General features: G+C 41.8%; 3 protein-coding genes across 3 annotated transcripts in view; all 3 read right to left on the bottom strand.

Annotated features, from left to right (window-relative positions):
• Window positions 1-7,624, bottom strand: part of LOC133652198 (phosphatidylethanolamine-binding protein 4) — a 424,418-nt gene extending 416,794 nt beyond the window's left edge. Inside the window, 1 exon segment of the mRNA XM_062050682.1 lies at window positions 7,577-7,624. Coding sequence (XP_061906666.1) covers window positions 7,577-7,612 — 36 coding nt within the window. The 5' untranslated portion in view covers window positions 7,613-7,624.
• An 11,845-nt stretch (window positions 7,625-19,469) lies between these two features.
• LOC133651536 (rho-related BTB domain-containing protein 2-like) lies at window positions 19,470-48,010 on the bottom strand. The gene is made up of 11 exons (XM_062049499.1): window positions 47,819-48,010; window positions 47,613-47,706; window positions 42,155-42,356; window positions 33,734-33,837; window positions 33,485-33,670; window positions 26,472-27,412; window positions 26,166-26,284; window positions 22,893-23,043; window positions 22,738-22,826; window positions 22,569-22,674; window positions 19,470-19,789 (listed from the first exon to the last, which is right to left on the bottom strand). Exons 3-11 carry the CDS (start codon window positions 42,332-42,334, stop codon window positions 19,584-19,586), a joined length of 2,082 nt encoding a protein of 693 aa, XP_061905483.1. The 5' UTR covers window positions 42,335-42,356; window positions 47,613-47,706; window positions 47,819-48,010; the 3' UTR covers window positions 19,470-19,583.
• On the bottom strand, window positions 35,445-39,446 carry LOC133651535 (uncharacterized protein K02A2.6-like). Its single transcript, XM_062049498.1, has one exon. The coding sequence runs from the start codon at window positions 39,443-39,445 to the stop codon at window positions 35,459-35,461; it is 3,987 nt and encodes a 1,328-aa protein (XP_061905482.1). The 5' UTR covers window position 39,446; the 3' UTR covers window positions 35,445-35,458.
• Window positions 48,011-72,089: the final 24,079 nt, after the last annotated feature.

Here is a 72,089-nt window from a genome sequence, read left to right as displayed (position 1 = left end):
GGATACAGTCCATAAGCACACATGATTGTGCGTGCTGCTGGTCCACTAATAGTACTAACCTTTAACAGTTAATTTTACTCATTTTCATTAATTACTAGTTTCTATATAACTGTTTTTATATTGTTTTACTTTCTTTTTTATTCAAGAAAATGTTTTTAATTTATTTATCTTATTTTATTTATTTTTTTAAAAAGGACCTTATCTTCACCATACCTGGTTGTCCAAATTAGGCATAATAATGTGTTAATTCCACGAATGTGTATATCGGTATCGGTTGATATCGGTATCGGTAATTAAGAGTAGGACAATATCGGAATATCGGATATCAGCAAAAAAGCCATTATCGGACATCCCTATTTTTGACTCAATAAATAAAGTGTTTGTATGTTCTCTATATCCAACATTATGTATCAGTCTAATTGATCTTTTTTGTAACACGGTTAACGAATGTAGCGCACATTTGTAGTTATTTCCCCCTATTTCTGCACAATAATTCAGATATGTAACACTAGCGAGCAGTAGAGAATATAAAGTGATTTTTGGCCTAGGATGTATTTTGCTTTATTCATTATTGAAATGTTTTTTGCCATATATGAGATTTCCAGTTCATTTTATCATCTATTAATACTCCCAAAAATCTGGTTTCTTTTACCCTTTCAATGTCTACAATTGCTCAATTATTCTACCTTATTTCAATTAGAGTGCAGAAATATGGGGAAATACATATCACAGCAACATAATGCCTTTATTTATTTTACAGAAAATATCAATTGGTATTATTTTTAAAGTAGGATACAGAGAGCACACAAATCCACTCTTCATTAGGTCAGGATTATTCAAACTGAAAGACATTGTAGACTTGCATACTCTATTAGTGATGTTCAAAGATAGATATAAAGTTCTTCTTACAAAAGTTATTGGTGTTGACATCTGAAGATGAGAACCACACGTATGATTTTAAACATCCAAGAGAAAGAAATGTGCTTGTCTGTTACTGCTGTGAAAGCATGGAATTCTCTAAAGACTTCAAAAGTTGCAAGAATATTTTCGAATTTAAAAAGACTTAGAAAAAGAGACAACTGGAATTATATCAAACTGATTTTTGATTTTGATTGGAATCGTGAAAATGCTTCAAAGAAAATTAAAAGTATGTTGGAGTTGGTGGAGGGAACAGTGATGAAGTCATCTCAAATAAGTTGTGTTAAAAAAGGGGGCAGATAAATATAAGAATATTATTCTTCCCTCTGCTACTTTCTGATCATGGAAATGTATAAAAAACAAAAAAGAATGAATGTGTCAACTGTACGTGGCTTGTATGTATGCATTTTATATACTTGTATATATGTCAGGGTTGTCCCTGACAGTTTGGTCAAGTTTTAGTTTTTTCTCTGTGTTTGTTTTATTTCCTGTCAGCACTCTTATTTTGGTTCAGTTTCCTGTTTGTCTCTCTGAGTGCTGTCCCCTCAGCTGTGGCTGATTGGCATCGGGCCACACCTGGTGCCAATCAGCCAGCTGCTATTTATACCTGCTCTGCCCTCCAGTCACTGCTGGATTATTGTCATTTATACTTGTCGTTGTAGCTCTGTCTACTTCTGTCCACTCTGTTCCTGTCATAGTTCATCCTGCTCGTTTCTTGCCACGTGAGTTTTGTTTATTCGTGTCACAGTAAGTGTTTTTATTCGTGTCACAGTAAGTGTTTTGTGCTAGTTTCTGTTCATAGCCAAGTTTGTTCTCCGCCTCGTGCGCGCCTTTTGTTTGTACCCTTTTGTTTGTTTTTGGTTATAGAGTTTCATTAAATCATGTTTCCTCGCACATTGTCTGCCGCCTTCTCTGCATCTTGGGGTTCGTCACCAACATACTCTGACAGAATAATCCAGCCTAATACGAACCTCGCAGAGCTGTCCATGGCGGAAAGGCTTAACAAAGCGTTGGAAATGATGGCTAAAGGGAACTCTCCTGAAGGAATCAATAAAGTACTATCTATCTATCTAAATTAAAGAAAAGTTTGGCCGCTTTTCAAGCCCTCTCCCACCCACCCCTGTCGTCTGTGGGCCTATCTGGGGACGTCTGGGATCCGTCCCTTGGGGGGGGGGGACGGGGGGGGGGGGACGGATCCCAGACGTCCCCAGATAGGCCCACAGACGACAGGGGTGGGTGGGAGAGGCACAGCTACTCCTCACCCCAGTGGGTCTGCAAGAGATGACGCCATCATCTCCGAGGGGTCTGCAACAGACGGCGCCATCCTCTCCGGTGGACCAGCAGACGCCACCATGCTCTCCGGTGGGCCAGCAGACGCCACCATGCTCTCCGGTGGGCCAGCAGGGGTCTCCGCCACCCTCTCTGGTGGGCCAGCAGGGGGCGCCGCCACCCTCTCCGGTGGGCCAGCAGGGGGCGCCGCCACCCTCTCCGGTGGGCCAGCAGAGGGTGCCGCCACATCCTTCTCGGTGGGCCAGCAGAGGGCGCCGCCACCATCCTTCCCGGTGGGCCAGCAGAGGGCGCCGCCACCATCCTTCCCGGTGGGCCAGCAGAGGGCGCCGCCACCATCCTTCCCGATGGGCCAGCAGAGGGCGCCGCCACCATCCTTCCCGATGGGCCAGCAGAGGGCGCCGCCACCATCCTTCCCGGTGGGCCAGCAGAGGGCGCCGCCACCATCCTTCCCGGTGGGCCAGCAGAGGGCGCCGCCACCATCCTCTCCGGTGGGTCCTCCCACGCCGGCGGTCGAGCCGCCTCACCAATTGCGGCGGCGTTCAACTCGCCGTCGCCACCTAACTCTTCCCCGCTGGTTACGGGGACACTTGGCCTGGTGGCCCACCTCCTTGTCCTCCCTCCACCCTCCTGTGACTTTGGACTGTTTTTTTTTTTTTGGGGTGGGGGTTGCTAGAACGGCTGGTATCCGTTATGGGAAGGGGGGCTACTGTCAGGGTTGTCCCTGACAGTTTGGTCAAGTTTGAGTTTTTTCTCTGTTTGTTTTATTTCCTGTCAGCACTCTTATTTTGGTTCAGTTTCCTGTTTGTCTCTCTGAGTGCTGTCCCCTCAGCTGTGGCTGATTGGCACTGGGCCACACCTGGTGCCAATCAGCCAGCTGCTATTTATACCTACCCTGCCCTCCAGTCACTGCTGGATTATTGTCATTTATACTTGTCGTTGTAGCTCTGTCTACTTCTGTCCACTCTGTTCCTGTTATAGTTCATCCTGCTCGTTTCTTGCCACGTGAGTTTTGTTTATTCGTGTCACAGTAAGTGTTTTTGTTTGTTGTCCATAGTGTAGCTTTTGTGCTAGTTTCTGTTCATAGCCAAGTTTGTTCTCCGCCTTGTGCGCGCCTTTTGTTTGTACCCTTTTGTTTGTTTTTGGTTATAGAGTTTAATTAAATCATGTTTCCTCGCACAATGCCTGCCGCCTTCTCTGCATCTTGGGGTTCGTCACTAACAAACTCTGACAATATATGCATTTTATATACTTGTATATATGCATTTTACATACTTGTATATATGCATTTTATATACTTGTATATATGCATTTTATATACTTGTATGTATGCATTTTATATACTTGTATATATGCATTTTATATACTTCTATATAGAGTTGTCCGATATTATCGGCCGATATATTTTAAAATGTAATATCGGAAAATTATCGGTATCGGTTTCAAACTCCCGATTTTCCCGGGAGACTCCCGAATTTCAGTGCCCCTCCCGAAAATCTCCCGGGGCAACATTCTCACGATTTCCACCCGGACAACTTTATTGGGGGCGTGCCTTAAAGGCACTGCCTTTAGCGTCCTCTACAATCTGTCGTCACGTCCGCTTTTCCGCCATACAAACAGTGTGCCGGCCCAGTCACATAATATATGCGGCTTTTACACACACATTAGTGAATGCAAGGCATACTTGATCAACAGCCATACCGGTCACACTGAGGGTAGCCGTATAAACAACTTTAACACTGTTGCAAATATGCGCCACACTGTGAACCACCAAACAAGAATGATAAACACATTTCGGGAGAACATCCGCACCGTAACACAACATAAACACAACAGAACAAATACCCAGAACCCCTTGCAGCACTAACTCTTCCGGGACGCTACAATATACACCCCCGCTACCACCAACCCCCCCTCATCTTCCGAATTCGGAGGTCTCAAGTTTGGCAAGTATGCTCTAGTATACTCTGGACTGAAGCTGTGTGCCTTCATTGTTTTTGTAGCTGTTGTTTTGAGGCAGGGACGTCACTAGCTTTTAAGGACAGGGGGGGCTTAGCCCCCAGAAGATGCACAGGATGCGAGCGAAAGTAGCGCACGAGCACAAAACTTCACAAACGGCTAACAAAGACTTACAAATTAGTATTATATATATATATATATATATATATATATATATATATATATATATATATATATATATTATTATTATTATTATTATTATATATATATTATAGAAATAATTATTATTTCAGTGGGTTTATTTTCAATCTGTGTTGAGTACAACAAACATGGGTTTGCACAGTGACATTTTGTTTATAGCATCAACAAGAAACAATTACTTGCATGATCCTTCAAGATACACTGAAACACAATGAAAGTCATGGCATTAGCCTCAATGTTATTCATTCACAACATAGAGGCTAATGCAGTGGTTCTTAACCTTGTTGGAGGTACAGAACCCCACCAGTTTCATATGCGCATTCACCGAACCCTTCTTTAGTGAAAAATTAAATTTCAAATTCACGACAAAGTTATATGTTTTCGGTAACACTTTAGTATGGGGAACATATTTTAAGTAATAAAGACTTAATTTAGAGTTATTTGGTTAGGGTCAGGGTTAGAGGGTTAGGGTTATAATAAAGCCATGCCGAATAAGGCATTAATAAGTACTTAATAATGACTAGTTAAGAGCCAATGTTACTAATTTGCATGTTAATAAGCAACTAATTAATGGTGAATATGTTCCCCATACTAAAGTGTTACCATGTTTTTTTACTGGTGCACAAAATGAACCGTGCATGAACATCACCGTGTTCAAACAACAAAACCAACACAGTGCATAAACTCACAACAAATTACACACCTGCAAATCAGTCAGCTGTTGCCGTATCCGTAATACGCCAATAGGGAGAAGTTTGTATTTACACGATGAGTCTGGTGTGTCTTGACCTCCGCCGAACGCCTGAGGCCGACTCACCAAACCCCTAAGGGTTCAATCGAACCCAGGTTTAGAACCACTGGGCTAATGCCACGCCTTTAGCTCACAATACAATAATTGTTTGTTCCCAAATATTTTGAAGTTGCAGATTACATTTTGGGCACATATGTGACTAAAATGGTTGTAAATTCAAGCCCTGGAAATATTACTTAATTACTTGAATTAAAGTAATATCTGGATCGGGATAATTTGGCTTACATATAATATATATATATATATATATATATATATATATATATATATATATATATATATATATATATATATATATATATATATATATATATATATATATATATATATATATATATATATATATATATATATATATATATATATTATGGCAAGCCAAAATTAAATATATATGGAAGTCTGAATAGAAATGAGAAACGTTTATATATACTGTAAATAAGAAAGACTTAGAGTCCGTCTGCTGATCTGAAAAAGAGCCAAAGTTGTCAAAGAGCTGAAGGACCATCTTCAAAGTGCAATGCTGAAACAAATAATGCAAACAATAAAATGTAACTTCCAGGATTTGAGATTAACGTAGTCCCGTCGTCCCGAAGACGGTAAAAAAAATGCACGGGACGAAATGAAATACTCCGGGATGATGGCTTTTAACCATTTTTTTTCTTTTTCTTTTTATGTATTTTTTCATTTTACATTTTATATTAAATGTCTTGGTTTTTCATCCCTCTGAAAATCCTATGAATTGTTTAACAAGCCATCCTATAATAATATAACAGCTATTAATGTAAAAATACAATAAAACAAATCTATTTAATGTTTTTTTCATTATTTTAACAATAGGCTGTGTATTGTATTGTATGTAATGTATATTACTTTATATAGATTCTACAAGAAACACAAAACTTAAAAACTAAAACTAAACTAAAACTAAAACTAAGCCCCTTCTTTGGCTATTTTTAAGACCCTTCTTAAAAACCCATTTTTATTCACTGGCTTTTAACCCAGCATGAGACTTTAAACTGTTTTTAACTTTTAACTTTTTTAACTGCTTTTTATCTAACAAAATTGTTCTTAGGGTAATTTTGTATTTGCTTTTTAATGTGTATTTTACTTCTGTTTTAAATTGTATTTTTTAGTCTGTCCTTTGCCTTTATTTCTTTGTGGTGTACAGCCCTTTGTCTTTCAACTGTGGTTGTTTTTAAAGGGCTTTATAAATAAAGTTGGTATGGTATGGTATGGTATTTACAATTGCAGACACAAGGTTTCGTGAAGCTTCACTCATTGTAAAGGAAGACGGAAGTCCACACAGGAGAAAAATGACTACAAAGATGGTGTCTGGATTTTTCTTATATATATATATAACTACATTTTAAGTCTTTCATATATATATATATATATATATATATATATATATATATATATAGCAGCACGGTGGAAGAGGGGTTAGTGCGTCTGCCTCACAATACGAAGGTCCTGAGTAGTTGTTGTGAGTTCAATCCCGGCCTCGGGATCTTTATGTGTGGAGTTTGCATGTTCTCCCCCGTGACTGCGTGGACTCCCTCCGGGTACTCCGGCTTCCTCCCAAGACATGCACCTGGGGATAGGTTGATTGGCAACACTAAACTGGCCCTAGTGTGTGAATGTGAGTGTGAATGTTGTCTGTCTATCTGTGTTGGCCCTGCGATGAGGTGGCGACTTGTCCAGGGTGTACCCCGCCTTCCGCCCGATTGTAGCTGAGATAGACTCCAGCACCCCCCGCGACCCCGAAGGGAATAAGCGGTAGAAAATGGATGGATGGATGGATATATATATATATATGAAAGACTTAAAGGTATATTAGAGGATTTTGTGGATCATGTTGACTATTGGTCCTCCTAATTGTCAATCATTCTGGTGATGTTACGTAAGGACATATATATATATATATATATATATATATATATATATATATATATATATATATATATATATATATATATATATTCATATATATATCAAATAAAACAAATGTCTTATCGATAAGCCATTTTTTTTTTTTTTATTACAACGCCAAAATAGGCCTAACAACGCCAATGGTTGTAATTCTGTAGCACTTTGAGATTTGGAATCAAATGTAAAGTAGATTACAAATACAATCTATTATATAAATAAATAATATATATATATATATATATATATATATATATATATATATATATATATATATATATATATATATATATATATATACAGTATATATATGTATGTCCTTACGTAACATCACCAGAATGATTGACAATTAGGAGGACCAATAGTCAACATGATCCACCCAGAAATAAATAAAACAAATGGCTTATCGATAAGAAAGTTAAAAAAAATATTGTTTTAATATTTATTTATATGTATCATTATTCTCCTACTCACCTTTCCAGTAGAGGCCTCTCTCCTCTCACTTTCCATGCTCCTCTGCCCTGACTCCTACAGGTCAATAGGGGTTGTGGAGTGATTATTATTATTATCTACTGATAATAGTCATACGTGAATGAGCTCAGCTCCTGTTCTCCTCCATGTGTAAAGTGAGGAACACAGCTGATGCTCCAGAAGGAAGTAACCCCAAAGATAGCAAATGGTAAAAAAGAGTGCACATTTAACTTTATAAATAACCAGGACCTTCATGATGCATTTCAGGCTAACTAGCTAACTAAGTAGCAGCATTGTTTTAGAGCGGGAATTTAACTTTTTGTCAAACACAGACCCGGTGTAAAGTGATGAATACTTACTTTCTTGAAAAAGTTTCTTATGTCCATTTTGCATGCGTTCAGGTTCTTGTTCTGCAATCTGCAGTGCTGTGTGCTAATGTGCTTCGTACACCTGCAGGACCGCAACTCTGCAAGCAAGGTCGCAGAGAAAATGCGGACTGGAGTTTGAGTGATGTGGGCATTTTCTATATGAACAGGTGGAATGGATTGGATACCGACGCATTAAAGGGGCTCTCTACCTTATGAAGTGAGGGGAAACTGAGTGAATAATGACAGTTTATATGATTATTTATTTAAACTCATATTCGGGCCACTTTATAATGAATATGTCGGCATGTATTTGTAAAAAAAAAAAAAAAAAAAGTTTTTTTTTTTTTTAACACCAAATTATTTAAGGGGGGCTTAAGAATATTTTAGGGGGGCTTGAGCCCCCCTAAAATAGGCCTAACAACGCCAATGTTTTGAGGTATGTTTAAAAAAAAAAAATGTATGCACTTTGTGAAAGTCAAAGTATAGTATTTCCCATAGTTGTAGTGGGTATCAGGATTATCTCAGGGAGACCATGTCCCAAATTCTAAGCTGCTGTTTTGAGGCATGTTAAAAAAAATAATGCACTTTGTGACTTCAATAATAAATATGGCAGTGCCATGTTGGCACTTTTTTTCCATAACTTGAGTTGAAGTTGTTCTCTTGTTTTGGAAAACCTTGTTTTTGATTAATTGATTGAAACTTGTATTAGTAGATTGCACACTACAGTACATATTCCGTACAATTGACCACTAAATGGTAACACCCGAATAAGTTTTTCAACTTGTGTAAGTCGGGGTCCACGTTTATCAATTCATGGTAAAGTTACATTGTTTAATGCATCCAGTGGGGCATCACAACTAAATTAGGCATAATAATGTGTTAATTCCACGACTGTATATATTAGTATCGGTTGATATCGGAATCTGTAATTAAGAGTTGGACAATATCGGAATATCGGATATCGGCAAAAAAGCCATTATCGGACATCTCTACTTGTATATATGTATTTTATATACTTGTGTATATATGCATTTTATATACTTGTATATATGCATTTTATATAATTTTATATATGCATTTTATATACTTGTGTATATATACATTTTATATACTTGTATATATGCATTTTACATACTTGTATATATGCATGTTCATGCAAGGAATAAAAATAAATGATGAATGCTAAGCAAACTTGTTTACATTCCAATGTTATTATTATTTGTTTGGCGGCCATTGCTAGCTTGACGTCGGTTTTAAACTAAATGGTCACACATTCCACAACTATGTTTGGGCTTATTCCAGTCATACTCACGTTCTAACAGTAAAAAGACGACATTGTATGAGCTAAAAAGACGACACTGTATGAGCTAAAAAGACGACACTGTATGAGCTAAAAAAGACGACATTGTATGAGCTTTTGACACTTTTGACGGAATAGACACCGGAAGTCCTTAACTTTCCAGCTTTACTCGAGTACACTTTACTGTGCGTATATTTCAGTTTACTAACGAAAATAAAGTTTAAATTACTTATTAAAAAATGATATTATTCTTTATACCATCGCGTGGAAGTTGTTGTCGAAGCTGTTCCTTCTCCTGCCTGTGTGACGTCAGAGCCGCACTGCCTGTCGGTGACTTCAAAGGGGGGGGGGGGGGGCAACACGTGACCAAGATGCTTCATATTTCTTTTATTTAGTAAATGATGCACATATTTTCAAGAAGACATGCTACAGAAGTCCAGATCATGAAAGAATACAAACAAACACAAACCACGTCTTTGAACACTGAGAAAAGTCATATTCAAGTTATTTTGATCCATTGATGTTTTTGTCATTTTTCAACAAGGCCTCTTAAATCTAAGCAGTAGTGATTGTGCAGCATTTTCATCCTTTTTATTCCTGCTGCTGTTCAAGCTCCCTTTGGTTTGTGCTTCTCTGCAGCGTGAACATCAATAGCACCCAAATACATGGAACTAGTTACAGCTTTTCTTCAATGTATTTGCTTATCTTTTTATTATCATGATTTTTGTTTGTTTTTACCTGATATGATGTACACATCTTGAGAAGTTTTAGGGTCACACTGAAAACAAAAAATTGCATATTTTCAGAGGGGAAAGTCAGAATCCTAAATCCTGTAAGAAGATAAACAAAACAGTTTTTTTTTAATTGTATTTTAAGGGGGGGGGGGGGATTATTCACATAATTTTAAGATAAATAAATATTTTACAAGACAATATTTGATTTTACAAAGACAAATAATCAAGTTATATTTTTGAATAAAAATGTTTGTTTTTTTTATTACATTTTTTTTATTTTTTTTGGACATAAATATATCTTACAACAATAAAATTCAGAATATTTAAAAAAAAAAAATATTTGGCTGTGATACATCCATCCATCCATTTTCTACCGCTTATTCCCTTCGGGGTCGCGGGGGGAGCTGGAGCCTATCTCAGCTACAATCGGGCGGAAGGCGGGGTACACTCTGGACAAGTCGCCACCTCATCGCAGGGCCAACACAGATAGACAGACAACATTCACACTCACATTCACACACCAGGGCCAATTTAGTGTTGCCAATCAGCCTATCCCCAGGTGCATGTTTTTTGGAGGTGGGAGGAAGCCGGAGTACCCGGAGGGAACCCACGCAGTCACGGGGAGAACATGCAAACTCCACACAGAAAGATCCCGAGGCCGGGATTGAACTCACGACTACTTAGGACCTTCGTATTGTGAGGCAGACGCACTAACCCCTCTGCCACCGTGCTGCCCTATTTGGCTGTGATGATAATGTAAATAAGGGATTGCTTTTTTTTTTTTTTTTTTTTGTTCTGTCCAGCTTCTCAGACAAATCATATAGTTCAGTGGTCCCCAACCACGGACCGCGGCCCGGTACCGGTCCGTGGACTGATTGGTACCGGGCCGCACAAGAAAAAAATATATATATTTTTTATTTTTATTTTTTATTAAATCAACATAAAACACAATATATACGTTATATATCAATATAGATCAATACAGTCTGCAGCACACATGATTGTATTTCTTTATGACAAAAAACAAAATTTAAAAAAAAAAAAAAAAATACCATACATGAATGTTGCTGGGCCGGGTTTGGTTTTGGAATTAGAATTGTATTATTATTGCATTATTGTGTATTATTTTGTTGGACTGATTAATTAAAAATACATTTTAAAAGTTGTAATTTCAGAATAAAATCGTATTTTTGGAAGGAAAAAATTGACAAATGGTTCTAATCTTAGAACAATAAAAGTAAAGGGAAGCTGAAATATCATCCCCCCAAAAATAGACAATACAACTAACAACTGCAATGCTGATACAATCCTGACTGTAAAAACTCCTAATGAATTTTCTTTTTTCAGTGTAACCCCAACACACCTTTGTAATATACGATGACGTTTATATACCGTTTCATGTAATTTGACTAGAACCTGGTGCTATAAAGCAGTGCAAATTTGTCCTGTCAAAATGGGACATTTCACAATGCAGAGTAGAAAAACACTGAACAAAAAAAACAAACTCATTTTGCTCGCTGTTATTTACAATTTCGTCTTCCAGTCCAATTCCCCTCGGCCGCACAATTGTGAGTCGTTGCAAATAAATGATCCCTGCGTTCATGAGATGGAGACTCACCACATGTCGCTTTGTGTTTTGGGCTTGAAAAGGAGATGCAGAGTTGGAACTAAAGCGTGCCAATTGCTTTCCACGCTTGATGAAAATACGAACATTGACGCTACGTTACATTCAGGACCAGACACTGTACATTAAGGCGCCAGGTGAGATTCTGTCCAAGCAATGCACTGAGGCATGAAATGTTTGTCAATCACAACACAACTATGTCGAGTCTCAACCACACCACGTCAACACAACACAACTATGTCGAGTCACAACTCTACTTTACACGCAGCGCCACATTTTGTCAATTGGCTCCTCAAAACGACCTCAAAACGAAAGCATGTTTTGTTATTTTTTTAGAGCAGCAATGTGTTAGCAGGGGTGAGCTTTTGGAATGTGACATTTTTTTGAGCAGGGGTCACAAACTCAATGTACCTGGGGGCCCCTGACTACATCTGTCAACTACTTCTACCAACAGCTACAGTGGCCAGGAGCTATAGTAGGCCTTAAGTCAGAACTGGGCAAACTGAGGCCCGGGGGCCACATGCGGCCCATTGAGCTTTTCAATCTGGCCCGCCGGACATTCCCAAATATGTTTTTTAGATCTTTAAGATGGAAAGTGTAGCTGCCATTATGATGTGCAGTGATGTTTTCTAACGACCGTAAGTCTTCAATTATACTAACTATTTCAATGGTTGGAATCTGTGCTTTTGCATGATATACTAGTTACTATGGTCATCTAATTAGTTACTATGGTAATCTAACTAGTTACTATGGTCATCTAATTAGATACAATGGTCATCTAATTAGTTACTATGGTCATCTAATTGGTTACTATGGTAATCTAGTTAGATACAATGGTCATCTAATTACTTACTATGGTCATGTAATTAGTTACTATGGTCATCTATTTACTTACTATGGTCATGTAATTGGTTACTATGGTAATCTAATTAGATACAATGGTCATCTAATTACTTACTATGGTCATGTAATTAGTTACTATGGTCATCTAATTGGTTACTATGGTAATCTAATTAGATACAATGGTCATCTAACTACTTACTATGGTCATGTAATTAGTTACTATGGTCATCTAATTGGTTACTATGGTAATCTAATTAGATACAATGGTCATCTAATTAGTTACTATGATCATCTAATTAGTTACTATGGTAATGTAAGTCACAGCAGCTCAGACGAGGTACCAAGCAGTGTGGGTGGGGAGCGTTTCCACGGAGTGTTTCCAGAGCCTGAAATGCGGGTGTCAGGGACCGACGTGGAAGGAAATTTTTTCAACAAAGTTCTGCAATAAAAGTGATATTATATCAGATTGTAGGTGGGGTTTGTTTTTACTCTTCGTGTTTATATTTCGCCGTGTTTGTTGCATTTTTGTTGTGTTTCGCTTGATTGTAAATAATGTAGATCGAGAAGGGGTGTGAGGAGTAAAAGAGGATTGACGTTCATATGTTGTCAATATTCAGTGTTTTATCGTTCATAGTTAATATTGTATATCCCACATTATCGTCATGTACTTTCTGGGTGTCTCATTCAGTAGAAAATGTAAAATTCCATCCTGTTTTTTAAGGCGGTCTGTCATAATGTTTTTATCTTTCAATCAGACATTATTGTGAGGTTTTGTATTAATGTTAGGACCCAAACACACATACTGTACAGCACATGTTCACAGCTGATATGTGTGTGTGTGTGTGTGTTTGTGTGTGTGTGTGTGCGTGCGCATATTTATATATATATATATACATCGATAGATAGATATACCGGCCCCCAGACAGGTTTTTTTTCTCTAAATGTGGCCCCAGAGTCAAAATAAATGCCCAGGCCTGCCTTAAGTCAATATAAATGTAAAATTGGATGCAAAAATGTGATAATTTGTCACATTTTCTATGGAGGGTCAAATGGGACAAAACAATTAACATCTTGAAATAATTAGTTAAATGTCTCATTGATTAATTAGAATTGGAACATATATATACATTTGTTATTAAATTTGTCAATAAATTATTTGATGTAAAAGTATATTAAATTGTTTAATCATTTAATTATTTCAATATTTATTTCTTTTTTACTCATTTATTTAGTATTGCTTTCATTTCATATTTAATGAAATATTAATATTATTGAATGGTTTCATGAATTTATTTTATCTGTCAATAAATACTTTCATAAAGCACTGACACACAGGTTCATGAAATAATTAAATAAGTCGTTAATTAATGAATTAAATCGTAAAATAAAACAAATATTTAAAAAAACAAACAAATGATTAAATACTTAATTAAATATAGAATGATTAAATGTACTTTTATGTTAAAAAAAATAATGACACATTTACGTATTTAATTCTAATTCAAATAACCTAATAATACACTTAGGTAAATATTTAAATATGTATCTATTTATTTAATTTTGTCCCATTTCACTCATTTCAATCATATCACCAATTTAGGCTCTTTATGACTCAAAATATGAATAACATTCGACTGTGATAGTAAATATCAGACTCATACATTAATTTTGAAAACAACACGTGTTTTAAAGATGTGTTCTGGTTGTGTAACTGTACTTCGATGTTAGCATGTAATGTACTAGCCAGCCATTGGGTTATTTTTCACACGTTAGCTGCACATAAGTCCGTGTTCATAGTGTGCTGTTCTGCTGGCACATGTCATCCAACTTCACATAATAATAATAATGCAGTTCATCTGACATTCTGTACAATTTACAATACTTCATTCCAACATCATGTTAGCTGTCCACCCTACCACCCAACAACATCTTAAAAATAAAGTGCAACATGTGAAAAAGTACTTCTTAATTATTTTTTTGTTTTTTCTTACAAGCACTCCTGAATTCTGTTAATATTTGCAGCATCTCTCAATGACACCACACTGCATGTCGTGTTCTCCTGTCAAGAGTAAAGACAGAATATGAAGACGAGGGTCATCCTCAGCATGCTGAAAAAGTTGACTGTAATTAATCCCTACTGACAACAGGGATGGGCATTTAGAATGTGCATGAATCACTTGTTGTTGTTGTTCTCCTACTTACAAAGCCAAAAGCAGTGAAGTTGTCACGTTGTGTAAATGGTAAATAAAAAGAGAATACAATGATTTGCAAATCCTTTTCAACTTATATTCAGTTGAATAGACTGCAAAGACAAGATATTTCATGTTCACACTAAGAAACGTGTTGTTTTTTTTGCAAATAATCATGAACTTAGAATTTAATGACAGCAACACGTTGCAAAAAAGTAGTCAGAGGGGCATTTTTACCACTGTGTTACATGGCCTTTCCTTTTAACAACACTCAGTAAAGGTTTGGCAACTGAGGAGACACATTTTTGAAGTGGAATTATTTCCCATTCTTGCTTGATGTACAGCTTAAGTTGTTCAACAGTCTCCCTTCTGCTATTTTAGCCTTCATATTGCACCACACATTTTCAATGGGAGACAGGTCTGGACTACAGGCAGGCCAGTCTAGTACCCACACTCTTTTACTATGAAGCCACGCTGTTGTAACACGTGGCTTGGCATTGTCTTGCTGAAATAAGCAGGGGCGTCCATGATAACGTTGCTTGGATGGCAACATATGTTGCTCCAAAACCTGTATGTACCTTTCAGCATTAATGGTGCCTTCGCAGATGTGTAAGTTACCCATGTCTTGGGCACTAATACACCCCCATACCATCACAGATGCTGGCTTTTCAAATTTGCACCTAGAACAGTCCAGAAGGTTATTTTCCTCTTTGGTCAGGAGGACACGACATCCACAGTTTCCAAAAACAATTTGAAATGTGGTCTTGTCAGACCACAGAACACTTTTCCACTTTGCATCAGTCCATCTTGGATGAGCTCGGGACCAGCGAAGCGTTTCTGGGTGTTGTTGATAAATGGATTTGGCTTTGCATAGTAGAGTTTTAACTTGCACTTACAGATGTAGCGACCAACTGTAGTTACTGACAGTGGTTTTCTGAAGTGTTCCTGAGCCCATGTGGTGATATCCTTTACACATTGATGTCGCTTTTTGATGCAGTACCACCTGAGGGATCCAAGGTCACGGGCATTGGCGCTTACGTGCAGTGATTTCTCCAGATTCTCTGAACCTTTTGATGATATTACGTAGTGTAGATGGTGAAATCCCTAAATTCCTTGCAATAGCTGGTTGAGAAATGTTCTTTTTAAACAATTTGCTCACGCATTTGTTGACAATGTGGTGACCCTCGCCCCATCCTTGTTTGTGAATGACTGAGCATTTCATGGAAGCTGCTTTTTTACCCAATCATGGCACCCACCTGTTCCCAATTAGCCTGTTCACCTGTGGGATGTTCCAAATAAGTCTTTGATGAGCATTCCTCAACTTTCTCAAGTCTTTTTTGCCACTTGTGCCAGGTTTTTTGACACATGTTTCAGGCATCAAATTCCAAATGAGCTAATATTTGCAAAAAATAACAAAGTTTTCCAGTTCGAATGTTAATTATCTTGTCTTTGCCGTCTATTCAATTGAATATAAGTTGAAAAGGATTTGCAAATCATTGTATTCTCTTTTTATTTAGCATTTACACAACGTGACAACTTCACTGCTTTTAGCTTTTGTACATCAGAGGTGTTCATTGTGACAATGAAATGTGAAAACTACAAACAATAGCAAAAAAGGCATATTATAATGACAAGAAGTTGACACTACTACTAATAATACCTACCTAATACTGTAATACATATAACACAGTTATTTACCAGGGGTGTCCCGATCTGATATTGATATCGGTTCGTCATCAGCAAAAAAACAAGATGATATCGGCTTGCATCTAAAATATCCGATAGAAGCAGTCCTGCATACTTGGACAGCCAGTTAGCATCTAAATGTCCTCTAATAAACACACAATGTTGGTCTTTTCTTCTATTATACTCAAGTCATTTATAAGAGGTAAACATGCTAGGCTATAGGGGCTAGCAGCTACACAACAGCTAAGCACACAATAGCACACAAGCTGTCCTTCATTGAACAACATTGCGGTCTAAAACAGCACATTTGTCGACATAAACAAATACCAAGTCATTACAGTTGCATATTACTTACACACACAAAGTGTCCAAGGCAGAAGCATATGACAAATTATACAGTAATAAACGTGTCCGCATCATTCAACTTACTGCGTCATGAAAAAACAATTACCACTCCATTTAAATTTAAAGACAGCACAAGTCCGTTTCAGATGGTTAATAAATAGGTTAGTGTTTTTCATATCTACCGTTGTTTGACTCAATTTACTTGTTTAAGCCTTTTCTAACATTCCACACTAAGATATAATACATGTAGGTAAGAACATGCTGATATCGTATCGGATCAATATCATTATTGGCCAATACTAAAGGCTCCAAAATCGGAACGGCATGAGAGTGGACAAAGATGTATTGGGGCACCCCTGGTAATTTCATTGAATTAGTTGGAGCCTGTTTACAAAATGGAAAATATCAAAATGGCCCCCAAGTCCTTTTATTTTTTTGGTATGTAGTCCTGGCTCTGACTTAGGTAGAAAGCATGTTTTTCTACATTCATTTCAAAAATACTGGTTTTTAAATGAAAGTCTGCAGTTGAAGTCTTCTAAAGACTGCAAACTGGTTGAGACTAAACAGCACCTCTGCTGGTGGCAGCCCAGTAGTGCACTCGGTTTGAACCTCGATTTACAAACTTTTCGGTTTACAGACTTTTAGATCGCACCAAATACGAACGCAGCCATTTTGTGTGCTCATATTGAAGAGATTGAGGAAGTTTTTAATTGTGATGGTAGTGTACTTTTCTGAAAAAATATGCCAAAGCAGGCCTATTTCACAGCGGAGGAGAAGACCATCTCTGGTTCTGCGGCGCCTCTTCCAAGAGCACAAACACACACACACACACACGGCCCCTCCCTCGCCCTCGCCCCCGCCCCCGCCCCCTCTGTCTCTACTCTTTTCTCTCCTCACAAGAGGACCTTTGTACTGGAAGTGGATTTTACTTTTCAAGGTGTTTTTTATTCAGAAATGTGAGCACCCTTTTTTTTAAATAAAGGAACATTGAGGAAAAAAAGAGGAACATTTCTATTGGCACAATTCTAATCATCCAAATATGATTCGCAGCAAAGTGGACAAGAGAGCGAAACGGAGGCGACAACAAGTAAGCTAGCTAGATGGTTCGCTAACACGCAAGCTTATTTAGGTGCAAGAGGAACCGCAATGACCTGCAGCTGAGCATTTAACAAGTTTTGTTTCGATCATGTTCTTATTGATATTTCATTTAAAAAAACGCAGAAGTGATATTTTGACGTGAAAATTAATGTTTTGAAAGTTTCCCGCAAGATTATTGTATCAATATGGTTGTTAAAGTCAAGGATTTTTGTGATTTCTGATCATTTGTGAGGGCACCAAAGGTACTACTTTGTGTGTGCGCGAGCTGGTGGAGCAGCACAGTTTAGCTTGTCGTTGTTGTTGTTTTGTCTTGTTAATAAAGAGACAGATGATCCATCACTTCCTTGTTATGTGTGATACACAGTAGTGTATAACACTTTATGTTGTGTTGTACAAACCTTCACTAAAATATGGACTTTTGTCCAGGTTGTAATCTATTATTCATATGTTTCTATTTGAGAAATTTGCTTCAGTATACAAACTTTTCCATTTACAAACCAATGAAGTTGGTAAATCGAGGTTCCACAGAAGGTGAAAATCCACAATGTGGTCCACCAAGCCAGTGATGAATGAAGTATGATGCCCATCTCTGATGATAGTAGCCACCTTTGTGTGTCACTACAGAAAACACTGATCATGTCCAACAAGTGGAAAGACTTGTGTCGGGGGACATTATGCCTTCATGTCGACCACAGCCCTTTTTGGTCAAGGAGAACAACAACAACATAACTCAGGTTTAGTTTGGCAAGGCAAACACAAACATTCAACAGAAAGAGAAAAGTCATAGGGCGTGGTTGTCACGTGTCAGGTGGTCCAGTTGATGTGGACTGTCCTCATTGGATGGGAGATTGTACCAAGACTTAAGGGCAAAGTGCTTTATCTCTGAGACAACTGTGTTGGTTTGCTGGTTGTTGCAGCTGATAAGCAGCACTTGTATCAGCTTCAATGATGATGAAGAGGATTAAAATCACACATATATATATATATATATATATATATATATATATATATATATATATATATATATATATATATATATATATATATATATATATATATATATATATATATATATATATATATATATATATATATATATATATATATATATATATATATATATATATTTATATATATGTATGTATGTTTGTATATATATGTGTATATGTTTATATATATATATATGTATATGTTTATATATATATATGTATATGTTTATATATATATATATATATATACATATGTGTATATATTGATATATATATTTATATATATGTATATATATATATATATATGTATGAGTATACACATATGTATGTGTATGTGTATATATAAACACATATACGTACACATATATATATATGTGTATATATACTGTATAAACACATATACATACACATATATGTATATATACGTGTATATACATACACACACATATGTGTATACATGTGTGTATATACATACACATGTGTATATACATATATATACATACATACATACTGTATATTCATACATACATGCATAAATACTTACATTATATATGTATATATACTGTATATGTATATGTATATATATATATATATATATATATATATATATATATATATATATATATATATATATATATATATATATATATATATATATATATATATATATATATATATATATATATATGTATATACACACACACATGTGTATAATCCTAAGGTGGTGGAATAACCACCATGAACAGGAAGTGTTCCATGGTGCCATTAGTCGGCCATGTTTGGACAGTACATCCTCACTTCCACATACTCACGACGCTCCATCGCAGGCTTTGGTCAGATGACAGCAGACGAGCCGGAAGAAGAGGAGTTAGAGTTGGGGGATGAGGGAAGGTTCCAGAAGAGCCACTTGCGTTTACACTGGCGCCTCTGGTACAGATAGTCCTCCTTGTCACGCTCTTTCCGTGCTCTCTTGTAGTGGTCGTCCTCCTTCAGGTACCACACTGGTGGCCAGCGGTGTTTCTCAAAGTAGTCCTGGTTCTCTGCATTGGCAAGGATGAAATACATGCTTCAGGAACTAGCAATGTGGCTGAAGAATAAAATGAACACATAGCACCTCGGCTTAGGAGTACCAGGGTCAGGTTGGGAGCACAAGTTGGGGACTACTATTATTTTAGGGTAAACTTCTGCAAGTTATTTTTTCCATACAGTTGCTGGATTACTGTAAATGTATTACTGTAAATGTATCACTGTAAATGTATCACTGTAAATGTATTACTGTAAATGTATCACTGTAAATGTATCACTGTAAATGTATTACTGTAAATGTATCACATGTTGTTTTTTACAGTAGAATTATGGCTACTGAGCTGCCACTTCTTTTTACCATCAAATCTATTTACAGCTTACATTTTGATAGATATTTTAATACTTAATTATAATTTAACCTCAAAATATGTTGGGCATGTACGTCAATATATTGTATTTTCCGGACTATAAGCCGCTACTTTTTTCCCCATACTTTGAACCCTGTGACTTGTAAAACCATGCGGCTAATTTGGGGACTTTTCTTGGCTAACGGCCATAATGTTTTGTATTTAACAAATAGTTTTCATAAAATAAATAAAAAACAGATACACTAAATAGGTGTGGTATTGTTTGTGCTATGGCGCCATCTTTTGGACGAGTTTGAGGTGCTGCGGGTTGAAAATGCACTTCCTGTATAATTCCCTGAACCAAAAATATTCGTCCGTTGCGATCTGCTCAAACTGTTTGTAAGTTTTACAATATACCTAAAACATTTCTTGCTTACTAAAGCGTCCCATGTGTGATGTCTGTAGGAGTGTTTTCATGCATATTTGTACGTGCTATCATAATGTCATCAAGCAAGCAATAGCAAATATGCTAACATGTTTACAAGTGTCTGTGTTAGTATTATTAACTTACAATGACATTCTTTTTTCACTTCTTGTTTCACTTTCATAAATTCACCAAAACGTCACTGTGGAGTTATTGAGTCTGTTTAGCTGATTGGAGAGCTAGCTTGCGCAGCTATTGGGTCCATGATAAATAAATAAATGATAAATGGGTTATACTTGTATAGCGCTTTTCTACCTTCAAGGTACTCAAAGCGCTTTGACAGTATTTCCACATTCACCCATTCACACACACATTCACACACTGATGGCGGGAGCTGCCATGCAAGGCGCTAACCAGCACCCATCAGGAGCAAGGGTAAAGTGTCTTGCCCAAGGACACAACGGACGTGACTAGGATGGTAGAAGGTGGGGATTGAACCCCAGTAACCAGCAACCCTCCGATTGCTGGCACGGCCACTCTACCAACTTCGCCACGATGACTTCTGTTTTGTTTGATCAACCGTTTTACTGCCGTGTTACAGACACAGTTTGGAAACAATTAAGGTATGTAAATAAACATTTACATAATATTTCCGTGTAAGTAACTCATTTCAAAAACATATATATCTGTAGTTTATAGTCTGGTGCGGCTAATATATGGAATAATATTTATTTATTGTCAAATTTGGAAAATGCAGCTTAAATTCCGTTGTGCTATATAGCTCAGAAATTGCGGTAATGTTTTTTGCATAGTTAAATACCTTATTTTCCCCACTATATGGCGCACCGGGATATAAGTCACACCCAAAGAATTTTAGAAGAAACAAATATTTTTCCATATATTAGCTGCAACGGACTATAAGCTGCAAATATATAAATTGCCAAATTAGTTTTTTTACACAGAAATATTTTGTAAATGTTCATTTACATACCTTAATTGTTTCCAAACGCTGTCTGTAACACGCCAGTAAAACGGCTGATCAAACAAAACAGAAGTCATGGTCATGGACCCACTAGCTGCGCAAGCTAGCTCTCCAATCAGCTAAACAGACTCAATAACTCAACGGTGACGTTTTGGTGAATTTACTGAGGAATTTGTGAAAGTAAAACAATACAAAAAAAATGCCATTGTAAGTTAATAATACCATCACAGACACTAGTAAACCTGTTAGCATATTAGCTAATGCTAACAACACTCGCTTGATTACATAACGATAGCATGTACAAATATGCATGAAAACACTCCTACAGACATCACACATGGGACGCTTTAGTAAGTGAGAATTGTTTTAGTTATATTGTAAAACTTACAAATGTTGCTTGGAGTGATAAATGAAGAATCCATACGAGTAGAACGTTATGGACTGTCTTACTTGCGGGTTCAAGGTATTAAACAGGAAGTGAGCAAAATGTGTCCAAAAAATGGTGCCATAGCACAAAGAATAACACACCATATCAGTGGTATCAAACTATCGAACACAAAACATTATGGCTGTTAGTGAAGAAACATCCTTAAATTAGTCGCACTGTTATAAAGGCCGCATGGTTCAAAGCATGGGGAATAAGTAAAAGCTTATAGTCCGGAATTTCGGTAATATTAAAGTTTAAAAAGATATGCAACTGCATGTCGTACATGTATTTTTTGTTTTTGTCAAAATGAAAAAAACGAATACATTTAGTAAGACAAACTAAAACATTATTTCCAGGCTTTTGAGGGCCACATACAAACTGTCCCTTGGCCCTTGAGTTTGACACCAGTGTTGTAAACCAACACTGACTTAGCAGCCATAACATTATTTGCTATTCATCCGATGTTGGATTGTATTGTTGTACAGCGTTTACTTTGGGCGAGGAATATGTCGGGTTGGGTTAGGTTAGGTTAGGTCGGGTTAGGTCGGGTTGGGTCGGGTTATGTTGGGTTGGGTTAGGTTAGGTTAGGTTGGGTTCTGTTGGATTGGGTTACCTGCTGACTTGGCCTTCATGTCTCTGGGGAACTTGCGGCAAACACTGTTGTAGTTGGTGCAGATGTGGTGAAGGCACCAGCCAGTGAGCTGCTGGGCCCCGTGGAACTGTGGGCAAGGAAGCACAATGTTTACTGCTGAGTGCCAGGACACTCCTGGAGCCTTCAGTACCTGGGCCATGTCAAGATAGACCAGAACATCACCGTCGATGTCAGCCCCCATCATGGCTGCCTCTGTGAGTACCGTCACTGTGTAGAGCTCTGCAAGACGATGTGCAATACAACATGGGCCATTCATTGAACAAGGCATAAAACAAAAGGCACTACCTGTCAGTGCAACCAAGTGGGGCAGGCACAGACGATTGGCAAGAACTATAAGCTCCATTGCATCCAGGTCTGAGCGAGAACAGAAGCGCCCTGTGTAGAGATACTCCAGCACGGCCCTCATACAGCTGCGGGTGGTGTTAGGGAACAGCACCTTGGACACACATGCAGAAATCCATCTTTACTAACAGCTGAACCGCAGTCATTCTATTACGGCACATTTGCCATCCTCAAATTGAATTCCACCTTGTACACAGTGGAGTGGTGGTTTACTTCTTAGGCAGTGAAATGTGCTCCACTATGTGTCAAAGTCAAGGTCCACGGGCCAGATCCGGCCCGCGAATAAATTATCTAATCCACTCAACCGATAAAATTACCAAAGTGAAGTGAATTACATTTATATAGCGCTTTTTCTCAAGTGACTCAAAGCGCTTTACATTGTGAAACCCAATATCTAAGTTACATTTAAACCAGTGTGGGTGGCACTGGGAGCAGGTGGGTAAAGTGTCTTGCCCAAGGACACAACGGCAGTGACTAGGATGGCGGAAGCGGGGATCGAACCTGCAACCCTCAAGTTGCTGGCACGGCCGCTCTACCAACCGAGCTATACCGTCCGGTATAGCTTCTGTTTGGTAAGTCTTTGCATCTTACCAAACGGTAAGATGCAAAGACTTAAGTCAACTTGACCATCATTTTTGTAGTTAGAGTTCCGTGCAGCGCAGGCAATTGGTTGACGGCACGATGTGCACCCTGAACTCCATTGGAAAAATGTGTGTTTCTACATTTGTTAAATAAATCTAGCATGTTCACTTTGTAGTTGCGTTACCTTTAATTTGGCTATTATGGTGTCATTTTTTTGACGATGGTTTTGTTTACATTATAATTGTAATATTTGAATAATGATAAATGAATGTGTTGTGGCAGTTGTGGATGTCACCAATGCGGTGGTTTGAGGAAACACTTGATTGCTTTTCCAAACACGTCTTTGATAGCGAACTGCCCACATGATAATGCTAAACAGGAAGTGCTTAAAGTTGAATGGCTTTGTAGATACACTGAGACAAAGTCTAAGTTCTTGATGTTCTTCATGGTGGTTTTGAAACGGCACCAATTTTTTTCCTCTGAATTTTCAATCAGCTTGAAGTGTTTTGCCAAGAGGATTAGTTGTGACATGTACATTTTAAGACTGTGCTTGTTCTATTTTCGGCCAAAGTAAAACAAAAAAAAACAATTTTGAAGTTGTCTTTATTTTTAAATGATTATGCCACAATTTTATTAGTCCAGCCCACGTGGGAATAGATTTTTCTCCATGCGGCCCCTGAGCAAAAATTAGTTTGACACCCCTGTATCATTACATTCTGGTACTGCTTTTTAACGAGTCACAATTAAGAGCAGTTAAGAAGGAATGATGCAATTCTTCAACAAAAATATTCATGAGGTATACATTTACACTTTTATCGGTAAAAATACAATAAAACTATTTGTACTTATGTTTAAGTTTCTCAGAGTAACTACAAAGCCGTTAAACCTATTGGAGATTGAACAAATGACCAAATAGGTACAGTCGTGGTCAAAACATTCATGAAGTTTGGTTCTTTTATGAATTTATTATGGGTCTACTGAAAATGTGAGCAAATCTGCTGGGTCAAAAGTATACATACAGCAATGTTAATATTTGCTTACATGTCCCTTGGCAAGTTTCACTGCAATAAGGTGCTTTTGGTAGCCATCCACAAGCTTCTGCTTGAATTTTTGACCACTGCTCTTGACAAAATTGGTGCAGTTCAGCTAAATGTGTTGGTTTTCTGACATGGACTTGTTTCTTCAGCATTGTCTATACGTTTAAGTCAGGACTTTGGGAAGGCCATTCTAAAACCTTCATTCTATCCCGATTTAGCCATTCCTTTACCACTGTTGACGTGTGTTTGGGGTCATTGTCCTGTTGGAACACCCAACTGCGCCCAAGACCCAACCTCCGGGCTGATGATTTTAGGTTGTCCTGAAGAATTTGGAGGTAATCCTCCTTTTTCATCATTCCATTTAAAGCACCAGTACCATTGGCAGCAAAACAGGCACAGATCATAATACTACCACCACCATGCTTGACGGTAGGATTGGTGTTCCTGGGACAAAGGCCTCACCTTTTCTCCTCCAAACATATTGCTGGGTATTGTGGCCAAACAGCTCCATTTTTGTTTCATCTGACCACAGAACGTTTCTCCAGAAGGTCTTATCTTTGTCCATATGATCAGCAGCAAACTTTAGACGAGCCTTAAGGTGTGGCTTCTGGAGCAAGGGCTTCCTTCTTGCGTGGTAGCCTCTCAGTCCATGGCGATGCAAAACACGCTCGACTGTGGACCCTGACACCTGTGTTCCAGCAGCTTCCAATTCATTGCAGACCTGTTTTTGGTGGTTATCTGTTGACTCTTGATCATCCTGACCAATTTTTCTCTCAGCAGCAGGTGATAGCTTGCGTTTTCTTCCTGATCGTGGCAGTGACAAAACTGTGTCATGCACTTTATACTTACCAACAATTGTCTGCACAGTTGCTCTTGGGACCTTAAGCTGCTTTGAAATGGCTCCAAGTGACTTTCCTGACTTGTTCAAGTCAATGTTAGTTTTTTCAGATCTGTGCTGAGTTCCTTTGACTTTCCCATTGTGGTGTTTGTAACCGAGTCTAATGACTGCATCACATGAGCCATATTTAAATGGGCTCAGAGAAGTCAACAATCATAATCACTCACATGAAGGCAATAAGAGGCAATGAAGCTCATTTGATTTGATTGTAACTTTTCTACATCACCAACATTGATCATGTATGTTGCTGTATGTATACTTTTGACCCAGCAGATTTGCTCACATTTTCAGTAGACCCATAATAAATTCATAAAAGAAGCAAACTTCATGAATGTTTTTTGTGACCAACAAGTATGTGCTCCAATCACTTCATCACAAAAAAATAAGAGTTGTAGAAATGATTGGAAACTCAAGACAGCCATGACATTATGTTCTTTACACGTGTATGTAAACTTTTGATCGCGACTGTAATAAATAATAAAAACTCTTCTAGGTATCTCATACCTAATTTGTCACTTCCACGTGTTAATCCTGTGCTAACTCCAAAACCATACAAACGGCGGTAGAATCTATTCAAGGGGGTTGACTTCAGATTTCATGTGGAGGGGACATCTTTCATGAAAATGTGCAGCTCATGTTCATACTTAGCCAACTCATCATACATGCCCTGGTCTAGTTCCTGCTTATTTCATCGCTTACCTCTTTGGTGCAACTCTCCACAAAGGGTCCGCCAAACATGGCCGCCATCCAGTCACAGCTGGAGATGAGCAGAGGCTTGTGGGCCATGATGGTTCCATCGTCTAACTTGAAGACCACATCTGCAGGGCCAAGGTTGGCAGAGGACTTTAGACAGCACTCATAAAACTGTCAACTGGTATTAGTTGTTGTTGTTGTCATGCGTTGTGGTCCTGTGGTCAAAGCATGTTGTTTCCAACACTATGGACCTCTAACTCAACAAGTTTTCCACATAGTTTCAATGTTGTGTGCCTGCTGGGTCGTACTTACCAGAAAAGGTTCCTTTGGCCAAGCACTCCTTGACTCGGTTGGTGCGGCGCACGTGGAAGGCTTTGGTGATTTCTTGGTTCATGAAGGCTTCGTTGTTGAGGATGTTGGCCACCATCATGCGCAGGTCGAACACCTCCAGCAGCTCTGCGATGTGTGCGATGTGCATGAGCTCCTTCTCCTTCTCGTCCAGCTGGCCCGTGTACAGGTAGCGCAGCACCGCTCGGAAAGGTCCCAGCTGCATGGACTGGTCCATGTGCACCACGGTCATGGGCCTGGGACTGTACGTGATGGGGTCGTCCACCAGCTCCTCCTGGATGCTGACGAACGCCCGACTCCAGGAGGACAGCAGGCGTCCCCGCCGTCCGCCCTGCGAGTCTTTCAGGGTGCCGTCACTGGTGCAGGCCCTCAGGTTGGCCCGGTCCCCCTCGTCGCTGCTCTCGCACACGTCAAAGCTGGCGGCGCGCATCAGCAGCTCTCGGCCTGAGAGAGGACCGCGAGGCGGTCTCTCCGTCTCCTCGTTTTGCGTGTCCATGTTGAAGAGGTCGTAGAACTTGGAGGAGGACGTGGATAAGTAGATTTTGTGCGCAAAGATTTTCTGCCGTTCCTGGAGCACCAGAATGACATCGGCACAGTGGGGGTCCTCCAGAAGACCGGCTGGATGCTCCTCTGTGGTGGTCGGGGGAGGCGGCACAGTGATTATGGGTGGCGGGGGTTTTGGCGGAAGAAAGGGGGCCTGAAGAAGAGGCCTCTGCACATTTCTCAGGTGAGATTTCCAAAACTGCAGGTGGCGGCGCGAGATGAGCGCAGCTCGGATGGCGTTGTCAAAGACGTCCTTGACTCCAAACTGAGCGACAACACTGGTTTCATAATACGGCACTCCCAACTCTTTGGCCACCTCCCGTCCTCGCTCCGGGGGAAGGATCTCGTTGGACTTAATGGGCCTGCAAAAGACAAAGAACACACAAGTGACCTTGGACTTGTGTTGGATCAGTCCAAGTCTTTGGAGGGTCAAAAACTGTTTTTATCACCTCAGAAATATTTCTAAAGTGAGAAATTTGCTGTCAAAATTGGATCTGGAAATAATCATTCACACGTTCATTTCATCTCATGTTGACTACTGCAGTTCTCTCTTCTCTCTTCTCAACAAGTCAACACTAAAGAGACTTCAGACTCTACAAAATGCAGCTGCCAGACTTTAGACCAGTACACCCAGACCAGTCCATATCACCCCCGTTTGATCCAGTATTCATTGGCTTCTAGTCAAATTCAGTTGAAGATTTTAGTGGTGACTTTTTCAGTACATCACTGACTTGTTATGCCCCTACTCTTCAGTTGCACGGTGGGACCCCTCAGTACATCACTGACTTGTTATGCCCCTACTCTTCAGTTGCATGGTGGGACCCCTCAGTACATCACTGACTTGTTATGCCCCTGCTCTTCAGTTGCACGGTGGGGCCCCTCAGTACATCACTGACTTGTTATGCCCCTACTCTTCAGGGTCTTAAGTCTTCTAAAGACCTCATGTTAAAACCTGGTATTCCAGACTATAGCTCCCAGACTCTGGAACAACTTGCACCAGTCCCTCCATCATCTTGACAGTGTTGACACTTTGAAGAAACATTTGAAAACTTCTCTTTTTAGTAAAGATTTTAGTTAATGCACCTTTTAACTATCATTTGTAATCACCTTTTTATGATGTTGTTGTTTTCCTTGAATTGTTGTTTTACTTCACCTATGTTGTGTACAGCACTTTGTCATTTGATCTGTGAAAAGTGCTTTATAAATAACATTTACTTACTTAATACTTAGTCATAACCACCAAGCAGGGTGTCCAATTATGAATATTACAATATAAATGTAAGGATTCACCTCATACTTGCATATGCATTAACACTTTTTTACATCATATTACTGTAAATGGAAAAACAGTACCAGTTTTTTTACGATAAAAATTTGGCAGCTCAGTTGGCAGATATGGTAAAGAAAAACTGGCAACTGTCACGGCCAGGGCGCATTCCAATGCGCCCTCATCTGTTCGTCCTGACGAACGCACCTCGGGACACGCCCACGGCCGCGGCGCACATCCAGGGACGCGCTGCGCGCGTCTCCGCCCTGCAGCTGCCGCCAGCTGCAAACATTTACCGGCAATCGGCACACCTGCCTGTAATGAAGGAGCTGCCTACATAAGCCTGGACAACTTGGCATGCCGGCGCCGGAATATAGTCTCCTGTACAGTAAGCGATCATCTCCTGCTTTATGTATCTTGCTCTCTCAGTGTTTTCCCTTCCGTGTTTCATTGTCGTGTCATCCTACCGCAGACCTCCGTTCCCGTGTTTTGACGTTGCTGTGTGTCTCGTCATTCCTTGTCGTTCCCCTGCTTCTCGGACTGCCCCCTTGGATCTCGACCTCCCGCTTGGACAAGGATTCCCCTCTTCCCCTGGACTTCCTCATCTCTTGTTCAACACTTGGTAACACACACTTCAGCTAACTACACACATAGCCTAACACCACATACACTTTTGGATCTAGTTCACACTCCATTCTATTGTTTATTTGTATTGTTTGATTATTATATATATATATATGGTTAATATATATAATAAATCATTGTTCATACTGCCCCTGGTGTCTGAGCCGTCACCTCCCCTTAGTCCAACCACAACAGTATATTCCGGCCAATTGATTAGTTACCTGACTGTACAGTTCCTTTGCCCCGCCCCCATTGACTTTAGCCCCGCCCCCTAGTGACATAAAAGAAAAAGAAAAAAATGGAAGAAAAAAAAAAAATCTTTTTTTTTCTTTTTGCCCCTCTCAGGATGTCTTTTTCTTTTACCTCCACCCTGGACAAATTTTCTAGCCCTCCTCAACACTCCTTCAAGGGACTGTTTAACTTCAACACGGGGAAGGAGGAATTTACCCGCCGCCTGGCCACCCACCTCCGACCCTTAGTGACTATTCCTCAGTCAGCTGGAAGCGTCTGGCATCCGCGTTCGGAGGGGGGGATAGTACTGGTGGCTGTGCTGATGTGGTGGCACAGTTGCATCCAGCCAGGCTACCCCCTGCCAGACCAATACCATCTCTCTTCCATTTTAGCACTGGTGGCTGTGCTGATGTGGTAGCACAGCTGCACCCAGACAGGCTACCACCTGCCAGACAAATACCACCTGTCTTTTGCTTTTCCCACCCGCAGCCACCAGTCCCCTGGCTAGCCTTCGAGCTAGCACCAGTCCCCGGCCTAGCGTCCGAGCTAGCACCAGTCCCCGGCATAGCGTCCGAGCTAGCACCAGCTCCCAGGCTGACCCCCGCCTCTGCACCTCGGCCAGCAGCGCCGACCTCTGCCCCTCGGCCAGCAGCGCCGACCTCTGCGCCTCGGCCTGCTCCGCCGAACTCTGCGCCTCGGCCGGCAGCGCCGACCTCTTCGCCTCGGCCGGCAGCGCCGACCTCTTCGCCTCGGCCGGCAGCGCCGACCTCTTCGCCTCGGCCAGCAGCGTCGACCTCTGCGCCTCAGCCAGCTCCTCAGCTGCCCTCTCCGGCTCCGATGACGCCTGCTTCCACGCCTCTGACGACATCATCCTTCTTGACTCTGGTTCCAAGGTCTTCATCCTACTCGTCTTTGGCGGGCCTTTCCACAGCGCCGCCAGCTCCCTTGTCTCCTGCATTGTCGCTACCATGACCTCTGGCTGGCCGGCCGCCAAGGCAGCCAACAGGCGCCCGCACACGGCGCCCTCTGTGGCCAGGGCAGGGACACTTTCTGCGCCAACAGCAACGCCCAAGACATGGAGATATTTCCCGTAGGTTGCTGTGGTTCTGGCGCCACTCGCGTCCGCCCTCCCGACGTCCAAGAAGGTGGCCGCTCCTTTGTCGTCCACCTCGCAGGCTGCTGCGGCGTTCTACTCGCCGCCGCCACCAGACTCGTCCCCGGTGGATTCGGGGACACTTGGGCCGGTTCACCCCTCCACCCTCCCTTGACTTTTGACCTCTGTGTTCTCGTGGTTCCTGCTAGAGGACATCTGGGAGCTGTCCATAAGGAGGGGGATACTGTCACGGACAGGGCGCATTCCAATGCGCCCTCATCTGTTCGTCCTGACGAACGCACCTCGGGACACGCCCACGGCCGCGGCGCACATCCAGGGACGCGCTGCGCGCGTCTCCACCCTGCAGCTGCCGCCAGCTGCAATCATTTACCGGCAATCGGCACACCTGCCTGTAATGAAGGAGCTGCCTACATAAGCCTGGACAACTTGGCATGCCGGCGCCGGAATATAGTCTCCTGTACAGTAAGCGATCATCTCCTGCTTTATGTATCTTGCTCTCTCAGTGTTTTCCCTTCCGTGTTTCATTGTCGTGTCATCCTACCGCAGACCTCCGTTCCCGTGTTTTGACGTTGCTGTGTGTCTCGTCATTCCTTGTCGTTCCCCTGCTTCTCGGACTGCCCCCTTGGATCTCGACCTCCCGCTTGGACACGGATTCCCCTCTTCCCCTGGACTTCCTCATCTCTCGTTCAACACTTGGTAACACACACTTCAGCTAACTACACACATAGCCTAACACCACATACACTTTTGGATCTAGTTCACACTCCATTCTATTGTTTATTTGTATTGTTTGATTATTATATATATATATGGTTAATATATATAATAAATCATTGTTCATACTGCCCCTGGTGTCTGAGCCGTCACCTCCCCTTAGTCCAACCACAACAGCAACTCAGTTAACAAAAAATACAAAACAGTGGTACTCTCTCTACATTTACAGTAATATACTGTAAAAACCAAAGTCAATTTTACAGTGTATTACTGTAAATTTAGAGAGAGTACCACTGTTTTGTATTTTTTTTGTCAACCGAGTTGCCAGTTTTTCTTTGCCATAAAATCTATGGTTGCTGTTTTGAGTGTTGCTGTCAATGCAAAAATGGTACCATTGTTTTTTGAGGTGAAAAAATGGCAGCTCAGTTGTAAGAATTTTACTGTAAAATGTACTGGGTTTTTTTTTACATCATATTACTGTAAATGGAAAAACAGTACCAGTTTTTGTACGATAAAAAATTGGCAGCTCAGTTGCCAGATTTTCACTGCAAAATCTGCTGTGCTTTTTTCGTGATTGCTGCAAAAAAATGCCTGAATTTGCGGCAGCTTTTGTTTTTAAAGTTGCAAAGTTTTGAGGCACATTTTTGTTTGAATGAACACATGTTCTTGGATTGCAATAATAAACATATTTAATGTACCCTAAGATTTTTTGTTCAAATAAAGACAATAATGACATTTTTTGTGGTCCCTTTATTTAGAAAAGTATCAAAATACATTTTGGTACCGGTACCAAAATGTTGGGTTTTTTGTTTGTTTTTTGTTGTTGTTTTTTTTTTGTAAATATTGGTTACGGGACACCGCAACGAGGTGGCGACTTGTCCAGGGTGTACCCCGCCTTCCACCCAAATGCAGCTGAGATAGGCTCCAGCACCCCCGCGACCCCGAAAGGGACAAGCGGTAGACAATGGATGGATGGATGATATTGTGACAGACCTAGTATGTGGTGACATGTGCTAAAACTGTAGGTGTTTACCTTTTCCTTCCCAGTCTCAAACCCATAGGTAGGACTCATCACTTCTGTAAACTGTGTCGTATTCTGCTCTTATACGCTTGAACGGAAAATCAATCTTGTTGTATTTGCTTTGAAGTGCAATGACAACAGAGATATTTGATTCTATTGAATTAGAGTTTTTAAGTCTTGCATATACATTATATTGCCAAAAGTGTTTGGCCACCTGCCTTGACTCACATATGAAGTTGAAGTGCCATCCCATTCTTAACCCATAGGGTTCAATATGATGTGGGTCCACCTTTTGCAGCTATTACAGCTTCAACTCTTCTGGGAAGGCTGTCCACAAGGTTGCGGAGTGTGTTTATAGCAATTTTCCACCATTCTTCCAAAAGCGCATTGGTGAGGTCACACACTGATGTTGGTGGAGAAGGCCTGGCTCTCAATCTCCGTTCTAATTCATCCCAAAGGTGTTTATCGGGTTCAGGTCAGGACTCTGTGCAGGCCAGTCAAGTTCATCCACACCAGACTCTGTCATCCATGTCTTTATGGACCTTGCTTTGTGCACTGGTGCACAGTCATGTTGGAAGAGGAAGGGGCTCGCTCCAAACTGTTCCCACAAGGTTGGGAGCATGGAATTGTCCAAAATGTTTTGGTATCCTGGAGCATTCAAAATTCCTTTCACTAGAACTAAGGGGCCAAGCCCAACTCCTGAAAAAGAACCCCACACCATAATTCCTCCTCCACCAAATTTCACACTCGGCACAATGCAGTCCGATATGTAGCGTTCTCCTGGCAACCTCCAAACCCAGACTGGTCCATTTGATTGGCAGATGGAAAAGTGTGATTCATCACTCCAGAGAAGGCGTCTCCACTGCTCTAGAGTCCAGTGGCGACGTGTTTTACACCACTGCATCCCACGCTTTGCATTGGACTTGGTGATGTATGGCTTAGATACAGCTGCTCGGCCATGGAAACCCATTCCATGAAGCTCTCTGCGTACTGTACGTGGGCTAATTGGAAGGTGACATGAAGTTTGGAGCTCTATAGCAACTGACTGTGCAGAAAGTCTTTGCACTATGCTGACTTCTCTGTCAGTTTACGTGGCCTACTACTTGGTGGCTGACTTGCTGTTGTTTCCAAACTCTTCACTTTTCCGATAATAAAGCCGACAGTTGACTTTGGAATATTTAGTAGCAAGGAAATTTCACGACTGGATTTGTTGCACAGGTGGCATCCTATGACAGTTCCACGCTGGAAATCACTGAGAGCGGCCCATTCTTTCACAAATGTTTGTAGAAATAGTCTCCATGCCTAAGTGCTTGATTTTATACACCTGTGGCCGGGCCAAGTGATTAGTGATTCTCATCATTTGGATGGGGGGCCAAATACTTTTGGCAATATAGTGTATGTCACGTTTGGTGTTTTGATGGTTTTTTCAAAGTGGTTATCTCTCAGAATGGGATTTCTCCTACCGAGCGAGCGGCCTGCGCGCCCTGTTCACTGCCTCCAGGTCAGCGTAGCGTAGGTCCAGCTGACATCCCACCAGGATGACGGGCGCCCGGGGGCAGAAGTGTTTGATCTCAGGGTACCACATGGTCTTCACGTGGTACAGAGAGTTGGGGTTGGCAATGGAGAAGCACAACACCACCACGTCAGACCTGCATGGAAGATGGTGCATGATTACAAACAGTCACCTAAATAAACCTTGATCTCGCTCTCACCTGCCGTATGCAAAACGTCTGTCCTTGTGGTGGTCTCCAAAGGTGTCCCAGAGACGAAGGGACACACTGACATCGTCCACCACGTCTCTGGAGCGTTCCAAAACCTGAGAGATCGGAAGTTGTCATACAGTGCATCCCTAAAGTATTCATCGCGCTTCACCTTTTCCCACATTTTCCTATTCCACAGTGGAATACATTCATTTTTGTCCTCAAAATTCTACACACAACACCCCATTATGACAAGGTGAGAAATTGTTTTTAGAACAAATGTACTCAAAATTTAAAAAAAAGAAGTCACATGTACGCAAGTGTTCACAGCATTTGCAATGTAGCTCAAAAGGGAGCTCAGGTAGATCCTTGAGATGTTCCTACAGCTTCATTGGAGTCCACCTGTGGTAAATTCAGTTGGTTGGACATGATTTGGAAAGGCGCATACCTGTCTTTATATAAGGTCCACACCTGTCTACATATAAAGGTCCACACCTGTCTACATATAAGGTCCACACGCCTGTCTGTATATAAGGTCCACACACCTGTCTGTATATAAGGTCCACACACCTGTCTGTATATAAGGTCCACACCTGTCTACATATAAGGTCCACACGCCTGTCTGTATATAAGGTCCACACACCTGTCTGTATATAAGGTCCACACCTGTCTGTATATAAGGTCCACACCTGTCTGTATATAAGGTCCACACGCCTGTCTGTATATAAGGTCCACACCTGTCTGTATATAAGGTCCACACACCTGTCTGTATATAAGGTCCACACCTGTCTGTATATAAGGTCCACACCTGTCTGTATATAAGGTCCACACCTGTCTGTATATAAGGTCCACACGCCTGTCTGTATATAAGGTCCACACCTGTCTGTATATAAGGTCCACACACCTGTCTGTATATAAGGTCCACACCTGTCTGTATATAAGGTCCACACCTGTCTGTATATAAGGTCCACACCTGTCTGTATATAAGGTCCACACGCCTGTCTGTATATAAGGTCCACACCTGTCTGTATATAAGGTCCACACACCTGTCTGTATATAAGGTCCATACCTGTTTGTAAATAAGGTCCACACCTGTCTGTATATAAGGTCCACACCTGACAGAACTTTCCTCCAGAAGGTTTTATCTTTGTCCATGTGAGGTCAGATAAAACAAAAATGGAGCCGTTGGGCCACAATACCCAGCAATATGTTTGGAGGAAAAAAGGTGAGGCCTTTAATCCCAGGAACACCATACCTACCGTCAAGCATGGTGGTGGTTGTGGTAACTTGTGCTCTTTTTCAAGGACCACTGGAAAAGGTTCTTAGCCGAAATACACTTTATTAAAGTACTGCAGAGTTACTATTAATACAGACACGGAGCCGACGTAACATTGCTGTCTATCGGAGGATCACGTACACAACCCAGAAGTCCTAGGGACATCACATAGTAAACAGCACCTGCGAAAATCATCCATTCCTTATCCTACAGCGACACCAAGTGGGCACTTGGCTATATTGCCGTTGTTCTAATGAGTGCAACTTAATAATGCTTTCATGAATGTTCACATTATAACACTTCTCCCCCTTTAGATTCCAACATTCCCAAAAATATAAATGGACTTTGAGAAAACCCAAAACGGTGGTTATCATTAGCTGGCGTACACATAAACTTAAAGTACTGTCTCAGCAACTGTTTAGCAATATAAACCTGAAAACATGGCAGATTTAAACTTTCAGTCACACATTCAGTCTGTCTGGAGGTTTGCGAGTGCGATGCGACCTTCGCACTACCTCTGGTGACCCAGCAGACACCGCTGGTGTGGGTGACTTCGGTGGATCTGGTGTAGGGAGACTGGGAGAGGTCTGGATGTCAGTGTGAGAGTGTCCATCCTCTCCAGAGGAAACAGAAGCCTCTGTCCTTGTCTCAGACTCTGGCGAACCCACCCCTACTGCTGTTGGTCCAGCCCCTGGAAACTCAGTGGAACTGTCTGTCTCTGAGCCTGTATCCTGCCGCAGGCGCACATGGTCCTGATGTCTGCGGAAGATACGTCCATCAGTCAGCTTAACAACGTAGGAAACTGGCCCACTCCTCTTGAGAATAATCCCAGGTAGCCACTGCTGGTTGCTGTTGCTGCTGAAGTTTCTCACATAGACACAGTCATCTGGTTTCAACTGTCTCTCACGTGCATGTTGATCATGTCTTTCTTTCTGTTTTTCCTGCTTTCCCTGCACTTTTGCCTTCATGTCCGGACGCAGCAGGTCCAGTCTTGACTTGGGCCGACGCCCCATCAGCATCTCTGCTGGCGTGCGCCCCGTTGTAGTCTGTGGCGTGAGGCGGTATTTAAACAGGAATCGTGAAAGCTGAGTGCTGAGTGAGTCACCTGTCATTCGCTTCAGGCCCTCCTTCACTGTCTGAACAGCCCGCTCCGCCAGTCCATTTGAGGCTGGGTGGAAAGGAGCTGTTCTTATGTGATGAATGCCGTTCTGTTGCATGAACTCACTGAACAACTCGCTGGTGAAAGTCGGACCATTATCAGTGACTAGTGTGTCAGGCAAGCCGTGTACTGCAAACACTTGCCTGAGTTTGTCGATGGTTGTGGGGGCTGTGATGTTGCTCATGATGTGGGCCTCAATCCATTTAGAATGCGCATCCACCATTAGGAGAAACATCTGCCCCTTAAAAGGGCCCGCAAAGTCCATATGTAGCCTAGACCAGGGACGGTCTGGCCACTCCCATGGGTGCAAAGGAGCAGGTGGAGGCATGGTCTGATTAATCTGACACTGCGTGCATCCTTTCACTTTGTCCTCCAGATCCTTATCCAGTCCTGGCCACCAGACATAGGATCTTGCGAGGCTTTTCATCCGCGATGCACCTGGATGAGTCTCATGTATTTCCTCCACAATCTGTGAACGGCCTGGGGGAGGTACAATGACCCTCGCACCCCAAAAGATGCAGCCATCTTGCAGACTCAGTTCAGTTTTACGTTTAGTATAAGGCCTCAACTCCTCTCCTTCTATCACACTGGGCCAGCCTTGTAAAAGGAAAGTTTTTACTTGGGACATGACTGGGTCCCTCTCTGTCCACTGTTTGATCCGGGATGCTTTCACAGGTGTCTCTTCCAGCTTTTCCAGTGAGAAAACAGTCTCTGGAGGCACATAAGTAACAGCAGGCGTGTCAGGTAAAGGCAGCCGACTCAGTGCATCGGCATTTGCGTTATCCTTACCTGCTCTGTACTCTATGGCGTACTGGTAGGCTGACAGTGTGAGCGCCCAACGTTGTATCCTGGCTGAGGCCAGCGGTGGGATACATTTGGTCTCACTGAACAGGCTCATCAGTGGCTTATGGTCTGTGTAGATCTTGAATGCGCGACCATAGAGATACTGATGAAAGCGCTTGACAGCGAACACGATGGCCAGACCTTCTTTGTCTAGCTGTGAGTATCCCTGCTCCGCTTTTGTCAGGGTACGTGAAGCAAAGCCAACCGGCTTCTCTGATCCGTCCTCCATTACATGCGAAAGAACTGCCCCGACTCCATAGGGCGAGGCGTCGCATGAAAGTGTTATCTGTTTATCCGGGTCATAGTGAACCAGGAGCGTTGCTGAATGGAGGAGCTCTTTCACTTCCTTGAAAGCTGCCTCCTGCTCCTCACACCACTGCCATTTCGTGTCATTGTGAAGCAACTTGTACAGTGGGGCCAAAACTTTTGAGAGGTCGGGCAGAAACTTGCCATAATAGTTCACCATGCCTAAGAACGATCTGAGTTCAGTGATGCATTTGGGGTTTGGAGCTTCCTTAATAGCTCTCACTTTGTCTTCCACTGGGCAGAGTCCCTGTGCTGTGATCCTGTGTCCCAGATAGGTCACACTTGGTGCTAGAAACACACATTTGCTGCGCTTTAATCGCAGCCCTGCTTCTGAGAGTCTCTTCAGCACCTCTTCCAAGTTAGCCAGATGCTCCACCTCCGTGGCCCCTGTGACCAAAATATCATCTAAGTACACTGCTACATGCGGAATCCCCTGCAGCAGAGTGTCCATTGTTCTTTGGAAAATGGCAGGACTGGATGCCACTCCAAACACCAGGCGATTGTATTTGAATAAACCTTTGTGTGTGTTGATCGTGACGTACTCTTTTGAATCCTCGTCGAGCAGTAGCTGTTGGTAGGCCTGGCTCATGTCCAGCTTTGTGAACAGCTTACCCCCTGCCAGGGTCGCAAACAGGTCGTCTATGCGTGGCAATGGATACTCCTCCAGCTTAGAGACCTGATTCACTGTGACTTTGTAGTCCCCACATATCCGTGCAGTTTTGTCCTCCTTTAACACTGGAACAATGGGTGCTGCCCACCTTGAAAACTGGACGGGCTTGATGATGCCCAGCTTCTGTAATCGTTCCAGTTCCTCTTCAACTTTGCCTTTCATGGCATAGGGCACTGCTCTGGGCTTGAAAAACCTAGGTGTGGCTTCAGGGTCAACATGGAGCTTTACTGTCATGCCCTTAAGTGTTCCCAGCTCATCCTTGAACACATCACTGTATCGCTGCAGAGTGACCTCTGTTGTGCTTGCATATTTTATTTCATGCCAGTTGAGTCGGATTTTTCTAAGCACATCGCGGCCCAAAAGACTGGGCCCTCTGCCTTTAGCGATCACCAGCCTGCCTTTAGCTTTTTGACCCTCTGCTAAAATGTCCACATAAACCACTCCCAAATGAGGAATGGGCTGCCCTGTATAGGTCCTAAGTTTGAGCTTTGATGGGCGGATGGGAGGCTGGTTAAACCCCCACGTCCTCCTGTAAGTGTCTTCACTGATAACGGAGGCTGTAGCTCCTGAATCAATCTCAAACTTAATGTCCTGCCCTCCTACAGTGACTGTTGCATAGTAAGGCTCAGGTGGTTCTTCATCCGTTTCCACACCAAACATGTTAAAAGAACACACAGCCTCTTTATCTTCTTCATCTAGGTGATGTGTGGCTGCCTGAGCCTGCTGCATTTTTCCCAGCCCCGGCTTGCCCTTCCCCTTTGAGCTTCTGCACTTTTTGGCTAAATGTCCCTTTTTGTTACAAGCATGACAAACAACGTCTTTAAATTTACAGTCATTTGCATAGTGTCCCCCTCCACAACGAAAACACTCCACTTTTCTTTCATGCTTACCAGTCTCTCTCCTGACATGGTGCACTGCTGCTGTTTGTGCTCCTCCATGTCCTTTCTGGATATCCTTGGCATTATTAGCAGCCATCTCCATGCCTTGGGAGATTTCCAGAGCTTTCTTGAACGTCAGTGGTGGAGTTTCCCCCAGCAGGCGGCGTTGTGTGGCGTCATTATTAATGCCGCACACTAATCTGTCACGTAGCATATCATCTAACACTGCCCCGAAATCACAATGTTCTGACAGCTGCCGTAACTCGGCTACAAAGTTAGCCACAGACTGACCTTGCCTCCTGAAGTAGCTGTGAAACTTGAATCTTTGGACTATCACAGAAGGTTTTGGATTGTGGTGGTTTCCCACGAGCGTGACAAGATCATCATATGGGATCTCTCCCGGTTTCCGCGGTGTGGCCAAGTTCCTTATCAACTTATAAGTCTTTGCTCCACACGCACTCAGGAGAATAGAGCGCTTTTTATCCTCTTCTGTAATCCCATTAGCAGAGAAAAAGTGTCCCAACCTTTCTTCATACTCCGTCCAGTCCTCGTGTCCCTCCACAAATTCACCGACAGTCCCATATGTAGCCATCCTAGCTTGAGGCTCCCTCGCCACGCAGCTCTTCTGTAGCTCCGGGTACCTTTTTTATTTCCTCTTCAAGCTGCTCCTCTGCAGCCGCCGACACACACTGCCGTCCTCCGTTCTGCTTCACTGCTGCGAACTGCGTCTCTCCTCTGTGTTTTTCCTCGGCGCCGTCGGTCACGCACGGCCGCCTAGCTTACCTAGCACACTTAGCTTAGCTTACAAAACAACAAACCGGAGACACACGAAAAAAACAAAAACCAGTTCACCTCGTCGCCAAAAATATGTGGTAACTTGTGCTCTTTTTCAAGGACCACTGGAAAAGGTTCTTAGCCGAAATACACTTTATTAAAGTACTGCAGAGTTACTATTAATACAGACACGGAGCCGACGTAACATTGCTGTCTATCGGAGGATCACGTACACAACCCAGAAGTCCTAGGGACATCACATAGTAAACAGCACCTGCGAAAATCATCCATTCCTTATCCTACAGCGACACCAAGTGGGCACTTGGCTATATTGCCGTTGTTCTAATGAGTGCAACTTAATAATGCTTTCATGAATGTTCACATTATAACAGTGGTAGTATTATGCTCTGGGCCTGTTTTGCTGCCAATGGAACTGGTGCTTTAAATGGGACAATGAAAAAGGAGGATTACCTCCAAATTCTTCAGGACAACCTAAAATCATTGATTGATTGATTGATTGAGACTTTTATTAGTAGATTGCACAGTGAAAGTACATATTCCGTACAATTGACCACTAAATGGTAACACCCAAATAAATGTTTCAACTTGTTTAAGTCGGGGTCCACTTAAATTGATTCATCATACAGATATATACTATCAGATATATACTATCATCATAATACAGTCATCACACAAGATAATCATCAGGGTATATACATTGATTTATTTACATTATTTACAATCCGGGGTGTGGGATGTGGAGGGGGGGGTTAGGTTTGGTTGTTATCATCACTTCAGTCATCAACAATTGAGAAAAGAGAAATGGACATTGAAACAGTGTAGGTCTGACTTGGTAGGATATGTACAGCAAGTAGCGGACATAGAGAGAGAGAGAGAGAGAGAGAGAGAGAGAGAGAGAGAGAGAGAGAGAGAGAGAGAGAGAGAGAGAGAGAGAGAGAGAGAGAGAGAGAGAGAGAGAGAGAGAGAGAGAGAGAGAGAGAGAGAGAGAGAGAGAGAGAGAGAGAGAGAGAGAGAGAGAGAGAGAGAGAGATCAGAAAGCATAAGAAAAAGTATCTACATTTGATTATTTACATTTGATTATTAACAATCCGGGGAGGGTGTTAGTTTAGTGTTGAAGTTGCCTGGAGGTGTACTTTTAGTGCGGTTTTGAAGGAGGATAGAGATTACCTTTCTTTTACACCTGTTGGGAGCGCATTCCACATTGATGTGGCATAGAAGAGAATGAGTTAAGACCTTTGTTAGTTCGGAATCTGGGTTTAACGTGGTTAGTGGAGCTCCCCCTGGTGTTGTGGTTATGGCGGTCATTTACATTAAGGAAGTAGTTTGACATGTACTTCGGTATCAGGGAGGTGTAGCGGATTTTATAGACTAGGCTCAGTGCAAGTTGTTTTACTCTGTCCTCCACCCTGAGCCAGCCCACTTTGAAAAAGTGGGTAGGAGTGAGGTGTGATCTGGGGTGGAGGTCTAGAAGTAATCTGACTAGCTTGTTCTGGGATGTTTGGAGTTTAGATTTGAGGGTTTTGGAGGTGCTAAAGTACCAGGAGGTTGGGTCTTGGGCGCAGTTGGGTGTTCCAACAGGACAATGACCCCAAACACACGTCAAAAGTGGTAAAGGAATGGCTAAATCAGGCTAGAATGAAGGTTTTAGAATTACCTTCCCAAAGTCCTGACTTAAACATGTGGACAATGCTGAAGGAACAGGTCCATGTCAGAAAACCAACACATTTAGCTGAACTGCACCAATTTTGTCAAGAGGAGTGGTCAAAAATTCAAGCAGAAGCTTGCCAGAAGCTTGTAGATGGCTACCAAAAGCGCCTTATTGCAGTGAAACTTGCCAAGGGACATGTAAGCAAATATTAACATTGCTGTATGTATACTTTTGACCCAGCAGATTTGCTCACATTTTCAGTAGACCCACAATAAATTCATAAAAGAAGCAAACTTCATGAATGTTTTTTATGACAAACAAGTATGTGCTCCAATCACTCTATCACAAAAAAATAAGATTTGTAGAAATTCTTGGAAACTCAAGACAGCCATGACATTATGTTCTTTACACGTGTATGTACATTTTTGACCAACACTGATAATATATATATATATATATATATATATACATATATATATATATATATATATATATATACATATATATACATATATATACATATATATATATATATATATATATATATATATATATATATATATATATATATATATATATATATATATATATATATATATATATATATATATATATATATATATATATATATATATATATATATATAGGTTGAGGGTGATTGGTTTAAAGTGAGGTTGAGACAAAGTTTATTTGACCTTTGAGCTTCATGGCCAACAAGACAGTAAATACATTTTCATGTGTGATTGCTTAGTTTTTTCACATTTTTAAACATTTGCAAAGAGCTGTAAAGAAATGTTTTCACATTGGAAAGAAGTGAATACTTTCACTGTATTCTTCAAGTGGGTTAGTTCTTCTTACCTCCTGACAGACTCTGTACTGGTCTATGGCCCAGACCGTGGGCACGTGTGTGGCCAGCAGCTGGTACTGTGTGAGCGTGGCGTTGCAGGCCCTGGCGCAGATGAGGCGTGTCTTCCCCACGGCATTGTCTCCCACCACCACGCACTTGATGGTTTCAACGTTTGGCCTCTCATAGTCCATGTCCAAGTCTGTCAAAGGCCACCTGTGGCGACAGCAAGAAGAAGGACCAGTGTTGCATGGCCGCCTCCTCAGTCCTGACAGGAGTTTGTTGGCTAAAACCTCCCAATTTGCCACGGCTTTGTCGGAAGATGTTTTATTTCATTTGATGAATTTGCTATCAATGTTTTAAATGTTCCTTAACTTAAAATAGCACTTAAAATAATCATTCAATGGTCAAATCAACGTCAGAACCCAACATTAATTAAACGTTGTCAAAACTTATTTTGTTTTAAGATTAAAGATTAAAATTAAAGTACCCCCATCCCCTTGGGGAGCAGTGGGCAGCAGCGGCGCCGCGCCCGGGAATCATTTTGGTGATTTAACCCCTTTTGACGTTGTATTTGTGTTGTAGAATATTGGTTTGTAAATGACCAAATTTCAATGGTCAAATCAACGTCACAAGCTGACATTGAACAAACACTGTCAAAAAGCATATTGTTTCAACGTTGTATTTGTGTTGTAGAATGCGAGATAGGCTCCAGCACCCCCCGCGACCCCGAAAGGGACAAGCGGTAGAAAATGGATGGATGGAATATTGGTTGGGAAATGACCACAATTCAATGTCAAATCGTCAAAACCTGACATTGAATAAAAACTGTCAAAAAGCATGTTGTTTCAACATTGTATTTGTGTTGTAGAATATTGGTTGGGAAATGACCAAATTTCAATGACAAATCAACATCACAACCTGACATTGATTAAACGTTGTCAAAAAGCATGTTGTTTCAACGTTGTATCTGTGTTGTAAAATATTGGTTTGGAAATGACCAAATTTCAATGGTCAAATCAACGTCAAAAGCTGACATTGAACAAACACTGTCAAAAAGCATGTTGTTTCAATGTTGTATTTGTGTTGTAGAATGTGAGATAGACTCTAGCACCCCCTGCGACCCCAAAAGGGACAAGCAGTAGAAAATGAATGGATGCAATATTGGTTGGGAAATGACCAAAATTCAATGTCAAATCGTCAGAACCTGACATTGAATAAACGTTGTCAAAAAGCATGTTGTTTCAACGTTGTATTTGTGTTGTAGAATATTGGTTGGGAAATTACCAAATTTCAATGTCAAATCAACGTCAGAACCCAACATTGATTAAACGTTGTCAAAAAGTATGTTGTTTCAACATTGTATTTGTGTTATAGAATATTGGTTTGGAAATTACAAAATTTGGGGGGTTGGTGGTAGCGGGGGTGTATGTTGCAGCCCGGAAGAGTTAGGGCTGCATGGGATTCTGGGTATTTGTTCTGTTGTGTTTATGTTGTGTTACGGTGCGGATGTTCTCCCGAAATGTGTTTGTCATTCTTGTTTGGGGTTGATTCACAGTGTGTCGCATATTTCTAACAGTGTTAAAGTTGTTTATATGGTCACCCTCAGTGTAACCTGTATCACTGTTGATCAAGTATGCGTTGCATTCACGTGTGTGTGCGTACAGAAGCCACACATATATTGTGACTGGGCCGGCACGTTGTTAGAATGGATGAAAAGCGGACGTGAAAACAGCTCGTAGAGGACAATAAAGGCAGTGCCTTTAAGGCACGCCCCCAAGACCATGGTCCGGGTGGACTACGAGATATAATGACTGATGAACACCTTCGTTCGATAATGAAGGTTGCCTCAGCTCAAAGCCTGAGCCCCGACATTAATGAACTAGCATCCAAGAAAAGATGCCAGGTATCTGGCTTGGGCACATCAGATTAGATCAGTGTGTTGCAAACTGAGCAGTTTAAAGTCCTGAATGGTTGGTTTATTCATTGTTATTTTATTTTCAAATGTATTAGTCTGTGGAAAAAGTTATTGTTGATATTTACCTCAGAAGGCTGCAAATAGAAAAGAGGCATTCAATTTTTTTTTAAATTGTATTTGATATGCCATTGATATTTTTTTATTATTATTATTATTATTTGAAACTCGATTTTGCATGTCACTATAAAGTTATATAAGCCTTGCTGGTTCAATATTCAATGCAAAACTTGTTTGGGTCCCTATTAAAAGGTTAATTTGTTCAACCTTGGCCCGCGGCTTTGTTCAGTTTTAAATTTTGGCCCACTCTGTATTTGAGTTTGACACCCCTGCTGTATAGTATCTCCAGTAGTGTGTAAGTGTGTTTCTGTATAGTATCTCCAGTAGTGTGTAAGTGTGTTTCTGTATAGTATCTCCAGTAGTGTACAAGTGTGTTTCTGTATAGCATCTCCAGTGTGTGCAAGTGTGTTTCTGTATAGTATCTCCAGTAGTGTGTAAGTGTGTTTCTGTATAGCATCTCCAGTAGTGTATAAGTGTGTTTCTGTATAGCATCTCCAGTAGTGTACAAGTGGTGACATCAATGATGGTATTTTGAGAGGTAAAGTGGGACCAAGTAGGACATCACTGAAGGCTTAGGTGAGAAAGTCCTAGGTGGGAAAGGCACAACCCACCACATGTGGACAGTAGACAATAAGTGTGGTCCTAGTCCCTGCAGAGTCGTGCCACTTCATTCACAAAGTACTCAGTCCCTGACTCGGACGTCACCACATATTTCAAAGGGACCAAACAAGCCAACCCGGACCAAGGCTGCTTTGAATGAGGCGAGTGATGTGCAGGTCTTGTCTTTAAAAGGCAGACATTGTCCAGGTGTCTGCAATAAAGGGTGTGGTGGACGACATCAAGTCAGTTATGTTCAGGAATGGAAGACGAGCACCTGTATCACCTTTGTAGTTGTAGTCAATAGGAGAGGTCTGCACAATTATTCAAGTGTTTTCCATTCCATTGTAAACACAACACTGTTTATGACAGTGTTTTTCAACCACCCTTGTGAGACACAGTCTGGTTTGCCATGAGATACAGTCTGGTGTACCGTGAGATACAGTCTGGTGTGCCATGAGATACAGTCTGGTGTGCCGTGAGATACAGTCTGGTGTGCCGTGAGATACAGTCTGGTGTGCCGTGAGATACAGCCTGGTGTACCGTGATATAAAGTCTGATGTGCCGTGAGATACAGTCTGGTGTGCCTTGAGATACAGTCTGGTGTACCGTAAGATACTGTCTGGTGTACCGTGGGATACAGTCTGGTGTACCAAAAGATACTGTCTGGTGTACCGTGAGATACAGTCTGGTGTGCCGGGGGAGATGATCTAATTTAACTTATTTGGGTTAAAAATATTTTTTGCAAACCAGTAATTTTAATCTGTAAATTATGTGCCGTTGTTGAGTGTCGGTGCTGTCTAGAGCTCGGCAGAGTAACCGTGTAATACTCTTCCAGATCAGTAGGTGGCACCGGGCAGCTAATTGCTTTGTAGATGTCGGGAACTCGTCATGTGAGACGACGATGGTTTGTGGTGATCACAATATGCAGGCGACAGCGAGAGGCAGCGTGCAGGTAAAAAGGTATCTAATAATTAAACCAAAAATAAACAAAAGGTGAGTGCCCCTGTGGTAGCCATTTTTGTGTTGTTCATATTTCGGTAGTCCTGCTTATATTAAGTTAAATTAATTATTTGTTGTTTGATGAATACTTGGGCCTACTGCGCTACTGCACTTTGGTGTTGGTCATTGCGGTGGTGTTTGATGGATGCTTGGGCCTACTGCACTACTGCACTTTGGTGGTGGTCATTGTGGTGGTGATTGACGAATACTTGGGCCTACTGTGCTACTTCAATTTGGTGTTGGTCATCATAGTTTTGTTAGCCATTTTTGTGTTATCTATATTTCTCTGGTACTGCATATATTAAGTTAAGTTATTAATTTTTTGAATTAGAAAGTCATTTACGTTCTGTGTCATTTACAGCACCTGTGAGGAGAGCATATAGGTGTGCACAGGTGACACCGATTGGACAAATGTCGAGTGGAGAGACTGGCGGTGACAAAAATGTTGACCACTGCTTACGCAACAGTGATATATATATATATATATATATATATATATATATATATATATATATATATATATATATATATATATATATATATATATATATATATATATAAGTGGTCACAATAGTTGGATATGACTTTAAAGCATAACAAGCATGCATCACTATAGGTCCTGTCTCAAAGTAGGTGCACTGTATGTATATAAGTGGTCACAATAGTTGGATATGCTTTAAAGTCATATCCAACTATAGTGACCACTTATATATATATATATATATATATATATATATATATATATATATATACACACTCACTATAATCATGCATAGTATATATATATATATATATATATATATATATATATATGTATATATATATATATATATATATATATATATATATATATATATATATATACTATGCATGTATATATATATATATATATATATATATATATATATATATATATATATATATATACTATGCATGATTATAGTGAGTGTGTATATATATATATATATATATATATATATATATATATATATATATATATATATATAGCTTGTCCCTTTTTGGGGTCGCTGGAGCCCATCTCAGCTGCATTCGGGCGGAAGGCGGGGTACACCCTGGACAAGTCGCCACCTCATCGCAGGTATATATATATATATATATATATATGTATATATAAATATATATATATATATATATATATATATATATATATATATATACACACATATATATATATATATATATATATATATATATATATATATATATATATATATATATATATATATATATATATATATATATATATATATATATATATACTGTATATCCATCCATCCATTTACTACCGCTTGTCCCTTTTTGGGGTCGCGGGGGGTCGCTGGAGCCTATCTCAGCTGCATTCGGGCGGAAGGCGGGGTACACCCTGGACAAGTCGCCACCTCATCGCAGGTATATATATATATATATATATATATATATATATATATATATATATATATATATATATATATATATATATATATGTTTACTATAGTCATGCATGCTTGTTATGCTTTAAAGTCAAATCCAACTATAGTGACGACTTTTTATTGTCTACTGAGTTTAATTTCTGAATGATTTCTGCAGGTGGTGAGCCTCCTCGGCTGAGAAAAGGTTGAAAACCATTGGTTTATGACACAGAAGATGCCTCCTCTTCACACGCACTGTCCGCCATTCATAAAAAGATCCGTCATTGACTGCACGGACCAGACAGCGTCATAAGCCGACATGTCACGTGACTCATGACCACAAACACTGTATTTGATCCATTATCTGTATTCGATCCATTATCTGACAGTCAACGTGCAGGTGAGAGACAATGAAAGGTTGTTTCCTACCAGAAGGACCGCACAGTCCCTCCACCCTGCAGCCAGGCGGTCTAGTGCCGAGGTCGTGCCGCATCACGCGTTACGTAACACTCCGACTCTGCGTCTGCAAGTAATCACAGCCAAACAACATCGATTAGCGTTCAGGGATTATTGGAATAAAACAAAAAACAAAGATGCAGCAAGAAGCCCCCGCATAGGAAGTGGCGTCCTCTTACCGTAATGCAAGGAAGTGGCGCAGGGGGTTTGCGGAGCGACGAGGAGACACAAAGCACGTCTCCACCGGATGCGGCGTCGCACCTGCTGGCCGCAAGGCGTATTGAACGTCATCCCCGGGGAATTGTTGGAATCATTCACAAGTCGCGTGCAATAATTCCTCCTCAGTCACGGTGCAGAGCTGCAGCAGTGGCCGTCATGTGTATATGCGTCCTCCTCCGCCTCCTCCTCCTCCTCCTCCTCCGCGCGTTCGTCCAGGCCTCGGCGGCTAATAATAGCCAGCAAGGGAAAAAAAACAACCTTCGTTACAAAACACTGATCCTTAATCTGGCGCCGCAAACACCGCTTTGTGGTCATGTGGTCTCCGTGTCTACCTGTCATGCATTCAGCAGTCCTCACACACTTTGGGTTACCGTGTCAAACACAAGGCCCGGGGGCCAAATGTGGCCCACCATGTTATTTTATGTGGCTCCCAATATAAAGTACTTTATTTTTATAGTTACCTGTTTTAATCAATCATCAATCAATCAATGTTTATTTATATAGCCCTTAATCACAAGTGTCTCAAAGGGCTGCACAAGCCACAACGACATCCGCGGTACAGAGCCCACACAAGGGCAAGGAAAACTCACCCCAGTGGGACGTCGGTGTGAATGACTATGAGAAACCTTGGAGAGGACTGCATATGTGGGTAACCCCCAGGGGAGACCGAAAGCAATGGATGTCGAGTGGGTCTGACATAATATTGTGAAAGTCCAGGCTATAGGGGATCTAACACAATAGTGAGAGTCCAGTCCATAGTGGGGCCAGCAGGAAACCATCCAGAGCGGAGACGGGTCAGCAGCGTAGAAATGTCCCCAACCGATGCACAGGCTAGCGGTCCACCCCGGGTCCCGACTCTGGACAGCCAGCACTTCATCCATGGCCACCGAACCTGTGCCCCCCCCCCCCCCCCCCCCCCCCACACACACAAGCGAGAGGAGGGCAGAAGAGAAAAGAAAAGAAACGGCAGATCAACTGGTCTAAAAAGGGGGTTTATATAAAGGCTAGAGTATACAAATGAGTTTTAAGATGGGACTTAAATGCTTCTACTGAGGTAGCATCTCTAACTGTTACCGGGATGGCATTCCAGAGTACTGGAGCCCGAATAGAAAACGCTCTATAGCCCGCAGACTTTTTTTGGGCTCTGGGAATCACTATTAAGCTGGAGTTCTTTGAACGCAGATTTCTTGCTGGGACATATGGTACAATACAATCGACAAGATAGGCTGGAGCTAGACCGTGTAGTATTTTATACGTAAGTAGTAAAACCTTAAAGTCACATCTTAAGTGCACAGGAAGCCAGTGCAGGTGAGCCAGTATAGGCGTAATATGATCAAACTTTCTTGTTCTTAATTGTCAAAAGTCTAGCAGCCGCATTTTGTACCAACTGTAATCTTTTAATGCTAGACATAGGGAGACCCGAAAATAATATGTTACAGTAATCGAGACGAGACGTAACGAACGAATGAATAATGATCTCAGCGTCACTAGTGGACAAAATGGAACGAATTTTAGCGATATTACGGAGATGAAAGAAGGCCGTTTTAGTAACACTCTTGATGTGTGACTCAAACGAGAGAGTTGGGTCGAAGATAATACCCAGATTCTTTACAGAGTCGCCTTGTTTAATTGTTTGGTTGTCAAATGTTAAGGTGGTATTATTAAATAGATGTCGGTGTTGAGCAGGACTGATAATCAGCATTTCCGTTTTCTTAGCGTTGAGTTGCAAAAAGTTAGCGGACATCCATTGTTTAGTTTCATTAAGACACGCCTCCAGCTGACTACAATCCGGCGTGTTGGTCAGCTTTAGGGGCATGTAGAGTTGGGTGTCATCAGCATAACAGTGAAAGCTAACACCGTATTTGCACATGATGTCGCCTAGCGGTAGCATGTAGATGCAGGATGCAGGGCCAAGAACCGAACCCTGGGGAACTCCACACGTTACCTTAACATAGTCCGATGTCACATTGTTATGGGAGACGCACTGCATCCTGTCAGTAAGATAGGAGTTAAACCAAGACAAGGCTAAGTCTGACCAGTGGCGTGCCGTCACTAGAGGCAGGGGAGGCACGGCCTCACCTGCCATCATGGAAAGAAAAAAATAGTAAAAAGAAAAAAAAAATTAAATTGTTATATGTATCCAGTGATTATACTAAAGTTATTTTCCATTTAACTTCACCAGTTTTAGATTATTTTTATTTTTATTTTCACATATGCCGTTCAAATACTGAGAAGAGACGGTGCGGTGATCAGCAGCCAGTTGAGGCACGTCACTGATTTGTGCCTCAACATGGATTGTGCACAATGACTGGGCTAACTGCTGAGCTGCTGTGCAGTGAGACTGTATTGCTATATGAATTATATTATTCATTTCCATAGTTTAGTTAGCTGAGGTATACAATGTACAGTGTATTTTGTCAACAACTGTATGTGTGTAACTATTTTTAGTGCTGATCGATCATAACCCCGCCTCCTGGTGCCAAGCACCTCCGCCGCGATGCCCCGCCCGACGGGAGCGCCACACCAACCAAAGCCCACACCCAAACCCTCCACGTGCAAGACCGAATCCACCCAAAAAAAGTCACTTAACATGAAGCCAAAAAGTGCAAAAACAACAATGCTAGCGCGGCGCGCCGGAGGAGCCGTGAACAGGGACACAACATTAGGTACACCTGCAGACGGCAGCGCGGATTTCATATTTCATTCATTCACAACTCTTCCAACACAAACACCACTGTTCCCGCACTTATAAGTAAAGGTAAGACCATAATAACGTTTTTTTTAATTAAATGTGCTTTTTTGTGTGCATGCTACAGTTTGTAAGTGTAAATTTAAAGTAAAGTACCAATGATTGTCACACACATACTAGGTGTGGTGAAATTTGTCCTCTGCATTTGACCCATCCCCTTGTTCACCCCCTGGGAGGTGAGGGGAGCAGTGGGCAGCAGCAGCGGCGCCGTGCCTGGGAATAATTTTTGGGGATTTAACCCCCAATTCCAACCCTTGATGCTGAGTGCAAAGCAGGGAAGAATGCTGGTATGAGCTTTTAAACACATTAACTTAAAACATTAAACATAACTAATATAATATATTATATATATATATAATATATAATATATTATATATATATATATATATATATATATATATATATATATATATATATATATATATATATATATATATATATATATATATATATATATATATACATATATACATATATGTATTATATTATATATATATATATATATATAATATAATATATAATATAATATATAATAATATAATTAAACATAAAACATAACTAAAAACATTAACTGCTGCCAATCACATAGTGAATAAGATACTCTTTAGGGTTCATGTTTTGTAAAACTGACTGTGATGAAGCCAGTGCCTCACCAGACATGAACCTCACCGCACGCCACTTAGTCTGACATACCAATATGTGTTTTGATACGCTCTAATAAAATATTATGATCGACGGTATCGAAAGCAGCGCTAAGATCAAGAAGCAGCAACATGGATGACGCATCAGCATCCATCGTTAGCAATAGATCATTAGTAATTTTTGCGAGGGCTGTCTCCATAGAGTGATTTGCCCTGAAACCGGATTGAAAGGCTTCACAGAGATTGTTAGACACTAAGTCAGTGGTTCTTAACCTTGTTGGAGGTACCGAACCCCACCAGTTTCATATGCGCATTCACCGAACCCTTCTTTAGTGAAAACATTTTTTATTTTATTTTTTCAAATTCAAGACAAAGTTTTATGTTTTTTTACTGGTGCACAAAATGAACCGTGCATGAGCATCACCTTGTTCAAAGAACAAAACCAACACAGTGCATGAACTCACAACAAATTACACAACTGCAAATCAGATGGAAATTTAGAGGGAACATTGTTTGGGGGTATCCATAATATGCCGATAGGGAGAAGTTTTTATTTACACGATGAGTTGGGTGTGTCTTGACCTCCGCGGCAGAGGCTCCGCCGAACCCCTAGGGTTCGATCGAACCCAGGTTAAGAACCACTGCACTAAGTGTTCATTTAGCTGCTGTGCAACAATTTTTTCGAGGATTTTCGAAATAAAGGGAAGGTGGGACACCGGTCGGTAGTTTACCATGAGGTCAGGATTGAGGTTAGGTCTTTTGAGCAGATGATGAATAACCTCTTTTTTGAATGCTAGGGGAACAGTGCCAGAGGAAAGTGATAAGTTTATAATATTTAACACTGATGGACCTAATAATACAAACAGTTCCTTGATAAGTTTCCCAGGAAGTGGGTCAAGTAAACATGTTGTTTGTGTTATCCCACTTACACGCTGTAATAATTCCTCTAATGTTATTTCATCAAAAAGAGAGAGACTAATGTTGGTTTTAAATGTAAAAACAAACAAATTATTCATTTTTTTAATCTATCTATTTATTTTTTTGAATTTTATAAACCTTTATTTATAAATTGCAACATTTACAAACAATCGAGAAACAATAATATTCAAAATAAGTACAAAAACAGTTCAAATCAGCGCCAGGGGGTTGTAAACTCAATAAAGTAACTAAAATAGAATGCAATATATATGTATATATATATATATATGTATGTGTGGGAAAAATCACAAGACTATTTCATCTCTACAGGCCTGTTTCATGAGGGGTTTCCCTCAATCATCAGGAGATTTTTAATAGAAGCATTCACATACCATGGTTTATATAGGGCACAGAACGGGTAGGTACAGGCAGGCGTAGGGGCGTGTTGATTGGCTCAAGTGTTACCTAGGAGGTGTTTCCTTCTATGACGGCATGCTGATACAATTTCGCTGCGCTTGTTGAGGGATGACAGGTCTGGACGGTATATAATAAACAGTTTCTCTTTTAAGCATAGGTTGCATCTTTTATTACCACTGTTGTAAGGTGTGCTGGATGCAAGAATTTGCCATGTTATTGAATATTCAACATTATTGAGATTCCAAATGTGTTTGCTGAGTTCTGTAGTGTTCCGCAGGCTTTTGCTGCTGAAAGAAGCCTTGTGATTGTTCCATCTGGTTTTGAATACTCCCTCAATTAATCCTACATATGTGTCGGATGTGTTAATGTCCTTGCGTGTTACCTTTGCTTGGTAAACGACTGATGGTTGTAAGCACCCCCCGTTGAGAGGGCAATCAGGTTTCTTGCGGCAGTTACAGCCTTTGTCGGTTTTAGAGTCGTTCTGCCTGGTGGTGGACGGCTCCTTTTCAACTGCTTTGTTGTGGTTTGAAATGATTTGTCGTATATTGTTCATACAGCTGTAGCTCAATTTAATGTTGTTCTTGTTGAATACTTTTCTTAGGGTGTTGCCTTTGGGGAAGTGTTTGTCGATCAGAGTGAGGAATTTGTGGCCGATATTAGTTGAGACAATTTTACTGTATGGGGGGTTGTACCAGATAATGTTGTTTCGTTTTCTGCTCTTCTTTGGTTGGTTTCCTGGCGTGGGTTCGTAGGTGAGGGTGAAGTTTGCCCTGAAACCCGGATTGAAAGGGTTCACAGAGATTGTTAGACACTAAGTCAGTGGTTCTTAACCTTGTTGGAGGTACCGAACCCACGGAGGCAAAAACTCGGACATGGGAGGAGTTCGGGGAAGCCATGGAAAACTACTTCCGGACGGCTTCGAAGCAATTGTGGACCACCATCCGCCGCTTCAGGGGGGCGTTCAGGTGGCATCCTGACCAGATGCCAGAACCACCTCACCTGGCTCCCCTCGATGTGGAGGAGCAGCTGCTTTACTTTGAGCTCCTCCCGGATGACGGAGCTACTCACCCTATCTCTAAGGGAAAGACCCGCCACCCGGCGGAGGAAACTCATTTGGGGCGCGTGTACCCGTGATCTTGTCCTTTCGGTCATAACCCAAAGCTCATGACCATAGGTGAGGATGGGAACGTAGATCGACCGGTAAATTGAGAGCTTTGCCTTCCGGCTCAGCTCTTTCTTCACCACAATGGATCAATACAGCGTTGGCATTACTGAAGACGCCACACACATCCGCCTGTCGATCTCACGATCCACTCTTCCCTCACTCGTGAACAAGACTCCAAGGTACTTGAACTCCTCCACATGGGGCAAGATCTCCTCCCCAACCTGGAGATGGCACTCCAACTTTTTCCGGGCGAGAACTATGGACTTGGACTTGGAGGTGCTGATTCCCATCCCAGTCGCTTCACACTCAGCTGTGAACCGATCCAGTGAGAGCTGAAGTTTGTGGCCAGATGAGGCCATCAGGACCATAATCATCTGCAAAAAGCAAATACCTAATCCTGCAGTCACCAAACCATATCCCCTCAACGCCCTGACTGCGCCTAGAAATTCTGTCCATAAAAGTTAATGAACAGAATCGGTGACAAAGGGCAGCCTTGGTGGAGTCCAAACCTCACTGGAAACAGGTTCGAACTCCTCCCATGTCCGAGTTTTTGCCTCCGCGACCGCTGAAGCTGCACACCGCTTGGCCTGTTGCTACCAGTCCGCTGCCTCCTGAGTACCATGAGCCAAAAGGACCCGAGCTTGACGCCATTGTGTTCCTCACAATGTTGTCCGGGTGGTGTATTCTTCTGTTCCTCCGCTAGATGTCAGCTGTGTTCCTCACAATGTTGTCCGGGTGGTGTCTTCTTCCGTTCCTCCGCTAGATGTCAGCTGTGTTCCTCACAATGTTGCCCGGGTGGTGTCTTCTTCCGTTCCTCCGCTAGATGTCAGCTGTGTTCCTCACAATGTTGTCCGGGTGGTGTCTTCTTCCGTTCCTCCGCTAGATGTCAGCTGTGTTCCTCACAATGTTGTCCGGGTGGTGTCTTCTTCCGTTCCTCCCCTACATGTCAGCTGTGTTCCTTACAATGTTGTCCGGGTGGTGTCTTCTTCAGTTCCTCCGCTAGATGTCAAATGTGTTCCTCACAATGTTGTCCGGGTGGTGTATTCTTCTGCTCCTCCACTACATGTCAGCTGTGTTCCTCACAATGGTGTCCGGGTGGTGTCTTCTTTTGTTTCTCCGCTAGATGTCTGCTGTGTTCCTCACAAAGTTTTCCGGGTGGTGTCTTCTTCCGTTCCTCCGCTAGATGTCAGATGTGTTCCTCACAATGTTGTCCGGGTGGTGTCTTCTTCTGTTCCTCCGCTAGATGTCAGCTGTGTTACTCACAATGTTGTCCGGGTGGTGTCTTCTTCTGTTCCTCCGCTAGATGTCAGCTGTATTCCTCACAATGTTGTCCGGGTGGTGTCTTCTTCTGTTCCTCCGCTAGATGTCAGCTGTGTTCCTCACAATGTTGTCCGGGTGGTGTCTTCTTCCGTTCCTCCGCTAGATGTCAGCTGTGTTCCTCACAATGTTGTCCGGGTGGTGTCTTCTTCTTCCGTTCCTCCGCTAGATGTCAGATGTGTTCCTCACAATGTTGTCCGGGTGGTGTCTTCTTCTTCTGTTCCTCTGCTACATGTCAGCTGTGTTCCTCACAATGTTGTCCGGGTGGTGTCTTCTTCTTCCGTTCCTCCGCTAGATGTCAGATGTGTTCCTCACAATGTTGTCCGGGTGGTGTCTTCTTCTTCTGTTCCTCTGCTAGATGTCAGCTGTGTTCCTCACAATGTTGTCCGGGTGGTGTCTTCTTCTTCTGTTCCTCTGCTCGATGTCAGCTGTGTTCCTCACAATGTTGTCCGGGTGGTGTCTTCTTCTTCTGTTCCTCTGCTCGATGTCAGCTGTGTTCCTCACAATGTTGTCCGGGTGGTGTCTTCTTCTTCTGTTCCTCTGCTCGATGTCACCTATGTTCCTCACAATGTTGTCCGGGTGGTGTCTTCTTCTTCTGTTCTTCTGCTAGATGACAGCTGTGTTCCTCACAATGTTGTCCGGGTGGTGTCTTCTTCTGTTCCTCCGCTAGATGTCAGCTGTGTTCCTCACAATGTTGTCCGGGTGGTGTCTTCTTCTTCCGTTCCTCCGCTAGATGTCAGATGTGTTCCTCACAATGTTGTCCGGGTGGTGTCTTCTTCTTCTGTTCCTCTGCTCGATGTCAGCTGTGTTCCTCACAATGTTGTCCGGGTGGTGTCTTCTTCTTCTGTTCTTCTGCTCGATGTCAGCTGTATTCCTCACAATGTTGTCCGGGTGGTGTCTTCTTCTTCTGTTCCTCTGCTCGATGTCAGCTGTGTTCCTCACAATGTTGTCCGGGTGGTGTCTTCTTCTTCTGTTCTTCTGCTCGATGTCAGCTGTATTCCTCACAATGTTGTCCGGGTGGTGTCTTCTTCTTCTGTTCCTCTGCTCGATGTCAGCTGTGTTCCTCACAATGTTGTCCGGGTGGTGTTTTCTTCTTCTGTTCCTCCGCTAGATGTCAGCTGTGTTCCTCACAAGACCCATAACCTCCCTGCTTGGCACTCAGTAACAAAGGGTTGGAGTTGGAGGTTAAATCACCAAAATGATTCCCGGGCGCGGCGCCGCTGCTGCCCACTGCTCCCCAAGGGGATGGGACAAATGCAGAGGACAAATTTCACCACATCTAGTGTGTGTGTGACAATCATTGGTACTTTAATCTTTAATCTTAATCTTTAATGTTGTCCGGGTGGTGTCTTCTTCTGTTCCTCCACTAGATGTCAGCTGTGTTCCTCACAATGTTGTCCGGGTGGTGTCTTCTTCCGTTCCTCCGCTAGATGTCAGATGTGTTCCTCACAATGGTGTCCGGGTGGTGTCTTCTTCTGTGCCTCCGCTAGATGTCAGCGGTGTTCCTCACAATGTGGTCCGGGTGGTGTCTTCTTCTTCTGTTCCTCCACTAGATGTCAGCTGTGTTCCTCACAATGTTGACCGGGTGGTGTCTTCTTCCGTTCCTCCGCTAGATGTCAGCTGTGTTCCTCACAATGTTGTCCGGGTGGTGTCTTCTTCCGTTCCTCCGCTAGATGTCAGCTGTGTTCCTCACAATGTTGTCCGGGTGGTGTCTTCTTCTTCTGTTCCTCCACTAGATGTCAGCTGTGTTCCTCACAATGCTGACCGGGTGGTCTTTTTCCGTTCCTCCGCTAGATGTCAGCGGTGTTCCTCACAATGTTGTCAGGGTGGTGTCTTCTTCTCCTGTTCCTCCACTAGATGTCAGCTGTGTTCCTCACAATGTTGTCCGGGTGGTGTCTTCTTCTTCTGTTCCTCCGCTAGATGTCAGCTGTGTTCCTCACAATGTTGTCCGGGTGGTGTCTTCTTCTTCTGTTCCTCCGCTAAATGTCAGCTGTTTTTCTCACAATGTTGTCCGGGTGGTGTCTTCTTCTGTTCCTCCGCTAAATGTCAGCGGTGTTCCTCACAATGTTGTCCGGGTGGTGTCTTCTTCTTCTGTTCCTCCACTAGATGTCAGCTGTGTTCCTCACAATGTTGACCGGGTGGTGTCTTCTTCCGTTCCTCCGCTAGATGTCAGCTGTGTTCCTCACAATGTTGTCCGGGTGGTGCCTTCTTCCGTTCCTCCGCTAGATGTCAGCTGTGTTCCTCACAATGATGTCCGGGTGGTGTCTTCTTCTTCTGTTCCTCCACTAGATGTCAGCTGTGTTCCTCACAATGTTGACCGGGTGGTCTCTTCTTCTGTTCCTCCGCTAGATGTCAGCGGTGTTCCTCACAATGTTGTCCGGGTGGTGTCTTCTTCTTCTGTTCCTCCACTAGATGTCAGCTGTGTTCCTCAAAATGTTGTCCGGGTGGTGTCTTCTTCTTCTGTTCCTCCACTAGATGTCAGCTGTGTTCCTCACAATGTTGACCGGGTGGTGTCTTCTTCTTCTGTTCCTCCACTAGATGTCAGCTGTGTTCCTCACAATGTTGACCGGGTGGTTTCTTCTTCCGTTCCTCCGCTAGATGTCAGCTGTGTTCCTCACAATGTTGTCCGGGTGGTGTTTTCTTCTTCCGTTCCTCCGCTAGATGTCAGATGTGTTCCTCACAATGTTGTCCGGGTGGTGTCTTCTTCCGTTCCTCCGCTAGATGTCAGCTGTGTTCCTCACAATGATGTCCGGGTGGTGTCTTCTTCTTCTGCTCCTCCGCTAGATGTCAGCTGTGTTCCTCACAATGTTGACCGGGTGGTTTCTTCTTCCGTTCCTCCGCTAGATGTCAGCTGTGTTCCTCACAATGTTGTCCGGTTGGTGTTTTCTTCTTATGTTCCTTCGCTAGATGTCAGCTGTGTTCCTCACAATGTTGTCCGGGTGGTGTCTTCTTCTGTTCCTCCGCTAGATGTCAGCGGTGTTCCTCACAATGTTGTCCGGGTGGTGTCTTCTTCTTCTGTTCCTCCACTAGATGTCAGCTGTGTTCCTCAAAATGTTGTCCGGGTGGTGTCTTCTTCTTCTGTTCCTCCACTAGATGTCAGCTGTGTTCCTCACAATGTTGACCGGGTGGTGTCTTCTTCTTCTGTTCCTCCACTAGATGTCAGCTGTGTTCCTCACAATGTTGACCGGGTGGTTTCTTCTTCCGTTCCTCCGCTAGATGTCAGCTGTGTTCCTCACAATGTTGTCCGGGTGGTGTTTTCTTCTTCCGTTCCTCCGCTAGATGTCAGATGTGTTCCTCACAATGTTGTCCGGGTGGTGTCTTCTTCCGTTCCTCCGCTAGATGTCAGCTGTGTTCCTCACAATGATGTCCGGGTGGTGTCTTCTTCTTCTGCTCCTCCGCTAGATGTCAGCTGTGTTCCTCACAATGTTGACCGGGTGGTTTCTTCTTCCGTTCCTCCGCTAGATGTCAGCTGTGTTCCTCACAATGTTGTCCGGTTGGTGTTTTCTTCTTATGTTCCTTCGCTAGATGTCAGCTGTGTTCCTCACAATGTTGTCCGGGTGGTGTCTTCTTCTGTTCCTCCGCTAGATGTCAGCGGTGTTCCTCACAATGTTCTTCTTTTCTTCTTCTTTTGTTTGTTTTTTATGGTGGTTGGCAAGCAACCTTCTGGTGTGCATTACCGCCACCTACTGTAATGGAGTGTGGACCGAGGTGGATCCCTACTCTATATTCTTTTATTTAACCCAGTGTTTTTTAAATATGTGTGTAACAAGTCGTGTTGCGGGGTTCACTGTGAACTGGAAGAATCAGGCTGGTTAGCAGGATTTTGAGTTTGTTTTATTTTATTTTTATTTTATTTTGGATTTTTGGGTCTCTCTCTCTCCTTCTCACTCTCCGTCTCTCTCTGTCTCTCCGGGCTCCTCTGCCTCTCCGGGCTCCTCACGCTGCTTTAAATAAAGAGACAGGTGATCAGACAACCTGTTCCAGCTGGGTTATCCACTCACCTGCAGCTGCTCCGTAGCCGGCTTCCGCACATATGCTCTGCCCACAGGCGACTCGTGGACCACGCCCCCTCCACAATGTGTATATTGCTTTATATCTTATGTGTCCTGAGTTAAATCCTAATATATCTTCCACTGCTAACCTAATATTCTCTTTCACTAACTTACTTTCCAGTATTTCCCTTTCTCTATTGTATTTCCTACAATGTATTAAAACATGTCCTACACTTTCTATCTGATGGCAAGAATCACACAGTCCTGTAGTATGTTCCCTATCAATTTCAATTAACTATTTAGATATGCATGTCCTAATCTCATTCTAGTAATAATGTCTTCTTCCTTCCTATTTCTATTGCCTCCTCTCATTACACCTACTCTCTTCTGGACTTTGTAATGCTCTCTACCTTTTATTTCCTTATTGCAATTAACCTGCCACTTTTTATTGTGTTCTATCTTAATTATGTTCTTCACTTCTTCTTTATTGTGCTTAATCTCCATGTTTACTTCTGTTTTAGTGGTTGCTTGTTTTGCGTATCTATCAGCTAATTCATTCCCCACAACTCCTACATGAGCAGGAACCCAAAGAAATGTTACCATACCTCCCGCTTTATTTATTCTGTAGATTGCCTGAACTATTTCATAAACTAAATCTTGTCTTGTTTCTGATGCTATGTTTTTTATGCTAATCAATGCACTGCACACGACTGCTTTCCTTGCTTTATTTTCCTCTATCCAGTTAACTGCCATATAAATTGCAACCAATTCCCCTGTAAAAACAGATAACTTATCACTGATTCTTTTATTTAATACTATGTTTCCTTGTGGGATAATTGCTGCAGCTCCTACTTTATTATTTATAGTTTTTGATGCATCTGTGTATACCATGATGTTGTCTAAAAACGTTTCCTCAATCCATTGTTCTGTCTGGTAACTATTTAAATTTATATTGTTTAGTAATTGCATGTTTACCTTTGGGTTTTCATACATCCACGGTGGAATTGCAGGGATTGGTACTGTAAGGCTAACTTTAATATTGTCAATTTGAGCTTTATTACATATGTCTCCTATTATCCACCCGAAACTATTCATTTTTTTCTTCTCTTTTTCTTGGCTGTTTAGTAGCACTTGGTGAGTTGGATGTCCGTTGGATGTCCTTGCTTGGATCCTTTTAAGTTTGCCCAATAAACTACTGACAGTTGATCTATCCTCATGTCTAAAGGTTTTTCATTCATTTCTATTTGTAATGCTGCAACTGGGGTTTATTTTGTAGCTCCACAACATAACCTCAAAGCCTGTGATTGGATCCTGTCTATTTTCCCAAGTAATGTTTTTGAAGCAGATTGGTAAATGATGCATCCATAATCAATAACAGATCGAATTAAAGTGATATATATTGCTTTCAATGTCTGCCTATCAGCCCCCCAATCTTTACCCCTCAAAGCCCTCATTATATTTAACACCTTTTTATTTTTCTCCACTATTTTGCTGATGTGGGTTGACCCACATATGTGGTCCTCTCCAAGGTTTCTCATAGTCATTCACATTGACGTCCCACTGGGGTGAGTTTTCCTTGCCCGTATGTGGGCTCTGTACCGAGGATGTCGTTGTGGCTTGTACAGCCCTTTGAGACACTTGTTATTTAGGGCTATATAAATAAACCTTGATTGATTGATTATCAAACCATATTCCCAAATATTTAAATACTTGTACCTCTTCTATATTTTCTCCATATAGTTTAATTTGGAGCTTGTTTTGTACTTTCCTCTTTGTAAAATGTATGACTTTTGTCTTTCCAACAGAGAATGTTAAACCCTAAACCGTTCCCCATTCTTGAACATTATTTACCGCTTTTTGAATCTTCTTTTCTACATGATTAGTATTTCTACCTCTCTTCCACATCACTCCATCATCAGCAAACAGTGCCACCTCCACTAACCCTTCCACTTCACTAAAAACTTCATTTATCATTATCGAAAATAGTACTGGACTTATTATACTCCCTTGCGGGGTCCCATTTTCCACTTCATATTCTGTACTATATTCCTTCTCTATTTTTACTAATATTGTTCTACTTGTTAAGAAGTCTTTTATCCATCTATACATTTTCCCTCTAATTCCAATTTTATTTAGTTTTATCATCAACCCCTGTTTCCACAACATATCATAAGCTTTCTCTATGTCAAAAAAATACTGCAATTATACTTTATTTATTTATTTGTCCCTTTCTAATTTCCTCTTCCAGCTGCACCGCTGGGTCGTTTGTGTTTCTTGCTTTGCGAAATCCACTTTGGTAGTTTTTTATTATTTCTTTTGACTCTAAATAATATACTAGTCTTTCATTAGGGCCCGCATGGCCCTGTATAAAGGACTCCCACAGGGAGTCCTTTGTACAGGGACAGAGGACTCTGTTGAAATTGTAAGGTTTTATTATTATTATTATTATTCTTTCTTTTTTCTTCCGCAGCTTTGCGCACTACTTTGCCCCCCTTAACATGCTTCAAAACTCACCAAATTTATACACACATCAAACAACGCGAACAAAACTCTTTAGTGGAAAAACCAAACCCCAAAAATCTAAATTGCACTCTAGCGCCCCCTAGGAAAAAAACACAGACACAACTTCCTCTAACTCTCAGTACAAATATCGCAGAGACAGGAAACAAAAACCTCTATGTAGGTCTGACTTAGAGCTAGATTTCATACACTGACATCTTTCAGCAAAAATCAACAGGAAGTTGGCAATCACCGCTTCAAAACAAAAGTTTCATAAAAACACTCATTTTTGCCTCTTTGAGCTGTAATTTGACCCCCTTAAAATACTTCAAAACTCACCAAACTTTTTACACACATCAGGACTGACGGAAATTGCGATCTAATAAAAAAAAACGAACCCCAAAACTCAAAATTGCGCTCTAGCGCCCCCTAGGAAGAAAAAACAGACAAAACTGCTCCTCGGAGGAAAACAGACAAAACTGCTTGTAACTTCCGGTAGGAACGTCTTAGAGACATGAAACAAAAACCTCTATGTAGGTCTCACTTAGACCTACATTTCATAGATTGACATCCTTCAGCAACTAGCACCTGCCAAATATGCGGGCCCGACCAACGCTGCTTGCAGCTTTAATTAATAATTGTTTCCATTACTTTGCCCAAATTTGAGGTCAATGCTATCGGCCTATAATTACCTGTCTCTTCCGGGTCTTTCCCTGGTTTGCATATTGGAATTATTACAGCTTCTTTCCACTCAGCTGGTAATTTTCCTTCTTCATATATCCTATTGTATAATTTCAAGACCACTTCTTTGCCAATGCTACTTAAGTTTTTGATAATCTGATAACTCACCTGGTCTTTTCCTGGTGTCGTATTTTTAACCTTTTTCAATATTCGAACCATTTCATTCAAAGAAAATGTCATATCTATAGTGTAATAAAGCTATTATTGTTGTCTTCCATCATTTCCCCAATATTTAAACTAATTGTTTATTCTCTCTTTTGTTTTTGTACATTTCTCAAATTATCATTACTGTGCACTTTAACAACTGTTTTTGCTAAAAGTTCTGCTTTTTCTTTATTTTCTACCACACACCGTGTCCCATCTTTCATCACATGGTTTTTATGTTCACTTCTGATCCCTGACATTTTCTTGATCATTCCCCACACTTGGCCTAAAGGAGTAGTTCTATTTAGTGATTCACAAAATGTTCTCCAATAGTGTTTTCTTGTCTTTTTAATAATGTACCTTACTTTAGCTTGGTGCCTTTATATTGGATCATATCTTGGAAATTATGTGTTCTTCTCATTATTTTAAATGCTCTATTCTGTTCTTTTATTGCGTCTGTGCACGCTTGTGTCCACCATGGCACTATCTTCCTTCTTTTCCCTATTCTACTCCTTGGTATGCTCTGTTTGACTGCTTCCATTATGCACTTTGTAATATCTGTATTTAGTTGTTCAATATCTTAATTTATATCCACTTCCTTTAATGTCATGTCAGTAATTTCCCTAAATTGTCCCCAATCACTGTGATTATACTTCCATCTTCCTTCTATTTTAGTGCTTTCTGTCCTTTGGTTTATGTTTATGTGAATGAAGATTGGGTAGTGATTACTTCCTATTGTGCTGTCTTTATTTACTTCCCACTCCACCTTTCCTGCTAACCCTTGTGACACTAGTGTTAAATCTATTGCTGTTTCTTTACCCGTAACTACATCTAACCTTGTTCCCGACAAATCATTCACACACACCAGTTCTTTTTCCTCCAAAAATGCTTCCAATGTTTCCCCATTCCAGTCATCCCTTTCACCCCACATTGTGCTATATGCATTAAAGGCCTACTGAAATGAATTTTTTTTATTTAAACGGGGATAGCAGATCCATTCAATGTGTCATACTTGATCATTTCGCGATATTGCCATATTTTTGCTGAAAGGATTTAGTAGAGAACAATGACGATAAAGTTTGCAACTTTTGGTCGCTGATAAAAAAAAGCCTTGCCCCTACCGGAAGTAGAGTGACGTCACAGGCTGGAGGGCTGCTCACATTTCCCTATTGTTTACAATGCAGCGAGAGAGATTCGGACCGAGAAAGCGACGATTACCCCATTAATTTGAGCGAGGATGAAAGATTCGTGGATGAGGAAACGTGAGAGTGAAGGACTAGAATGCAGTGCAGGACGTATCTTTTTTCGCTCTGACCGTAACTTAGGTACAAGGGTTCATTGGATTCCACACTTTCTCCTTTTTCTATTGTGGATCACGGATTTGTATTTTAAACCACCTCGGATACTATATCCTCTTGAAAATGAGAGTCGAGAACGCGAAATGGACATTCACAGTGACTTTTATCTCCACGACAATACATCGGTGAAGCTCTTTAGCTACTGAGCTAATGTGATAGCATCTGGCTGAAATGCAGATAGAAACAAAATAAATAAACCACTGACTGGAAGGATAGACAGAAGATCAACAATACTATTAAACCGTGGACATGTAAATACACGGTTAATAATTTCCAGCTTGGCGAAGCTTAAAAATTTTGTTGCTAACGACGCCATTGAAGCTAACTTAGCAATGGGACCTCACAGAGCTATGATAAAAACATTAGCGCTCCACCTACGCCAGCCAGCCCTCATCTGCTCATCAACACCCGTGCTCACCTGCGTTCCAGCGATCGACGGAAAGACGAAGGACTTCACCCAATCATCCATGCGGTCGGCAGCTAGCGTCGGCTAGCGTGTCTGCTATCCAAGTATTCCGTTTAACTAGTGACATCACGCGCATACGTCATCATACATAGACATTTTCAACCGGAAGTTTAGCGGGAAATTTAAAATTGCACTTTATAAGTTAACCCGGCCGTATTGGCATGTGTTGCAATGTTAAGATTTTCTCATTGATATATAAACTAACAGACTGCGTGGTCGGTAGTAGTGGGTTTCAGTAGGCCTTTAAAGTCACCACACCAAATGATATTGCCACTCCAGTGCTCGACTATTGTTTCTAGTTGATGAATTTGTAATTTCTTGCATGGATTATAGAAGTTTAGCACTTTGTATCTTTCTTTATTATTCCATACTTCTACTCCTACTATTTCTAGTTCTTGTTTTACTTTTAATATTGTATAATGCATGTCTTCTTTAATAAATATGGCACATCCTCCTCCTTGCCCATCATTCCTAACTTTACGTATTGTTATATATCCTTTTATTATAAAGTTCAATTTTGGCTTCAGCCATGTTTCTTGAATACATATTATATGTGGTTTAGTTTTCATATTATTAAAATATCCCTTTAGTTCCTGTCCGTTTGCATTTAGACTTCTGGCATTCCACTGAACAATTAACATGGCGTTGGATTGTGGTAACATGACTTCGTCTCGTCTACTCTCTGTAGTTCACCTTGTACCTGTTCCCAAGATAGTTCTTTTAAATTTAAAAACTTTGCTAATGCTTTGACTATTATTTTGATCTTCTCAATCTTAATTCTTGCCTGTTCTGTACAATTTATTACATATGCCAGGAACACAACTAGCTTGTCCATGGAAATTCCTGTATTTGCTGCCTCTTGTTTTTTATTACTTGAACTATTCTCACTTCTGTCTTGTTCTGCACTTTCTTGATTTCTTACTTTAACTGCCTCTGCGTATGTAATATTTATTTCTACTCTGATTTGCTATACTTCTGTTGCCTGTTTCCTAATGACACATCCCCCATACGCTTTCCTTGTGATTCCCGCCACAGTTACAACACTTGAGCTGTTCATGACTTTCACATTGTCCATAATCATGCTCCCCTCCACACCTTCCACATCTCAACTTAGCATGACACACACTAGCTATGTGCCCATAGTGTTGGCACTTGAAACAGCGTACTGGGGGTGGGACGTAAGCTCTAACGTAAAAGCTTAAAAACCCAATCATAATTCTTTCCGGTAGGACTTCCTCTACAAACTGTACTAGCACAGATTCGCTCTCTGTCTTTTCTCCGTTTCTAAATGCCATCATTCTCGTCATCATTGTGACAGTTCCCCCTTTTATTTCTCTTTTCAAATCATCTAAATTTTCACCTCTTGGGATTCCTGTCACGACTCCTCTTGCCCCCTTTCGTTCTCCCACTTCGATTTGTTCCTTTATTATCTTGTTGCACAGCTTTTGCAGCCTTTGTTCTTTTGCTCTCCATTTTTACATTCAATCAAAAGCCGTCCGTCCCTGAGCACCTTCGCTATCTCCCCCTCTCCAATGTCCTTCTTTAACCCCTTAACTAGTGTCATCAAACTAATGTCATTCATGTCTTGACCTGATTTAAACGTACATATATGATCTTGTAATTATCTTCCATAACCTTTTTCCTCATGGGCAGTACGGTGGAACAGGGGTTAGTGCATGTGCCTCACAAAAAATTTGAAGTTTTGACTCATTGTCAACAAGCTAATAATAATAATAATAACTGCTATAGTGGCCGCAACATTAATGCTGCCACAACGATGACTCTTGCTGACCTACTGCCTTCGGTAATGGCACCATTCCCAAATTATGTCGACTCTATTGATAACCTTACTAACAACTTTGACGATGCCCTGCGCAAAATTATTGATAGTATAGCACAGCTAAAGCAAAAAAGGGCCCCTAAGAGGCGCACCCCATGGTTTACAGAAGAAATTAGAGCTCATAAATTATCATGTAGAAAGCTGGAACGCAAATGGCGCGCGACTAAACTTGAGGTTTTCCATCAAGCATGGAATGATAGTTTAATAACTTATAAACGCATGCTTACCTTAGCTAAAGCTAAATACTACTCAAATCTCATCCGCCTCAACAAAAACGATCCTAAATTTCTGTTTAGTACAGTAGCATCGCTAACCCAACAAGGGACTCCTCCCAGTAGCTCCACCCACTCGGCAGATGACTTTATGAATTTCTTTAATAAGAAAATTGAACTCATTAGAAAGGAGATTAAAGACAACGCATCCCAGCTACAACTGGGTTCTATTAACACAAATACGACTGTATATCATCATCGGCGGTCACTCGAAACGAGTATGACTGTCCTATATGGAGGACGCCTGTGCGTGGAATCTTTTAATGTGGGGAGACTGGTGCACGGTCAGCCACCACACAGTCCTTGGCATTGAGCGGGCCAGGGTCCAGTGGCATGGAGACCAAGACGACTGGGGACCCGTCTTTGCTGCAGCCTTCATCCGCCTTCCCAGCCGTTGTGGTGAATTCCGCTGCCGCCATCTTCCGCCTGGTCCACCGTTGAGGCGGTTTTCACTATTCGCCCATAGCTGGGGTTATTTACCCATAGCTGGGACAGGGGTTGACTGGGCACCAGGGCATGTCCACACACCGGTGGGCCTGCATGCCCCGTCTCTGGGGCCCCCTGCTGCTCCGAGATCCCGTACAACTTAGCCTGGAACCGCGAGGTTCCAGTTACCGTGTGTGGCCACGAGGAGGCATGTACGAGTCTTGACAATGGAGAGGCTATGTACCGGCTGAGGAGGCTTATGCACTCGGCTCCTCTTTTCGCCCTCTGAGACAGAGGGCTAGCCGGCGGCACTAGCTGAAAGCAATGAGTATCAGGCAGAAGCAGCATGCAGCATAGCAAGCAAAAGCGGCATGCAGCATGCACTAACTACAGGTACTACTACTCCAAGGCTACTGCACTAGACGCATCACATCGCCCTGTGCGATGTTTTCTGCACACACACACTACGACTGTATATACGACGGATACCGCCCTCCAAAATAGTCTCTCTATTTTTGATAAAATAATATTAGAGGAATTATTACAGCGTGTAAGTGGGATAAAACAAACAACATGTTTACTTGACCCACTTCCTGGGAAACTTATCAAGGAACTGTTTGTATTATTAGGTCCATCAGTGTTAAATATTATAAACTTATCACTTTCCTCCGGCACTGTTCCCCTAGCGTTCAAAAAAGCGGTTATTCATCCTCTGCTCAAAAGACCTAACCTCGATCCTGACCTCATGGTAAACTACCGACCGGTCTCCCACCTTCCGTTTATTTCGAAAATTCTCGAAAAAATTGTTGCACAGCAGCTAAATGAACACTTAGTGACTAACAATCTCTGTGAACCTTTTCAATCCGGTTTCAGGGCAAATCACTCTACGGAGACAGCCCTCGCAAAAATGACTAATGATATATTGCTAACGATGGATTCTGATGCGTCATCTATGTTGCTGCTTCTTGATCTTAGCGCCGCTTTCGATACCGTCAATCATAATATTTTATTAGAGCGTATCAAAACACGTGTTGGTATGTCAGACTTAGCCTTGTCGTGGTTTAACTCTTATCTTACTGACAGGATGCAGTGCGTCTCCCATAACAATGTGACCTCGGACTATGTCAAGGTAACGTGCGGAGTTCCCCAGGGTTCGGTTCTTGGCCCTGCACTCTTTAGTATTTACATGCTGCCGCTGGGTGACATCATACGCAAATACGGTGTTAGCTTTCACTGTTATGCTGATGACACCCAACTCTACATGCCCCTAAAGCTGACCAACACGCCGGATTGTAGTCAGCTGGAGGCGTGTCTTAATGAAATTAAACAATGGATGTCCGCTAACTTTTTGCAACTCAACGCTAAGAAAACGGAAATGCTGATTATCGGTCCTGCTAGACACCGACATCTATTTAATAATACCACCTTAACATTTGACAACCAAACAATTACACAAGGCGACTCGGTAAAGAATCTGGGTATTATCTTCAACCCAACTCTCTCGTTTGAGTCACACATTAAGAGTGTTACTAAAACGGCCTTCTTTCATCTCCGTAATATCGTTAAAATTCGTTCCATTTTGTCCACTAGCGACGCTGAGATCATTATTCATGCGTTCGTTACGTCTCGTCTCGATTACTGTAACGTATTATTTTCGGGTCTCCCTATGTCTAGCATTAAAAGATTACAGTTGGTACAAAATGCAGCTGCTAGACTTTTGACAAAAACAAGAAAGTTTGATCATATTACGCTATACTGGCTCACCTGCACTGGCTTCCTGTGCACTTAAGATGCGACTTTAAGATTTTACTACTTACGTATAAAATACTACACGGTTTAGCTCCAGCCTATCTCGCCGATTGTATTGTACCATATGTCCCGACAAGAAATCTGCGTTCAAAGAACTCCGGCTTATTAGTGATTCCCAGAGCCCAAAAAAAGTCTGTGGGCTATAGAGCGTTTTCTATTCGGGCTCCAGTACTCTGGAATGCCCTCCCGGTAACAGTTAGAGATGCTACCTCAGTAGAAGCATTTAAGTCCCATCTTAAAACTCATTTGTATACTCTAGCCTTTAAATAGACCCCCTTTTTAGACTGGTTGATCTGCCGTTTCTTTTCTTCTCTCCTCTGCAATTTTAGTGGTAGTAAAAAATAAAAAAATATATATATATATTTTTTTGTCATAAAGAAATACAATCATGTGTGCTTACGGACTGTATCCCTGCAGACTGTATTGATATATAATGTATATATTGTGTTTTTTATGTTGATTTAATTAAAAAAAAAATAATAAAAAATATTTTTTTTATTTCTTGTGCGGCTGCGGCCCGGTACCCTTGGGAGGGGGAGTTGCACAGGTCCGGTGGCCATGGATGAAGTGCTGGCTGTCCAGAGTCGGGACCCCGGGTGGACCGCTAGCCTGTGCATCGGTTGGGGACATCTCTGCGCTGCTGACCCGTCTCCGCTCGGGACGGTTTCCTGCTGGCCCAACTATGGACTGGACTCTGGCTTATGTGTTGGATCCACTGTGGACTGGACTTTCACAATATTATGTCAGACCCACTCGACATCCATTGCTTTCGGTCTCCCCTGGAGGGGGGGGGGTTACCCACATATGCGGTCCTCTCCAAGGTTTCTCATAGTCATTCACACCGACGTCCCACTAGGGTGAGTTTTTCCTTGCCCGTATGTGGGCTCTGTACCGAGGATGTCGTTGTGGCTTGTGCAGCCCTTTGAGACACTTGTGATTTAGGGCTTAATAAATAAACATTAATTGATTGACAATACGAAGGTCCTGAGTAGTCCTGAGTTCAATCCCGGGCTCGGGATCTTTCTGTGTGGAGTTTGCATGTTCTCCCCGTGACTGCGTGGGTTCCCTCCGGGTACTCCGGCTTCCTCCCACCACCAAAAAAATGCACCTGGGGATAGGTTGTTTGGCAACACTAAATTTGCCCTAGTGTGTGAATGTGAGTGTGAATGTTGTCTGTCTATCTGTGTTGGCCCTGCGATGAGGTGGCGACTTGTCCAGGGTGTACCCAGCCTTCCGCCTGAATGCAGCTGAGATGGGCTCCAGCACCCCCCGCGACCCCAAAAAGGGACAAGCTGTAAAAAATGGATGGATGGAACCTTTTTCCTCTTTTCTACTCCTTCATCTTCTTCGTGTATTCTTTTAGCACTCGACTTTCCTTCATGCCCTCCTCTCCCCTTCTTTCCTCTCGCCCCTTTAGTCCTGTCCATGTCCATACCTTCCTCATACATCCCGTCACTATCCCCTTCCATCTCAATCCAGTCACAAAACAGTTTATGCACAACCGCCAAAAGATTTAAAGGCCTACTGAAACCCACTACTACCGACCACTCAGTCTGATAGTTTATATATCAATGAGGAAATCTTAACATTGCAACACATGCCAATACGGCCGGGTTAACTTATGAAGTGCAATTTTAAATTTCCCGCCACACTTCCGGTTGAAAACGTTTTATTATGCTGACGTATGCGTGTGACGTCAGGAGGGCAAGGGAAGTATTCGGAGCCCGTAGAATCCTATACAAAAAGCTTTGTTTTCATTTCATAATTCCACAGTATTCTGGACATCTGTGTTGGTGAATCTTTTGCAATTTGTTTAAAGGCCTACTGAAATGAATTTTTTTTATTTAAACGGGGATAGCAGATCCATTCTATGTGTCATACTTGATCATTTTGCGATATTGCCATATTTTTGCTGAAACGTCGATAAAGTTCGCAACTTTTGGTCTCTGATTAAAAAAAACCTTGCCCCTACCGGAAGTAGCGTGACATTGTCAGTTGTTCACTCCCTCATATTTTCCTATTGTTTTCAACGCAGCTAGAGCTATTCGGACCATTACCCCATTAATTTGAGCGAGGATGAAAGATTCGTGGACGAGGAACGTTAGAGTGACGGACTAGAATGCAGTGAAATACATATTTTTTTTCGCTCTGACCGTAACTTAGGTACAAGCTGGCTCATTGGATTCCACACTCTCTCCTTTTTCTATTGTGGATCACGGATTTGTATTTTAAACCACCTCGGATACTATATCCTCTTGAAAATGAGAGTCGAGAACGCGAAATGGACATTCAGTGCCTTTTATCTCCACGACAATACATCGACGAAGCTCATGCTAATTACCATGAGCTAACGTGATAGCATCTGTCTCAAATGCAGATAGAAACAAAATAAATAAATCCCTGACTGGAAGGATAGACAGAAGATCAACAATACTATTAAACCATGTACATGTAACTACACGGTTAATAGATCTCAGCCTGGCAAAGCTTAACAATGCTGTTGCTAACGACGCTAAGGCTGACTTAGCAACTTAGCAACCGGACTTCACAGAGTTATGATAAAAACATAAAAACATTAGCGCTCCACCTACGCCAGCCAGCCATCAACTGCCAAGCTCATCAACACCCGTGCTCACCTGCGTTCCAGCGATCGACGGCGCGACGAAGGACTTCACCCGATCATCCGTGCGGTGGCCGGTTAGCATCGGCTAGCGCGTCTGCTATCCAAGTGAGTAATCCTTGTTGTGTTGCTACAGCCAGCCGCTACACCGACCCACCTACAACGTTCTTCTTTGCAGCCTCCATTGTTCATTAAACAAATTGCAAAAGATTCACCAACACAGATGTCCAGAATACTGTGGAATTATGAAATGAAAACAGAGCTTTTTTGTATTGTATTCAATGGGGAAGGCATACCTCTGTTTCCCGGGCTACGTCACACGCATACGTCATCCTCCGAAGGCTTTTTCAACCGGAAGTGTGGCGGGAAATTTAAAATTGCTCTTTATAAGTTAACCCGGCCGTATTGGCATGTGTTGCAATGTTAAGATTTCATCATTGATATATAAACTATCAGACTGCGTGGTCGGTAGTAGTGGGTTTCAGTGGGCCTTTAATGAACAATGGAGACTGCAAAGAAGAACGTTGTAGGTGGGATCGGTGTATTAGCGGCTGGCTGTAGCAACACAACAAGGACTACTTACTTGGATAGCAGACACCTAGCCGATGCTAGCCGCCAACCCCACGGATGATCGGGTGAAGTCCTTCGTCGCGCAGTCGATTGCTGGAACGCAGGTGAGCACGGGTGTTGATGAGCAGATGAGGGCTGGCTGGCGTAGGTGGAGCGCTAATGTTTTTATCATAGCTCTGTGAGGTCCGGTTGCTAAGTCAGCGTCGTTAGCAAAAGCATTGTTAAGCTTTGCCAGGCTGAGAATTATTAACCGTGTAGTTACATGTCCATGGTTTAATAGTATTGTT

This window comes from Entelurus aequoreus, linkage group LG06 (assembly GCF_033978785.1).
Source record: "Entelurus aequoreus isolate RoL-2023_Sb linkage group LG06, RoL_Eaeq_v1.1, whole genome shotgun sequence".
Taxonomy (NCBI): Eukaryota; Metazoa; Chordata; class Actinopteri; order Syngnathiformes; family Syngnathidae; genus Entelurus; species Entelurus aequoreus.
Note: the sequence above shows the minus strand (reverse complement) of the source record. Positions and strands in the feature narration are given on the sequence as shown.

Coding starts and splice junctions, on each gene's coding strand:
- LOC133651535 (XM_062049498.1), bottom strand. CDS start 39,445: ATGGCTACATATGGGACTGTCGGTGAATTTGTGGAGGGACACGAGGAC.
- LOC133651536 (XM_062049499.1), bottom strand. CDS start 42,334: ATGGACTATGAGAGGCCAAACGTTGAAACCATCAAGTGCGTGGTGGTG. Junction 33,838..42,154: donor AGTACAGAGTCTGTCAGGAG/GTAAGAAGAACT, acceptor CCGATCTCTCAG/GTTTTGGAACGCTCCAGAGA. Junction 19,790..22,568: donor CATGAAGGCCAAGTCAGCAG/GTAACCCAATCC, acceptor TTGCCAATGCAG/AGAACCAGGACTACTTTGAG.